The following is a 69466-nucleotide window of genomic DNA, read 5'->3' as shown; positions in this document are numbered from 1 at the left end:
CTTTCAAATGAAGGAACCGCCTGAGCCGTGGCTGTGTGGTGGGGTGGTGGGAAAGCATTTCCAAGAGACAGGGACACCCTAACCGCCCTCCCCCGCCCGGCAGCTGTACTATGTTGGCACCATCAGCATTGGAACGCCCCCTCAGAAGTTCAAGGTCATGTTTGACACGGGCTCGGCTGACTTGTGGGTGCCCTCCATCTTCTGCTCCAGTCCCGCCTGTGGTGAGTGCCCGCACCCTCACGGCCCCCACCCCGGCCCCCGGCCCTGCCCCGGCTCTGGCAGCTGAAGGACACTCGCTCTCTATCCGCAGTGACACACAAAAACTTCAACCCCCAGAGGTCATCCACCTTCCAGAGCACGGACCAGCCCATCGAGATGCTGTACGCATCCGCCAGCGTGTCCGGCCTGCTGGGCTACGACGATGTGCGGGTGAGTGGGAGCGGGGCCGCGGCCGGGCGGGGCCTGGCGACCTCTGCTCACTGCTCACGGCACCAGATGCAGGGTCAGCTGGACCACCGTTTCCCCCAAAGTCCCCCAGCGGCTGGCCGTCTGCCTTGGGGAGACAGCGCCGTGCAGACAAGCCCCCGAGTGGCCAGGCCAGCGAGCGGTCATGGCACGAGAGGCGGGCATTTGCAGCTCTTGCCCGTGGTGAGCTCGAGGCTGGTTTTGCTGGGAGCAGGCGAGGTGAGGGCAAACCCATTTTTATTTGTTTTTAAATATATATATTTTTATTAATTTCAGAGAGGAAGGGAGAGGGAGGGAGAATCATATCCATGATGAGAGAGAATCACTGACCAGCTACCTGCTGCAGGCCCCACTGGGAATCAGCCCACAAGCCTGGCATGTGCCCTTGACCGGAATCGAACCGTGACCTCCTGGTTCGTAGGTCCTCGCTCAGCCAACTGAGCCCCGCCAGCCGGGGGAAAACCCACTGTTACATTCCCAGATGGTGCCAGGCACGGTGCTGGGCACGTCCTGGTAACAATGGGTCCAATCCTGCAACACCCCCAGGGGGAGGCGCCACTGCTACCTGCATGCAGAGCAGGGACCCGAGGGAGAGGGGGAGGGCCTGCCCACGGCCCACACCGGGAGCAGCACAGCGGGGGTGCGAGTCAGGGCTCGGCAGCTATGGGGGATTTTCCGGGAGAGGGGAGAATGGACCTGGGGTGTCCGGGGGCTGCCGAGGGCTCCAGACACCAGGGCAGGGAAGCAGGGCCACGGGTGCAGGACGGCCTGAGTAAAAGGTTTTACGTTACACACACACACACATACACACACACATACATGCACACACACGTTTCTCAAGAAACCTTTTTTTTCATTGATCGCAGAGAGGAAGGGAGAGGAGAGGGAGAGAGAGAAACATCCATGATGAGGGAGAATCATTGATCAGCTGCCTCCTACACGCCCCTTACTGGGATCCAGCCCACAACCCGTGAGTGGAATCGAACCCGGGACCCTTTAGTCCGCAGGTCAACACTGTATCCACTGAGCAAAGCGGGGAGGACCCCAGGCAGTCAGTCTTGTCACAAGAACTCGGCGGCCCTGTGTACGCCTGGGGTGCAGAACCCACAGGGAATCGCAGCGAATTCACTCGGTTTCTGCCACCAGATCCCGGGAACACCAAAAACTACACGCTCCCGCTCTCTGCTCATTGGGGCCTGCAAGGGGGAGCCGCTTGGCCCGCTCCCCAGTCGCCCCGCCGTGCATGGGGAACGGGGTGTTTTACTGCCTGGGGTGCTGCTAGCAGGAGGGCGGGCGAAGGTTGAACTCCTCAGCAATGCACGGTGCATGCTGCTCTGGCACCTCCATTGCAGCCGCACCTCAGCTGATGCCTGGGGTGTTGCTGGAATCCCCCCCCCCACATCCTCTGGCCCAGCCCCAGTTCCGCTTCCCAACCTTCGCATGAGACCACCCTCTCCCCCACAGGTCGGGGACCTTGTGTGCAAATCCCAGGCATTTGGCCTAAGCAAGACTGAGTCCAGCCTGTCCTTGGAATTCGGGGCCTTCGATGGCATCCTGGGCCTGGCCTACCCCTCCCTCGCGCTCAAAGACACCACCCCGCTCTTCGACAGCATGTGGAACCAAAGCCTCATATCTGAGAACCTCTTCGCCTTCTACCTGAGCAGGTAAGCCTGGCTGGGCACGCCCCTCCCCGGATGCCTTCAGGCGCCTCAGCAACGGTACATGACCGCCCCCCGTTTCCTGAGGGCACTCTAGTCCAGGGTCAGCAAATAGTGGCCCCCGGCCACATGTGGCCGCCACCTGCTTTTATGAATGAAGTTTTACTGGAACACAGCCCTGCTCCTTCAGTCACATCCTGTCTGCGGCTGCTTCTGTGATACAATGGCAGCGTCGAGCACTTGTCATATGAGATCACGCAGCCAGCGGAGCCCAAAATATTGACAATCTAGCATTTTTACTTTATTATACTTTTTGTTAATCCTCACCCGAAGATTTTCCCCATTGATTTTTGGAGAGAGTGGAAGGCAGGAGGAGAGACACAGAGAGAAACATTGATGCAAGAGAGACACATCGATTGGTGGCCTCTTACATGCGCTCAGCCAGGGCCAGGGGTCGAGTCCGGGACCCTTCAGTCCGCAGGCCAATGATGTGTACACTGAGCCAAACCAGCTAGGGCACAATCTAGCATTTTTTAAAGTTTGCCGACCCCTGTACTTCCAGTCCCTCCTTGGAAGAACGGGGAAACTGAGGAACTGAGGCTCAGAGAGGAGCTTTGCACAATATTACCCAGCCACACACTGGTCGTGGCGGGACTCGAACTCGGCCGCAGGGCCGTCCCCTCTGGCGGGTGGTCCAGCCATCAGCAGGCCTCCAGTCCTGGGCCGGCACTGGAAAGGCTACCCTCCCTGATGGGCTGAGGGTGTGGAGCGGGTGGAGGGAGCACACAGGCCGGAGGGACCCGGCGGGCAGACCGTGTGCAGGATGCGGAGTGTGGGTGAGGCTGTGGGCTCTGTGGGGGCCTGAGCTCCAGCCTCTGCAGCATGTGCTGAGCCTCTGGGGTGTTTGTACCGAGTCAAGGAGGTGAGCCGTTTAACAAGTATCCACTGAGCACCTACTATGCGCTGGGTACAGCTCTGTGCACGTGACGCAGACAGGTGAGAGGGAGGAGAGGCCGACAAGGAGCGAGGAAGTAGATAAGAGGAAACATCCCACATGCGGGTGGAGACTGGCTGTGGGAAAGCGGTAAAACGCGGTGACAGAACCACAGAGGTGGGAGCGTGGTGTCCGACGGGCAGGGCTGGGACCTCTCTGCACGAGGCCTGGCGATGGGGGAGGAGGCCCAGGGGCAACAGAGGACCAGCAGGGCAGTGTGGCTGGAGCGGGGAGGGAGGGAGGGGGGGCAGGCCGAGGGCGGGCGGGGAGTGTGAGGGGCAGGCAGGGGCACCGCTGCCCAGGGCTTTGTTTTAGGTGTGAGTGGAGGCCTCTGGCAGCGGCCTAGGCAGGGAGCAGACCTGATCCCACCAATGTTTCTGAAAGCTCCCCCAGGCGCTGGCTGGAGAATGATGGACCGGAGAGGAGGCAGGGAGGCCAGGGACGAGGCTGCTCAGCCTCTTTGGAGAGAGAGAGCAGGAGCTGGACCAGGGAGGCGGGAAAGGGGGGAGCCGTGGAGGAGTCAGGACTCAGGGGGAAGGGAAAGGCCACGGGATGTGCTGATCGCTTCGATGCAGCCGGAGGGGGAGGTGGGCAGGGGTGTTTCCTTCCCCTCAGCCAGGTTTTCCCGAGCCCGGGACCGGCGGCTGCACTGCAGGAACCAGTGCAAAACGAAAATGTGGGGCCTCTTGTTCAAAAACTACGAGGGATTTCAGGACAGGGCAGCGGGCCGTGGGGCCGCAGTGAGCGTGGGCGCCGTTGGTGGCGTGTCGCAGGCCTGTGAGCCAGCCTGTCGGAGCCTGAGCATCTGCCTGGGCCCCTGAGCCTCTGGCGGCGCCTCCAGGTCTTGGGGTGTGGGGGGCGGGGACCTGACCGGCTTCAGAGAGGTGGGTCGCCAAAGCCCTGGCAGTATCTCAAGTTTAAACCTTGGCTTTGCTCCCCAGCAGCCAGGGGACCGACCTTGGAACATGCTCAGCCCTCCTGCTCAGTTCCCATTGGAATAGTGGGGGTCCCAGCAGTGCCTGCTCCGCGGGGCCCTGTGCTGTGTGGCTGGGTGGCCACTGGTCAGTGCACCTCTCGGTCACTGAGCTGGAGAAACGACACCCACTGTCCTCCCCTCACAAGAGCCCTCTCCTGCCCCCGCCCCCCGGGCCCCTCCAGCAACAAGAAGAAGGGCAGCGTGGTGATGTTTGGCGGCGTGGACCACTCCTACTACCGGGGCGAGCTCCAGTGGGTGCCGGTGAGCGCGCAGGAATACTGGCAGATCACTGTGGACAGGTAAGACGCCCCCATGCACGCCCCCAGGTAAGGACCACGCCAGTGACAGCCGCACCTGCAAACGCACGTGCATACACACAGACTCATACAGACACAGAGACACGCATAGGGACTCACACTAACATGGGTTCATAACCGCCCTGACCAGGGTCCTGACCAGAGAACGGGATCGGCTGCGTCACGGAGCACAAGGAGGGGGACAGGCCCGGGACCGAGCCATCAGGGCGGCGGCTGGGGCAGCGTGGGAGGTGTGCACCCCCCAGACGGGGGCAAGCGCAGTGAGAAGGGGTGAAGGAGATTTCCACCGTCTGAACAGGGACATCCCAGGTCGCCGGAACGGAGGGGTTCCCAGCACACGGGGCGCCAGCGTGAAAACTGGGGAGCCGGCCAAGCGGGAGGCCGCTCTGCCTAGGAGAACCCCCACACCCCCGGGCTGGAGACACGTTGGCGCCATCCTAAGGCCTGAAAGCAAATCACACAGCGGACCCCCCCTCCCACCTGGCCTGGGAGGCAAGGGGCAGGGGATGGGACCGAGAGCGCCGGAAAGCGGGGACCCGGGTGGCTGAGAACCGGGGGCGATCACTGAGGGGGGGCGTGTAAGATTGTCAGACAGAAGCTTAAACTGCGCTTCGGGGCCCATGTCCCGCGCCCTGGCCGGCTGAGGCATCGCCTGGCCAGGAGCCTGGGGGGAGAGGGGGCAAGGCAGGAGGGGAAACACACTCCCTCCCACCTCTCTGAGCACCTGCTTCCCGGGAACCTCCGTCTTTACCGTGTGGCCTTCATAACCGGTGGGACAGCAGGTCGTGTCTCCCGGTGACCTCATTCCTTCACGCGCCCTGTCATTCCCTCGGCAAACACCGTTGAGCACGCGCTGGGCATGGGCGCTAAAGGGGCAGAGGGCACAGCTTGCTCCCCCGACTAGGAGGGCAGACACGCGTGAGCCACCACATCACAGCAATCGGGGTTCCCACCCCGATGCACCCTGGAAACCAGGAAGGCTCTGCGGGTCTAGTCTGGGGGAGGAGAGGGGCCTGATCTAATCTGGGGGGAACACTTCCCTGAAAAAGTGATGACTGATCTGGACCCTGGAGGTCAGGAGAGATCAGCCAGACAAAGGGGCAGGGGTTGGTCTAGGAAGGGTGACAGCGCGTGCAAAGGCCCTGGGGCACAAACAGCACAATGCATTCAAGACCTGAGAGGAAGCCCAGGAAGGTCAGTGTGGCCGGAATACAGGGAGACAGAGGCCGGCGGAGCTGCAGGCTGTTCTGCAGGCGGCAGGGAGGGGCCGCGGTGGGAGAGGCCACGAGTGACCCTGGCGCCTGCTCTGTCCCTCAGCATCTCCATGGACGGGAAGGTCGTGGCCTGTCCCGACAGCTGCCAGGCCATTATGGATACCGGGACCTCAGTGGTGATTGGCCCAGCCAACCCCATCCTCAACATTCTGAGGAACATCAGTGCCCAGGCCAACAGCACCGGCGAGGTGAGGGGTCACGGCCAGGGTCACCCCGGGTTCCCCACGCACAGAAGGACCCGCAGGGCCACCCTCCCTCTCCCTCTCTCTCTGACAGTACATCGTCAGCTGCGATGCCATCCAGAGCCTGCCTGACATCGTCTTCACCATCAATGGCGTCGCGTACCCAGTGCCAGCCAGCGCCTACACCCAGAGGGTGAGGGCCCGTCCTGGGGGCTGCTCTCAGATCTGGGACTGGAGGGACCTTGGGGCCTTGGCTCGGAGCGGCCCCCTGGAGGCCAGGACGATCTATTGCAGATGCTTCCCACAGCACAGCCTCTTGATAGAAGGGGGTCTGGGACCCATCGCCTTCGGAGAACTCCGAGCGGCCTCCCCTGCTTGCTCGGGGCCGGGCTCCAGGAGAGGGCGCGCTAATGGCCTCGCCCTCAGAGAGCGTCCGTTCAACCCGGGTACTCGGACCGATGGACAGGAAACGTAGGCAGTTAACCCCGGAGACAGGCAGAGAGTAGGGACAGTGGGGCTTGGTGGGGACACTCCCCGTGTCCCCCCATAATTAGTAACTGTATTCCCTCCCATCTCGAAGTGGCCTGACGTGGGTGATAGATCATATGGTCACCCTAGTCCTAGGGTGCAAATGCTCCCAGCCTGGCCCCAATTCCCTGTCTGAGAAATGGGGACCTAGTGCCCCTTTGTGTGGTGGTGAGACGCTGACATGGACAAAGGTGCGCAGTGACCGGGCAGTGCCTGGCACATAGTCGAGGCTCAAAAACTGCCGGTTCCCCACGGTGTACCGAGGAGGCGTGGGGTAGCCCACGGAGAGAGCAACTGAATATCTCTCAGCCCGAACCCTGAAGACACCCCGGGAGCCATGCCAGGGGCACCCCGTAGGTCTGTGTGCTAAGGATGAAGACACAGGGAGCCCTGGGGAAGCCTCCCCACTCAGCCGGCTGTGCCAAGGAGGGGGAATGGGCTGGGAAGGCTGCCCAGGCGCTGGGCTCAGTCTTGGAGGACAAGCGGGGTCAAGGGGAGCAGGCGGGGATTCTCTCAGAGCAAACAGCCGAGGGGAGGGCGCAGGGGAAGGCGGGATAAAGCTGCCGCCAGGCCCGATGGGAGACGGCCTGCGAGGGCGGCTGAGGGCTGTGCTTCCTCCCCTCAGGAGAAGAAGGGCATCTGCTACCCCAACTTGGTCACCAACAGCCCGGATGACTCCGGCCGCTGGATCCTGGGGGACGTGTTCCTGCGGCTCTATTTCACCGTCTTCAATCGGGCCAACAACACGATCGGCTTGGCTCCTGCGATGGCATAGACGTGGGCGCTGCTCCTGGAGTCGGCCGGCCTGCCCCAAGGACGCACACACTCCCTGCGTCCCCGCCCAGGGGACCCCGCTACAGCTGTGTCTGGGGCTTTGCCACGCCCTCTTCTCAGTGGAAAAGGAAGGACCTCATTTGCGCCCAGCGGTGTGGCTCAGTGGATTGAGCCTCGTCCCACGCACTCGGAGGTCACCGGGTCCATTCCTGGTCAGGGCACATGTCCATGAGGTTGCGGGCTCGATCTCCAGGAGGGGGCATGCAGTAGACAGTCCATCGGTGTTTCTCTCTCATCGATGTATCTCTCTCCCTTTCTCTCCCTCTAAAAAATCATATAAACATTGATTTAAAAAAAATATTGACTTTTAATAAACGGTGTCATTTTCAATGGTGCTCATAGGAATGGTGCCTCTGCTTGGGTCTGGGAAGTGCGTCAGAGGCAGGCAGGGCTCTCGAATATCGTCTGGACCAACAGGGAGGGATCCCGACTCCAAGGGGCTTAATCGGAAAGGACCCGAACAGGGATGCCCGGGACCCAGGATGCGGAACCACAGCAGGTCCGCAGAGCGTGGTGGCTGCACCCAAGAAATCAAAACCCACCAGCCCACTGTGTCTCCTCCCTCTGCCTCTGCCCTTCCGTCACCTTTGATTCTTCTCCTGCCAGCCTTCTCTTGGCAGCCTGCTCCAGGCGAAGGGCTCTGCCACCGGCTCCCCCCTCCAGCCTTTGACATCCCGAAGGCTTGGAAATGAGCAAAGCACCAGGGAAGGGTCTGATGGGTCCACCTCAGGTCATGTGTCCAGCCCTGGACCAGTCATGTGGCAGGCATGGGGCACTATGATTGGCTCCACTTGGTCACAGACACGCCCCCCCCGCCCCCTGTGCGCTGGATGGTGATTGACAGTTTCCTCCAGAACCACTGGCTGGAGCTGGGTGGGGCGGTCCCCAGAAGAGCAGAGGATGCTGTAGGACTCAGGGGTCGCCAACCTTTCGGCTTCAGGGACCACCAGTGGCCCGGACCGTAGGATGGCGACGGCGGCTGTGGGTGACAGAAGAATTTGTGGCTGCCCCTCCAACTCCGCCACCCCGCACAGCCGTGTTTTAGAAGAAGGTTGAATGCTATGAGAGCATTCTAATAGGACATTAGGAGAAAAGGACAGAATCCGAAACAGCAGGGTTACAGGTTCACGAAGCGCCTGAAGACAGGGCCGCGCAGGGCAGGCAAGCAGAGCCCAGGGCTCTCTGGACCGGGTTCAAGTCCCAGCTCGGACGCGTACATACCAGGCGCATAGTAGGGCCTCAATAAGTACAGTCCTGTGACCGGTCCTGTGACCTTAGGTCAGTTCACTCTGGACATCTGTTTTCTATTCTGTAATTCAGAGGTAAGAATAGCTCCTCCCTCATTAGTCATCAGGGAAACGCAAATGAAGTCCACAATGAGCTCTCCCTCCACACCTGGGAGTGGCCTCCCGCAGACACAAACGCCAGCACGGGTCGGTGAGACGTGGAGCCCGTGCCGTTAGTGTGCGTGTCACGTGGTGCGGCCACTGTAGGAGACAATATGGCGATGCCTCGGAAAGTGAAACACAGAATTTTTATAAGACCCCAGGCAACCCCACTTCTGGATTTTTATCCCAAAGAATTAAAATCAGGATCTGGAAGACAGCCGCACCGCGGAGCCGTTACCGCGTTGTTCACAACAGCCAACACGTGGAAACAAGCAAGCGCCCATCCACCGACGTGTGGGTGAAGGACCCGCGCACAGACGTCGATGGAGCAGTGCTCGGCCATGAGGAGGAGAGCACCCTGCCATCGGCAGCAGGCTGGGACCCGCGGGCTTACGCTAAGGGCGGTGAGCCAGTCCAGAGGGTGAACCCTATGAGCCCAGGTCCCTGAGGCGCCTTCCATCGTCAGGCTCACAGAAGCAGAGCGGGCCATGGTGGCTGTCAGGGTGAGGGGAAGGGGGGGGGCTGCTATCCAACAGGTAGATTGCAGTAATGCGGGTTATGCAAGGTGAATGCGTCTAGGGGTCTGTTATGGAACACTGTGCCTATAGGTAACAATACTCCATTGTGCAGCTGAGTTTTGTTGAGTCCTGCCGAGTGTGGCTCCGTGGTCAGAGTGTTGGCCTGCACGCTGACGGGTCACAGGTTCAATTCCCAGTCAGGAGGATGTCCCTGAGTTGCAGTTTCAATGCTGACCCCGGTCCAGCATGTGTGGGAGGCAACCAATCGATGTTTCTCTCACATCAATGCTTCTCTGACTCGCCCCCTCCCTTCTTCCGCCACTTCCACTCTCTCTGAAAATCAATGGAAAAAACATCCTCTGATGAGAATAAGAAAATTTATATTAAGAGGGTGATCTCATATTAAATGTTCTTACTGTAATAAAAAACAATCTACACTAATATAAGAGAAATATGCAAATTGACTGTACCTCTACGAAGACCATCAGCCAATCAGGAGTGAGTATGCAAATGGGCCCAACAAAGATGGTTGGTTGATTTGCATATGCACGCACGGAGCGGTGGGCAGTGAGGGATGCCTGCTATGAGGGGAAGGGCGGGTGGCAGAGGGAGCTACAGGAGTGGTGCTCCAGCCAGGAGCGAGGACTTGCAGGCTCCTGGACGGCCAGGAGTGAAGCCAGAGGAAGGAAGGCTATTCTTCAACCAATCTGCATGCAATGGGCCTGCATTTAATCCTATCTAATAAAGAGGCTATATGCTAATTGAACATCACTCCGTCACAAAGATGGTTGTACCCATGGCTGAGGCCAAGTTCCCATTAGGAGCCTTAACAAGCAATCAGCAGGGACATGAGGCTACGCACTCCCCCACCCCCATGGTGCTTGACAAGGGAACTCAGGCCATGCCTCCCAACATGGCAGGGCTTGACGGAGGACCTGAGGCTGCGTCCCTCTGCTGCTGGGACTTGTGTGGGACCTGAGACTGCGCCCCAATCCCAGTTCTGGGCTGGGGGACCTGATGCTGCGCCCCTCCCACATGGCGGGGCTTGAGGGGGGACCTCAGGTCATGCCCCCCACCCAGCGGGGCTTGAAGGGGGGCCTGAGGCTGCACCCCCCTGCTGGTGGGGCTTGGCGGGGGACCTGAGGCTGTGCCCTTCTCCCAGTGCTGGGCCAGGGGACCTGAGGCTGCGCCCCCCCTCCCCAGCCCACCAGGCGGGCTTGACGGGGGAACTCAGGCCATGCCCCCAACCCAGTAGGGCTTGACAGGAGATCTCAGCCGTGTCCCCCACCTGACGGGGCTTGATGGAGGACTCAATGCATGCCCCCTGCCCTGGTATGACTGGGGGACCTCAGGCCACGACCCCCATCCTGGCGCCAGGGCAGGGGACCAGAGGCTACGCCCCCCCGCCCGGCAGGGCTTGACAAGGATGGGAATGGCCAGGTCTGGATCTAGCCCAATGTGGGGGAGGGTTGGCCGGGTCTGGGTCTCATGTGATTTTGAGCTGCATGTGGGTGTGCGGGGACTTGACTCTGGGTCCTGTGGTGAGCCCCAGACTCTGACAGGAGGAAGGTTTTCATATACATTTCACTAATTTTCTTTCATCTCTGACACTTCTATTATAGAGAAAGGGCAAATAGCAATATTAAATTATTTCCTCTAATTAATCCCCTTTTAATGTGCATGAATTTCATGCACTGGGTCACTAGTTAATAATAAAAGAATCTTCTCTTGTAGTTGGGGCAAGGGCAGGGTTGGAAATGAAGTTTGGCTATTAATGTGTATGGCTTTGCTTTTTGGAGTGTCAAAAATGTTCTCAAATTAAATCATGGGATGGCCGTACAGCTCCATGAGTATCCTAAATCATACCGAACTACATGCCTGAAATGGTGGCTTTTATGAGGTGGGAAACACACCTCAATCAGGCTGTACCAATACTACACCTAAGAGAATGACAGGAAAAGCCAGTCCCACCTTCTCGGTCTGTGGGGAAGATTCCAGGCGTTACCTACAGAAAGCCTTTGGGCAGTGTGTGTCCCTCCGCAGCATGAACTACTGCTAACGTCACACACACGGCAGAGAAAGACAACGTGTGTATGACAACAGTCAGACCCAGGAGCAGCACATGGGCGATCGCTCCTCTCATCTGATGCTTTTATTGTTATTTTTTCAGTGCCAGCTTTTAAGATCAGGAAAACGCCAAGCATCGTTCCCTAAAGGACAGAGGTGTCTGCCCAGGTGAGTGGCTCAGGGGCTGAGCACCCACCTAGGAACCCGGAGGTCATGGTTCGATTCCCCGTCAGGGCACATGCCTGGGTTGTGGGCTTGGCACCAGTGGGGGGCGCACAGGAGGCAGCCGATCAGTGATTCTCTCTCATCATTGATGTGTCTATACTTCTTCCTTCCTCTTTAAAATCAATAAAAATATATTTAAAAGACAAAGGTTTCCAACTGAGAGAGGACCATATCTTTGCTGGGTTTACCTGCTGAAGCAAATTGAGTCCAAGGGAAAAACAGACGGTGGAAGGCTGACACCTTGTGGTCAAGGTGGGCATTACGTGCACACGCTGTGTGGTCTTATCCTGGGAGACCTACCCATTGGTTCCATGTACTTGAATGTCTATTTGGCAACATGAAACCATGATCACATGGCCTCTCGCACCTTTACAGCTGCTAATGGCACTTTGAAAAATACATATATTTACATATCTAAATAGAGATGGGTATATTGAGCGATAAATTAGCTACAGTGTTCCCCGAAAATAAGACATCCTCCGAAAATAAGACCTACCTACAGGTTTCCTTCTGAGTGAAATATAAGGCATCCCCCGAAAATAAGGCCCCCAGGCTCTGTCTCAGAATGAAAATTAATTTACGTAAACTGGTCGCTAGGGCCGTCCCAACTGGCGTCTAGCAACCAGTGACGTTACGTGGAGTCCTGACGTCACTGCTGTGTGGAGGCGGAGCGGAGGTCGGAGTGAGCAGTGAGCACGGGGCGGGAGAGAGGAGGAGACTTTCGCAGATGCGTGTAGAAGAACAGGAGGATTAGAGTGGACAGGACGCGGCGAAGGTGGTGAGTGCTGGTCTGTCTCTGGTGACACTACCTGATGCTCGCAGCCGCCTTCATGATGACTGAAGGTTCTCAGTCAGTGGCAGACCCTGCTCCAGCCCAGATCCAGGCCCCAGCAAGCCCAGTGACAGTCCCCAGGCAGGCCCCAGGGGGTAAATGTCTGATAAAGGGGTAGGGGGGATGTCTGGTGAAGGTGTTCAGTGGCACAGGGGTGGGGGCAGGGGGATCACTTAAAATGACACAGGAGGATCAGAGGGGGCAATCAAAATGACACAGGAGGATCAAAAGGGGTTACTAAAATGGTAATCCCCCCCTGATTCTCCTGTGCCATTTTGATTCCCCCCTCTGATCCCCCCTGTGTCATTTTGAGTGATCCCCCTACCCCCACCTTGATACCCCAATTCCTTTTTTTTTTTACCCCTAGAAATGAGTGCAAAAAGAAAAAGCTACTCCGTAGAGTACAAGAAAGGAATCGTGGAAGACTCTTGGGGCCAAAATCTTACTGCTTTCTGCAAAGAGAAGATGTTGAGTATCCGATTGGTCTGAAAATGGTGAGCAGAGTGTGGTAACCTCATTGAACAAGTGGACAGGGAAATGCTAAAAAGCACAAGTGTGGATCAGGTCGGCAACCATTATTTTCCGAGCTGGAAGACCTGATCTGTGAATGGGTTGTTGACAGGAGAGCAAAGGCTTTGGTTGTGAATAGGGCTCAGATTCAAGAATTTGCCCTTGCAATGGCACCACAGTTTGACATAAAAGACTTCAAAGCATCACAACACTGGCTGGATAATTTCCTTCAGCGAAGTGAACTGTCTTTAAGAAGATCTACAACATTGTTTAGGTTGGAAGATACTCAAGTTATTAAGCCAGCACTTGCATTCAAGTCCTTTATTGATGATGCTGACTTCTCTAAATACAATCTTTCCAACATGATTGCTATGGATGAAACTGCAGTGTTTATGGGCCAATCATCTCAAACAACAATTGAACAGCGGGGTGCCTCCTTACCGTACATTCCCTCCATTGCTTACGAAAGTGCACGTGTTTCCTGTATTTTGGCAATTCGACTGGATGGCACTAAAATCCCACCTTTAATCATTTCTAAGGGCAAGAAGGAAAAGATTGAACGTGTTTTGGGCGTTTTTATTCTTGAAACTGAAAAAGCCTGGGCCACACAAGCAGTTATAAGGAAGTGGGTCGATTTAATGCTGCCGCTTGTTATGTGAGGGAGCCAAAGAGGTCTGCTAGTCTGGGATGCAGCCAGTACTCACCGCGCTAAAGACATGAAGACATTTCTTCACGAAAGAAAAATAGATCAGATAATGATTCCCGCAGGAATGACGGCCTATCTCCAGACTCTTGATATTGCAATAAACAAGCCATTCAAAGACAATTTGCTCATGGAAATTAATGATTACATTGAAAATAGAATGTAGAGAAATCAGCGTGGAAACTTTGTGAAACCTAAATTGCAAGAAGTTGTGACTTGGGTGAAGAATTCATGGGAGAAAATCACTGACAGTTGCATTGCAAATGCACTGCAAGCAGGCTACCTTGACAAGAAGTACTCATTTAAAGACAGTGCTATTGCTAAACATGAGAGATTTGGTCCACTGATTCTGAAAGAAATGGAGTCACAGGAAATTCAGGAATTGGATTGTTATGATGATGTTCCAAAAGATGATGACATGATTGTCACTGAATAAATGAGTAAATTCTTGATACTGTAGGATTCACAGTTTGTCTGGTTTGTGTTGACAACTACCGTACTACTGTACCATATACAGGTAATAAATTTCCTTTATTTTCATTTAACAATAAATACCATATTCTTCTTCATGGAAAAATAAGACATCCCCTGAAAATAAGACCTAGCGTGTCTTTGGGGGCAAAAATTAAGATAAGACACTGTCTTATTTTCGGGAAAACACGGTATATATATTTCCCCACACAATCTATTTATACTAGTAATAGTTGGAGACTACCCTAAGTTTCTAACATCAGGGAAATTATCACCAGGAAGGAATCTATTCCTGACTCTTAAAGTGATAAATGTGGCCCTCGATGGTTTGCCTCAGTGAATAGAGCGTTGGCCTGCAGACTGAAGGGTCCCAGGTTCGATTCCAGTCAAGGACACATGCCCGGGTTATGGACTTGACCCCCAGTAGGGGGCTTGCAGGAGGCAGCCAATCAATGATTCTCTCATCATTGATGTTTCTATCTCTCTCTCCCTTTCCCTTCCTCCCTGAAATAAAAATATCTACACTAATAAAAGAGAAACATGCAAATTAACCTTCACTCCGCTACCCCCACCAGCTAATCAGGAGGGAATATGCAAATTAGAAGGAGAAATATGTTGGCCGCCCAGCTGCTCCAGGCGTGGAGTGGCTGGGTAGGGCAGGATGCCTGCTATGAGAGGGAGGGCGGGGGGCGAAGGGATCTATAGGAGCGGCACTCTGGCCGCAGCAAAGGCAAAGATGGAAGACTCTGGCCGGAGTCTGCAGCAAAGATGAAGAAGGCAGACTCTGGCCGGAGTCTGCAGCAAAGATGAAGACCGCAGACTCCAGCCAGAGCGAAGGCCTGGGTCCCAGGTGCGGGAGGAAAACCAGTGCTGGAAGCCAAGGGAAGGAAGGCCTATTGCATGAATCTCTTTGTGCAATGGGCCTCTAGTGTGTGTGTGTGTGTGTGTGTGTGTGTGTGTATTTTTTTTTAAGTGATAAATGTGGGCTATGTCCATTAAGGAAAGTGTGAAGATAGGGAATATATAAAATGGAGTCATTGTAACCAAGCTACTAAAATTATTAACATTACTAGAGGCCCGGTGCACAAAATGTGTGCACGGTTGGGGGGGGAGGGTGTCCCTCAGCCTTGCCTGCACCCTCTCCAATCCAGGACCCCTTGGGGGATGTCTGACTGCCGGTTTAGGCCCAATCTGCAAGATCAGGCCTAAACCGGCAGTCAGACATCCCTCTCATAATCCAGGAACACTGGCTCCTAACTGCTCGCCTGCCTGCCTGCCCCTAACCACCTCTGCCTGCTGGCCTGATCGCCCTCTAACTGCCCTCCCCTGCCAGCCTGATCGCCCCTAACTGCTCTCCCCTGCTGGCCTGGTCACCCCTAATCACCTCTGCCTCAGCCCCTGCCACGTGGCTTTGTCTGGAAGGATGTCTGGAAGATGTTTGGTCTAACTAGCATATTACCCTTTTATTAGAATAGATACAAGTTGAGGCATGAGAAAGACTGCATTCTTGTCCTGAGCCTTCTAGTCCTGCATCCATGTTTGGATATACCAGGCCTCCAGATGATCCTCCGATCACCCCTTGAAGGACTCGGGCACCCAGACCCCTGCCATCGTCACCGGCTGTGATCAGACCTCCTGGCACCTTGCCTTCTGGACTGTCTGGCATCCGGCATCCTGGCTGCCTGACACCTGACTGGTCACGGTCCTGGATCAATCCCAGGGCTAAGAATACGGGACTGGTGCTTCTCAAGAATGCAGTTTCTACTGGAAGAACTTTTAACCCTTCTTCCTTCTTTGGAGCACTTTTGGGCTTTTGCCTTAGATGTGTTCCAAGTTTGCAAACCTGAAAGAAATCTTAATCATGTATTTCTAGCAAGGCCGCCAGACTCTTACTGAGCTTGTTCAGCACTACGTAAAGAAAGTGCAGCCCGTGTACACGTCCTAAACCAACACACTAAAGTACTGAGTGCAAACTGCCATCAAAAAATCAAATTAAAAATAGGAACAGCTAATGATAATTGCCTGCCAGGCAGTACTATTTCATAGAAAGATGCAAAATATCACCAAAAAAAGAATAAATGAATAAACTTGTCGGAAGTGCAGCCCAAACTGTGGGCCACGAGCACACACCTCCCTCGCTCGCTCCCCCTTCGGACCTGCGCCCTAATGGCCCTCAGGGGCCCTCTGGCCCTCTCTCCGAAATGCCAGCCCTCCAGCACTCCCCATCCCGTCCTCGCTTTCGCTGTCCCCGCACTGCACGGCGTGCACTGTGTGACCTCTCTCTCCTGTGATTCTCTGTCGCTTGCCCTGAGTGGCCACCAGGGAGACAGCGATTGATCTGCCTTGTTCTTTGAACGACCGGCCCTAGGGCCCGCACTGGGGCCTGAAACAGCGGACACTCAGTGAGTCCTTGGAGACGAACGCCACGCCAACTCAGTGTGAAGCAGACACAGACCCTGGGCTCACACCAAGCACAATTCTGCAGAAGCAGGAAGCGAGGGCGCTGCCGGCTGCACCCATTTGTGCCAAGTGCTCAGGCCTCCGGAACAAACGCCGGCGACAGGCGAGGGCGCATGGGCCGCACAGAAGTTCACTGCCTCGCAGCTCTGGAGGCCGGAAAGCTGGGAGCGGGAGTCTGCGGGGCGTCTCCCTGAGCCCAGCTGCCTGGCGTTCGGCTGTCTTCCTCCTGTGCCTTCCCCGGTCTCTCCTGTGTGCTGTGCCCTAATCTCCCCCTCGTCTAAGGACATCCGTCACAGCAGGTGAGGGCCCAGCCTCGTGACCTCATTTGGTCTCCTTATAGTAAGGACCCCATTTCCAAGTCCAATCGCATTCAGAGTTCTCTGGGCCAGGGCTTCCGCACACGAATTTGGGGAGCACAATGCAGCCCTTACCACCGAGGTGGGCAGGGAGCACGGCTCCAGCCAGGCTCCGAAGCCCCCGCCGCCTTCAAACACATCCCTGAGGGCCAGCGTGGATGCTCCGTGTTCAGCCCCTGGCTCACCATCCCCTCTGAGCCATGTTCCTGACCCTGTGCAAATGGGATTCCCCCTGGGAAGAGGGGACACGCTCCTGCGCTGACTTCAACTTCCCGTTTAAATCTCAGTAAGAAGCTCGAATGCCGCCGCCTCTGTGATGGCCTCCCAGATGTCCCCCGGAAGGGGCAGCCCTTTCCTCTAAGTGACCCATAGCACTAGGCCTCTTCCCGTACCCTGCTCTAGTCGGGCACTCCGGGACCCAGCCGAAGTGGGCGCTGCGAGACAGGGAGCAGGACACGAGAAGGTGGCACAGGCTTCCACTTGGGCTCACGGCCTCGCTCCCCCACCCCAGGCCAGGGCATGAGGACCCCGACACTGCTATTGCCGAGGGAAGGCCTGCGCCCCGCGGAGTTGAGAACAGCTCTGTCCATTGGGAGCAGGGGGCCCGGGACAGCGTTTTAGACACCCTCCCGCCCACCCCAGCTCCCTCCACTGTCAGCACACATAACAGTCCCAGGGCAGAAGCCGACCCAGGTGGCCACCAGGAGGACAGGGCGCCAGTCAGATCAGATTGGGCCAGAGAAAGCAGGCAGAGCGGCCAGGCGGAGGCGTGCTTCCCTGCCAGGCAGGAATGTGGCATTAGCGATACGGGGACAAAGGAGCCTGGCCGGGCCCTGGGGCGGGGCCCGTATCAGCGGGGCCTTGACCTTCTTTGGTCCACAAGAGGGGTTCACCCCAGGCCACTGCTCCAGGAGGCTCTCGCTGGGCCCCAGAGCAGGTTCAGCTCAGGGGAGCCAACCAGGAGGGGCAGGGGCTGCTGGGGCCGAGGGGGCCTTCTGAGAGCCCCTTTGTCCCTGCCCTGGGCCTGCAGGCCATTCCTCGGTTTTGCTGCACTTTCGGGAATTTTCCAAACCTGGTTAAAATGGTTACTAGCCCCTCCCCCGCCGCCCAGCTTTCAAACCTTTCCTCCTCCGCTTCCAGTCAGCCCTGCTCTGCCAGGTCCCAATTTCCACTTCCCCCTCCCCCAAAGCAGGCGTCAGAGGCCCCGAGGGTAGCCGGCCTGGCGGTGGGAGCCTGGGGCTGAGGCTCCGGGCCATGCCCCTCCCATCCGGGACTCCCCACGAGCACATTCCTGCCCCCAATACCTGCTGCTTCCTCTCTGCTCCCTGACTGTCCCAAGAGCTTGGACCACCCGACCCAGGGCCCTCCCCGTGCCAGGCCCCAGAGGTGGGACCATCAGGGTCCAAGATGGCTCTCACTCCCCACGCTCCAGGCCCAGAGGCAAGTGGGCTCCTGCCGCCCCGGAGAGACCTCGTTCATTCGCTCATCACTCCTTCCCTTCACGCACTTCACCCACGAGGATGGGGGTCTGCTTGGCACCTGGGCCTGGTAGCTTCCAGACGCTGCTTACACGCCTCCCGCGCGTCACCTGACCTGTAACTAGCAACTTCACCCGTGGGAGCAGGACTTCTAGCCCTGAGGGGCCCCAGGGAGGGGCTGTGGCAGCTCAGAGACGGCGGGGGGGGGGGGGGGGGGGGGCGGGGTTGTCTTCCTGGGAAGGGGGCCCTGAGTTTCGCCACATTCTGACAGGCAGTCAGCTTGCAAGTGTGGGTTCGGGGTCCAGACAGCCTGGCTTCGAACCCCAGCTCTACCCCTGCTGCAGCGTAACCCGGGGCCGCTGCCGACCCTCTTCCATCCCAGCGGTAAAGTGTGACCAACAGGAGCGCCCACGTCGCAGGGCTGTTGAATGCGACGTGACGCACACGGCACATGTGCCTACGTTTGCCTGGACACGTTAGCCACTGTCCTGGCCACGGGCCTCTGGGCCTCACTGTCGCTGGCCGCAGCCTGACCCAGCGACCTGTCTGGGCGGAAGGGCCTTTGTCCGCCCGCCCCCAGAGAGGGGCTGTGCTGGGACAAGCCTTCTCCTGCCCATGCGCCCTCTCCCCGCCAGCCCGGAGGTCTGGGAGCCAGGCCCACTTTCCTGAGTCGGGAGGAGCGGAGCTGGAAGGAAGGGACCCCACTGCTCAGGGAGCCGCAACAAACATGTAAACACACGCTTAGAGCATAAGTACACCGTCTCACACACTGTCCTAACACACACGTGGCCCGCCTGCTGCCCAAGGAATGGAAGGTGCCCCAAGCCTCTCACAGGTCTCCATTCAGCAGACTACCCGCCCCCGTTTCTCCCAAGAATCTCTCAGGCGTCACGACCCCCTGAGCAGAGGAGTCAAGGGCTCCAGCTCTGCCTCTCGCCTCCCCGCACTCCAGGCAAGCTGCGGGACCTCTCTGAGCCTCAGTTTACCTGCTATACATCTGTAAGACGGTATCGCAGAGCCCTGAATCTGCCTCGGGAGGGGAGACCGTGGGTCTGTGGCACGCACATGCCCCTCACCTGCGGGCCGTCATTGTCACCTGAGTGGGGACAGCCAGAGGGGAGCGGGCAGCAGGGCTCTCACCTCTGCACCCCGACGCCAAACGGCAGGTGAAATAGGCACCAGCAGGGCTCTCACCTCTGCACCCCCGACGCCAAACGGCACGTGAAATAGGCACCAGCAGGGCTCTCACCTCTGCACCCCCGACGCCAAACGGCACGTGAAATAGGCACCAGCAGGGCTCTCACCTCTGCACCCCCGACGCCAAACGGCACGTGAAATAGGCACCAGCAGGGCGGGGTTTGCAGAGCGTCCACTTCAGGGTTTTCCAAATCGTGTCCCTTCGATCCCCAGGGCCCGTGGGAATGCCTCGGGGGCTGGGGGCTGCGGCCGCCCCCGCCTGAGCAGCTCAGCCCTCCTGGAATGGCCTCGCGTGCGGGTACAGTTTGTGCGAAGGCATTTGGCTCCTAAAAGCTAAAGTTTGATGCAAACGTCTACGAACTGAAATAAAGGACTAGGTCGTTGTTTTAAATGAGCCAAAGACTGGAGCAATGCTTCCGAAGAAGACACACCAACGGCCAACGTGCGCGGGGAGAGCTGCTTAGCGTCCTGGTTCACGGGGAACGCAGAGGACAACTAGGAGAGAAGACCCCTCACACCTGCCGGACCGCCGGCGGCATGACTGACGTACTGCGTGCGAGGATGTGGAGCCGCCGGACTCACCCCTGGCTGCGGGGAGGACAGCCCGACCCCACCACTCGGGGGAACCGGCCAGCAGTTTCTTTTTTTCTTTTTTTTAATATATTTTTATTTATTTCAGAGAGAGAAAGGGAGAAGGAGAGAGAAGCATCAATGATGAGAGGGAATCACTGATTGGCCGAACCCGCAACCCAGGCATGTGCCCTTGACCAGAATGAACCTGGGACTCTTTGGTCCACAGACCAACGCTCTATCCACTGAGCCACACCAGCCAGGGGGAGAGAGAATCATGGACCAGCTGCCTCCTACACGCCCCCTACTGGGGATCGAGTCCAAAACCCGGGCATGTGCCCTGACCAGGAATCCAACCGTGACCTCCTGGCTCATAGGTCAACGCTCAACCACGGGTCACGCCGGCCAGACGCAGCAGTTTCTACTGATGCCAAACACACGCGTGCCCTAGGATCCCGCAATCCCACTCCTGGGCCCGCGCCCAACGGAAATGCCACGCACATTCACAGGAGGGGGAGGGGAGGGCTCAGTGCAGCCCGGTCCTAAGAGCCCCCACAGGAGCCGCTCACGTGCCCACCAGCCAGAGATGAGGTCACTGAGGCGTCCGTGTCCAAGTGGAATGACACGCAGTAAGAATCAGCAGTGAGAACGGCTGATTCGCGCCACACACAGCACCACGCGACTCCCACACATGTGATTCTGAGCAAAGAAGCCAGACGCAGCAGCGTGCCTGTTTCGCAGCATCGTTTACCTCAAGTACAAGTGCGGGCCCGAGCCATCTGCTGCCTGCAGTGAGGGCGATGGTTTAGGGGAGGATGGAAGGGAACCTGAGGGAGCTGGGGGGCTTGCAATGTTGTTTCCTTTTTCTTAAATCCTCACCCGAGGGTATTTCCCACTGATTTTTAGGGAGAGTGGAAGAGAGAGGGAAGGACAGAGAGAAACATCGATGGGAGAGAGACACATCGATTGGTTGCTTCCTGCAGGCACCCTAACCAGGGCCCGGGCCGGGGAGGAGCCTGCAACCGAGGTACGTGCCCTTGGTTGGAATCGAACCCCGGACCAAAGGGTCCGCAGGCCGACGCTCTATCCACTGAGCCACACCGGCCAGAGCTGTGTTGTTTCTTGATGTGGTAGTGGTTACACGGATACGCTCGACGTGTGACATTCATCAAGCTATCCCCCATGACACCCATCTTTCTGTGTGCACATTGTATTTCAAGAAAAATTTTAAAAATGATGATGTAGACGGCTAAAAGACCCCTTGGAAAACACATGAGCACTTAATTCTCCTTCTGAAAGTAATTTGCAACACCAATGCCTGGCCCCATTGCTGTACACACACACACACACACACACACACACTCACACAGCGTTCTGGGGGAGGGGTCTGGCCGTGGGCTGGGTCCCTTTTTAACTTTCATTTGCCTGTAAATAATCTGCAACGGACGTGCATTATTTGCAGACTTGGGCCAAAATGTTATTATAAGTTTAATACTTAGAACCTGTTCTGGTCTCTGGAGAAACTGCGTGGGGCTGGGGCTGGGGCTGGGAGCAGACATGGGCTCCATGTCCCGGGAAGACTTCATGGCTGGGGTGAGGCCTTGATGGAAAATTCCTGGGGCCCCGCGTCCCAAGCCTATCAGACCCCGATAACACCTATCGCACTGAGTCTCCGGCCGGCCCTGCCGCCATCGGCTCCTTAGATCACGTTCCACTGCCTGATATGCTGTGTTCACAGAACATTCCTGAACACCTGTGCTCTTGACGGGGCTGCCCCAGCAGCGACGCAGCTCCCGGTGCCCCTCAAAGCCGAGTGCGGGCAGCGCTAATGGCAAAGTCAACGCTGTTGTCTAATCTCTCCACCGGACCGTCTGGCACGCGCAGATTACCGGCTTCTCTGCTGGCAGCGCCACCCGCCTCCCGGAGCGCGGCCCCGGCTCCCCTTCTCCTCCCCACAGCTCCCCTGGGATGGAGGCTGCGGCCATCACTGAGGGGCAGACGTGTGTGGGGGGGCGGGGGGGAGGACAGGGCCAGGCCCAGGACAAGTCTCCCAAGACCAGAGCCCCCTGCGCCCCGTCCTGCGTCCTAGGCCTCGATGTCACTCCTTGCTACGTGACCCTGGGCTGGCCCCGTCCACCTCTGGGCTGTGCCTGCTGGGAAATGCAGGGATAATCACGTTTGAAAGCTCGTGTGTCCCCAAGCACTCGGCCAGCACGAGAGCCACAGCCATGCAACAGTGCGTGCCTTTTGTGTCCACGGAGGTTTCGGACCCGCGGCCCACGCCGCCGCCGCCGCCCTCCCCGCTCCTGACACTCGCTGCCTCAAGCCGCCTTGCCCAGCCCTGAAATGGCCCCAGACGGAGGCCACAGGGGGACCTTGTGGGGCTTTCTAGGGGTTCCTAACCCAGTTCACTTCCTATTGTTGGTGACGAACGAACACAGGATTTGGCAAGTTAACGCCACTCACCTTTATGCCCCCGGTTCCGTGGGCCTGGGGTCCAGGCTCCATCGGCTGCCGCTGTCTCGGGGCCTCCAGCTGCATCGAGGTGTCAGCCGGGGCTGGGGTCTCCTCTGAGGCTTACCTGGTCATTGGAGAGAATCCGTTCCTTGCGGATCATGCGGGGGGTGGGGGGGGCCTCACTCCCCGATGGCTGTTGGCTGGAGGTTCCGCTCTGCTCCTTGCCACGTGCGACTCTCCGGGGGGCGGGTGCTTCATCAGGGCCGGCAGGTGACAGTCTGCACAAAGACAGCGGCCAGCTCATGTGATGTCATCACGAAATCCGAGCGCGTATCCTATTGGCCAGCAGCGCGTCACAGGCCCGCACATGCCCAAGGGGAAGGGGGGGACACTTGGGGGTCGCCGTGGGCCCTGCCGCAAGCCCGGACTCCCCCAGGGTGTTAAAATCGCTAATGTGGGGAGACAACTTCTCGCGATCCAAGAGCGCCCCATTCGTGGGACCCCAAGGCCCATCCGAGTGGAAAGGAATGAGGCCCCTCCTGCCCTTTCCTGGGCCAGCCGTGAACCCCTGGAAGGCCTGGCCTCTTTCCATCTTGCTCACGGATGTGCCCCAGCGACCGGAACACGCCGACCCAGCACGAAGCAGGCACATAATCAAGACGCATTGAATACCAGCCGTGTGGCTCAGTGGTTGGAGCATCAGCCCTCGGACTGAAGGGTCCCCTCCCTCCCTCCCTCCCTCCCAGTGGTAGCCTTGACCCAGGCTTTCCACCTGGTGCTCCGGGACTGGGCAGATCTTTAGCTGAATCAGCGCGGAGGTGAGAGTGTGGCTCGAAGGGGAAAGGCTCAAGGGGGAGGAAAGAGAGGAGAGGAAGCAGCAGGCGACGCAAAAGCAGAAACGCCGGTCAGGGACCCCCGTCTGGGCAGGAAGATGTCTTAGGTAACTCTGAATACAGATGCCCTTTGTCCCGACCCCCGTGGGTCCCCCTCCACACTCACCCGGAGGCTGGGGGGGGATCTGGAGCTTGGCCAGAACCTACGTCCCCTGGCGCTGAAAAAACCCGGGGTGGCCCAAGAAATCCGATTTCAGAACAAGACCGAGGACAGCGCTCTCTGCCTCCTGGTGGCCTCCCGCCCCCGCGCTCCCCTCCCCAGAGCTCCCGGATCAACGCTGTCGCTCGCTTTGTCCGTTGAAGGAGCCCCAGCGAGAACCCAGTGGGCTGGCAACATCCTCGTTTAAGAAGAGACTTTAAGAAGAAGGACCTTCGGGGTCGGTCACACACGAGTACGCATTTCCCAGGTGGCTTTGCCGCCTGCAGCGGATTCAGCCCAGTCATAAGCACAGAGGACACGAGAGAGTCAGGCCCACGGGGACCTCAACAATGTAGGCTTCGCCCGGCCAGCATGGCTCCGTGGTTGAGCATCGACCTAGGAACCAGGAGGTCACGGTTCAATTCCCGATCAGGGCACATGCCCGGGTTGCAGGCTCAATCCCCAGTGGGGGGCGTGCAGGAGGAGGAGGACTCTCTATCCTCATCGATGTTTCTCTCTCTCTCCCTCTCCCTTCCTCTCTGAAATCAATAAAAATACATTTAAAATAAAATTTTAAAAAAGGCAGAGGCTTTGAGCAACCTGAGAGGGCGGGAGAGGAGCTGTGGGAAGAGGAGGAGCGTGGGACGTGAGGGGCACAGAACCCAAAGACACGCCGGCCTGTCTCTAGGCGGCCACGTTCTCCCACCTGCTCCGCCCTCTCCTCCTCCTCTGCCCTGCACGCACCACTTTGCAGGACTCAGCCCAACCGCGTGAGAACAAGGCACTCAGCAACTCGGTGCAGTGGCATTTCTGTAGGGAAAGGTCTCGAGTCCCCAGTCACGGGCCTGGGACCACGCTTCGGGATCTCAGCCACAGAAACTGGCCCATCTCTATGCGGGGAGCTGCTCTCCCAGAACCCCGGCCATCAGCCCCACGGGGACGAATGAGGGACACGGAGCTCCTCAGACATCCGTGAAATGTCAAGGGCCCTTGAGCCCAATTTTGACAACATCCTCAGCTTGTCAAGTTTCCTCGCACTTCATCACTTAAGGACGAAGCCCCCATCCCGCCATCACCTGCTCCCACACGTCCAGCCCAGCCTCGGGATGTGGCCCCGACGGAAAGCTACAAAGCCACTCCCCTGGGTTCTCAGGACCTGGCTCGGGGGAGGGACAATCTTATCAGGAGACTTGGTGTTTGGGGTTGGGATAAGGGGTCACCTTTGAAGGCTGATAGGATTGGTTCCTGCGTGCTGGGGTGGCATATAAGGCGCCGCGCGGCCTGCTGCTGTACGCCTGCCGCCGTCCGCCTGCCGACCGCTCAGAGACCGGACCGGGAGGAAGCATGAAGTGGCTGCTGCTGCTCGCGCTGGTGGCGCTCTCCGAGTGCATCTACAAGTGAGTCGGGCGCTGCGCACAGAGGCCCCGGGGGCTCGTTCCCTCGGCTGCCCGTCCTGGCCGGCCTCTCCGCCCAGGTGTTCCCTTTTCACACTCCTCTCCTGACCATTCTCTCTCTCTCCGCCCCCTGGGGGAGCCAGTGCTGCAGCTGTGGGTCACTGTTCAGAGGAAAGAACATTCTGTGCATTTAAACGCAGGCGTCCAGCCTGGCTGGTGTGGCTCAGTGGATAGAGCGCCGGCCTGCAGACCGAAGGGTCCCGGGTTCGGTTCCGGTCAAGGGCACGTACCTCAGTTGCAGGCTCCTCCCTGGCCCAGGCCCTGCTCGGGGCTCGTGCAGGAAGCAACCCTTTGACGTGTTTCTCTCACATCGATGTTTCTCTTTGTCTTTCCCTCTCTCTTCCACTCTCTCTAAAAATCAATGGGAAAATATCCTCGGGTGAGGGTTAACAATATGTATATATTAAACATGAGTCCAGGACAGACAGCCCAGCGTAACTCTCTCGAGAGCACTGCCTTGTTTGTAAATAAGAAGTTCTAGTCCCAAAGGAATGAGGCACTAACGGTGGGATTTCTTTCGAGACCGCGAAACACTGCCAAGCCCAAAGCACTCCGCGTAAGACCCACCCGGGCAGCGCGCCCTGGCATCACCGACTGCCCATGGCTTTCCCAGGCCCGGCCCGGGTGTGGTCCCAGTTCCACCCCTGGGCCAGGGGACTCGGGACAACCACCTTTTTTGTATTTTCGTGCCCAAATAAGAACGCCTTCCCAAAAAAAAGAACGCCTTCTCTCTCGACTTCTTTGTTCCTTTTTTTAAAAAAATGTATTTTTATTGATTTCAGAGAAGAAGGGAGAGGGGGAGAGAGAGAGAGAGAGAGACATCAATGATGAGAGAGAATCATGGATCAGCTGCTGCCTACATTCCCCACACTGGGGATCGAGCCCGCAATCAGGGCATGTGCCCTGACCGGGAATCAAACCGTGACCTCCCGGTTCCTAGGTTGATGCTCAACCACTGAGCCACGCCGGCCGGGCTTGACCTCCTTCCTTCGTCCTCCCTCGGGCCAGCTTTCTCTTAATGCTGCTTCCACAGCACCCCCGTCCCCCCATCAGACTCCTTGCTTAACGACGCTTCCTCCCCCAAACCATCCCTTTGCAAACGCTCGGTACAGGGTTCCGCTCGTCAGAAGGAAGTCCCTGCGGACTAACCTGAGGGAGCATGGCTTCCTGAAAGACTACCTGAAGAACCACCAGCTGAACCCCGCCAGCAAGTACTTCCCCGAGGCGGCCGACATGCTGGCCACCCAGCCCCTTGAGAACTACATGGACGTGAGTGCCTGGCGGGCGGCGGGCAGCTCCCCAGACTCGGACTCGGCTGGGAGGAGCGAGAGAGGGGCTGGGGGGTCTTGGAAGATGGACGAGGACTCTGATTCCCCGGGCCGTCACCCAGGGGTCTGCTCCCAGGATCTCGGAGGCACGGGGAGGGCACAGGAGAACTCGCGGTTGGAGAGGTCATGCTCATTCCTCCCCGCGTTCACGCGTGCCGTGTCGGTTTGCACAGAGCACCTCGCACGGCCAGGCTCTGTGCTGGGCCAGGGAGTAGCAGGGAGCCACCGGGCGCAGCCCCGCCCCACGGGGGCCCCGGGCTGGTAGGGAGAGACAGACAGTGATCTGTGCGCCCCCCGAGCCACGCGCAGCCAGGGGAGGGCTGCCATGAAGGTACACACTGTGCCAGGTGCCAGGTGGCAGGTGGCAGGCCAGGACTTCTCCCGGGAGCAGTGAGGGAAGCACGAGGGGGCCCAGAGGACAGGAGAGAGCAGGAGGGTGGTGTCAGGGCCGGTGGCAGCGGGGAGCAGTGTGCAGAGAGCAGAGAGCGGGAGGGGGCGTGGGGAGGGCGGGGCAGTGAGGCCCAGGGGCAGTGGGAGGAGCCAGACAGTCTCTGATAACCGCCGGCATCCTGACTGACAGAACCCCCTAACGGGTGTCTGACATGGTCAGCCTGGGGTCACAGGAAGGTCACTCCGACTCTTCTATTTGGGACATGACGGCCCGCCTCGCCCGTCGATACATGCTGTGTCGCCTGTGGCCATGGCTGGGCCAAGGGCGCCAGCAGCACTGCCTGTCTGAGGAGCTTGGCCTCGTGCGGCGGGGCTCGCGAGCTCCCTGCGACCTTGGGCAGGAGCCCCCGCTCCCTCCCCCAGAGCTCACATCTCCCAGCAGAGGGCTGTGACGGTGCTCAGCGCAGTGAGGGTTTGGAGGATTGAGCACAGTGTGGCCCCTGGCAAAGGCAGCCCATTTATTCGCTGACATATTTATGAGGCACCTACGATGTGCTGGAGGCTAGGCAAGGAGCTGAGAAAACAACGGTGAGTAAGCAGAGGTCCTGGAGCTGAGATGCTGGAGGAGACAAGTAAGAGACTAGTAACACGTATGTAAGACGATTCCAGGGCCTGACACGTGGCACTAAGAGACGTGAACTGGGGGGTGAGTGAGGGGACGAAGAGGAATGAGGGAGGGCAAACTTGGACAACGTGGTCAGGGAGGGCCTCCTGGTGGAGGTGACACGGATTAGAGCTCTGAACGACTGAGGAGTTGGCTAAGGAAAGACCTAGAATAAACGTTTCCCAAGCACAAGAAATCGCAAGCACCATGACCCTGAGGTGAGAATGAGCTTCTCGTCAGCAAGGAGCAAGACCAGCATGGCTGACACCACGAGTAACAATGCTGGCGACACCCTCTTTGGATTTAGGGAGAAGGCAGAGCGAAGGGCTCCCACCTGTCAGGGGCTGTGTCTCTCCCGTGGACACGTTAATGGATGGGCACAGGGTCCTCTAAGGGTCCCGCTGTCCCCTAGGGGGGGAAGACGAGGACAGACAAGATGAGGCTATTATTAGGTGGCAATGGCCCTTGGAGGAGAACAGTCAGAGGGGAACTGGGGAGCAATCAGAGAGGGCTTCAAGGAGGCGGAGAGACCTGCTGGGCCAGGCAGAACAGAAACATAGAGCAGGGAGAGAAAGGCGAGGAGAACAGTGAAGGGGAAGGTGGGGGGTGGGCTGAGGGGCCGGCCCGGAGACAGCCCTGGGGAGGCCGGGGTGGGAGCCCGGGTCTGTGAGCTGTGCCCGCCCCCCCCAGATGGAGTACTTCGGCACCATCGGCATTGGAACGCCCCCTCAGGAGTTCACCGTCATCTTCGACACCGGCTCCTCCAACCTGTGGGTGCCCTCCGTCTACTGCTCCAGCCCTGCCTGCAGTGAGTGCCCCCTCCTGGGCCCGGCCCTGACGGACGGGGCCCAGAACACGCAGGGGCTGCAAACGGGTCCAATCCCAAGCCTGCTGGGATTTGCTGAGCACCTACTATGTGCCAAGCACTGGGCTTAGGTGCTCTGGGCGTTACAGGGTGACTCACACAGGGTCTCTGCACCCAAGGCGTTCAGGCCAATGGCAGAGAAGGGGGCAGCCGTGGGCCTGTGCCACTCCTGTTCGGCGGGGGCATCCTGGGGGGCACTGTGGGGGACCTCCCATCCGGGAGATGGTCCCAACTGGTCTGACCAGCCAGGACTGGAACCTGGACATGCCTGGGCTCCAGACTCTAGGGCAAAGTTACCCTTCTCCTCCCAAGTCCCCCTCCCAGCACCCGGCACCCAGCCAGGAACACAGGCCCCGGCCCTGCCCCTCGGTCAGCTCTTGGGGGTCGGCAATGTCACTTCTTGCCCTCACAGCCAACCACAACCGCTTTGACCCTCGGAAGTCCTCCACCTACCAGGGCACCAGCCAGACCCTGTCCGTGGCCTATGGCACCGGCAGCATGACTGGCATCCTCGGGTACGACACGGTCCAGGTGAGCGCCTGCGGGGCCCCTCCCCCCGCACCGCCGTGGGGCTAGCTCCCAGGGACCTTGGGGGCCCCCAGAACCAGCTCACTTCAGCAGTATGGGTCTCGTGATCACAGAATCGAATGGGGGGACGGATGGGGAGAGGACGTGGCAGATATTTCTAGATGGGGCAGGAGTGGGTAAGGGGGGTGGTGCTTGGAGCCATAAGCCAACCTCCGCCCCACTCAGGCTGAGGACTATGGGGGAGGCAGAGGGAGGGGGTGAAAAATGGCTCAGTTCCCTTTTAGCACCTCCTCTCCCCACTGCAGCTCCCCCCCCCAAGTCCAAAAGCTCCCCCAGCTCCCCCCTTCTGGGCACAGCAGGGGTCAAGGGCTCTGACCCCCCCTGGGGTCTGCTTTGATCTGCACATCAGACACACAAGCACACGGCGACCCCGTTCCCCAGCAAATTCTCACCGGACCCGCGGCGGGGGCACCCGGAGGTCGGCCGCCATGGTCACCACAGAGGAATAACAAGCACCCGGGGACAGTCCGCTCCTGTCCCTCCAGCCGACGCCCTGAGCTGAGTCCCACACGGAAGGAGCTGGAAGGCGCCGAGCCCAGCGCTGGCACCGCGCACAAGCCAGTGGCCGCGCTGATGGGGAACACCCTGGTCTCCCCACTCAGGTTGCAGGCATCGCCGACACCAACCAGATCTTCGGCCTGAGCGAGACGGAGCCCGGCTCCTTCCTGTACTACGCGCCCTTCGACGGCATCCTGGGCCTGGCCTACCCCAGCATCGCCTCCTCGGGGGCCACACCCGTCTTTGACAACATGTGGAACCAGGGGCTGATTTCCCAAGACCTCTTCTCCGTCTACCTGAGCCCGTGAGTAAGGCAGGGAGGTCGGGGCCGGCCCAGCAGGGCTGTCCGGGCTGGGGGTGGGGGCGGGGGGCGCAGAGGGTCTTAGCAGGCGCGGGGTGGGGAGGCCAGGGTCTGGGCCTGAGAGGGGAATCTGTAGAGAGAACGGCGCCAGGTCCCTGTGGCCAGCCGTCCGGCACCTCTGATTTGACGAGCGCGAGTCTCTGTCGCTTTGGCTTACACAACTGCAGCGTCATCAGCCGTTCGCGCTCGGCACCAGTCCTCTCGCCATCGTCCAGGGACCACCGTGCCAAGCGAATGTGCTTAACATTGGGGCCAAGACTTCACAGCAAAGCACAGGTTGGGGGTGGGAGGGAAGATGCGGTTGGGACTTAAATCTCGCACAGGGAAGCTGTTAAAGGAGGAACGCCAGCTTTTTCTGTAGCTAGAATCTAGGTTTCCGTGGCGACGGTGAGTTACTGCTAAGAGTGAATAAAGAGCGAACCAGGCGTTGGTCTGGGCTGAGCAGAGGTTTACCCAAGGAAGCCTGAGGGTGCCGGCAGCTTCCCCGAGGCGCCCCCACCTCCTCTCGGGAAGCAGTTAGTCGCGGCCCATGTGTGCTCGGTTCACTGTCCCTCCGCAACACAGTGAGTCGCATGGGCTGTCCGACGCTGACCGCGGAGGTGGGGGGTCCGCTGAGTGGGGGCCGGTTCGTCCACGCCCTCCGGTGATTAACCTCATCGTGGGCATTTGCTGCCCCATCTAACCCAGGAGGCAGACAGTGAGCCCCCGGGAACAAGGACCAGCGCGCTTCGCACAGGAAGGCCCCTTTCCTTTCGCTCCTGGCCCTGAGCCGGAGCCCACGGGGGCCACCTTCTCTCTCCAGCTGGGCCACAGCGCCTCATCTCAGCACTGCTGACGTTTTAAAAATATATTTTTATTGATTTCAGGGAGGAAGGGAGAGGGAGAGAGAGAGAAACATGAATGATGAGAGTCATGTGTCGGCCACCTCCTGCACGCCCCCCACTGGTGCCAACCCTGCAACCCGGGCCTGTGCCCTGACCAGGAATCGAGCCATGACCTCCTGGTTCCTGGGTCGAGGCTCAACCACGGAGCCACGCCGGCCGGGCACCATGGACACTTTGGGCCCAATCACCCCTGGCCGCCGGGGGCTGTGCCGTGCCTTGCAGGGTGTTTAGCAGCCTCCCTGGCCTCTACCTCCTAGACACCAGTGACACCCCCTCCCCACCTGATCATGACAATCAAAAACACCTCCAGGAACTGGCCCGTGTCCCCGGGGGTGGGGGAGGGACAGTGCCCGTGGCTGAGGATGAGAGCTACACTGTCGAGCCCTCAAGAGCAAACACCATTCTGGGTTCATTTCGCACGGGAACCAGAAAGAGCTGGGTGCCCTCTCGGTTCTGGCGCTCCCTGGCTGTGTGACCTTGGGCAAGGCGCTTCACCTCTCTGTGCCTCTCTGCGAAGTGGAAATAATAATAACTCTAGTGGCCATGGCACGGTCCTCCGTGTAAGAGGACTCAGAGAAACTCTGCCTGCCGCATACTCCACACGGCTCCTGCGCCCAAGTAAATCCACGTAACACAGAGGCCAGAACCCCACAGCGCAGGAGGAGGGGAGAGGTAGCTCTTGGGAGACAGGGTGTATGTCGCGGAGGGAGGGGATGGCGGGAAGAATGAATCCTGTCTTCCCCCCCATGTGGCACAGCAACGACCAGAGCGGCAGCGTGGTGATGTTCGGGGGCATCGACTCTTCCTACTACACCGGGACCCTCAACTGGGTGCCTCTGTCCTCTGAGACGTACTGGCAGATCACCGTGGACAGGTGAGCGCGCTGCGGCCGGGCCCCCTCCCGGCAGGGCCCCCTCCCGGCAGGGCCCCCTCCCGGCAGGGCCCCGTCCCACTGCTCTATAGGCTCACAGTCGCTAAGCTTCCCAGAATGCCACGGGAATGGCCCACACTGCGAGATGTCCCCCAGGAGGGGAAGGTGGGAGGTGGCCAAGCCAGAGGGACCCCGAGAAAGGCACCTCCCTGCAGGAGGGGAGCTGCCGGAAACCCCCAAACCCTGCCAGGATGGGGCAGCCCCTCGCCTCCTGGTCACAGAGGCAGGACAATCTACCAGCACCCGGGGAGCCTGGGGGACCTGGCTGTGCACCCCCCAGCGTTTAGGGACCTGGGAACCAGCACACGCCTCCCACTCTCGGGAGAACGTCCTCTAGCCTGGTGACGGGGCAAATGACGGAGGAGGTTCAGGCCCCTCCGCCCCCCTTGTCCCTCAGGGCCTGTCCCGGCCCCGGCAGCCTCACTCCCCAGCTGTCCTGGCCCCGCTGGCCTGCGGGGGTGACCAGTCACCCGGGTTTGCCCAGGCGTGAGCAGGTGCCGGGGATGCGAGAACTTTCAGTACCCAAACCAGGACAGTCCTGGGGAAACGAATCAAGATGCGCCGGCTGGTCACCTCCGTCTGTCCCAGCCGTGCTGAACCGCCGGCAGTCCCTCCACTCCCGCCCGCTCCTCTGGTCTCCGCCTCCCCCCACCCGGTGACACCCCCCTCAGCTCGTCACCGCCTGGGCAACCTTTGGGTGTCTGCTTCCCGAGCCGTGTGGCTGCCTGGTTAGGCTCTGCATCCCCCGTGCCCGGCACGGAGCAGGCTCAGGCGCTGGGTGCGAGCGCAGGAGCACATACGTGAGCGCCTGCATGACCGAGAGAAGCCGGCACGCACGTCCTGGCCGATGGAAGGGGACGAGGGACCCTCTGGGGTCACCTGGCTCCTCGGGAGATGTGCTCCCTGGGGGCTAAGGAGACCCCTTGCTGCCTCGCCCTCAGCATCACCATGAACGGAGAGGCCATCGCCTGCAGCGGGGGCTGCCAGGCCATCGTCGACACAGGCACCTCTCTGCTGTCTGGCCCGACCAATGCCATAGCCAACATCCAGAGCTCCATTGGCGCCAGCCAGAACTCCTACGGCGAGGTAAGTCCCCCTGACAGCCCTGGCACGGACGGGTGAGGGGGGGGGGGTCTGCCATGCACAAGAGATGCGGCCCTTCTGACCCTTGCTCTCTCTGCCCCAGATGGCGGTCAGCTGCGCAGCCATCAGCAGCCTGCCCAGCATCGTCTTCACCATCAACGGCGTCCAGTACCCCCTGCCGCCCAGCGCCTACATCCTGCAGGTAAGGGCCCAGCACGGGGTGCGCCGCCCCTCGCTCTGTGCAGGGCAAGTGCCTGCCACAGGCCGCAGCCAACAGCGCTCTGGACCGCCTCTGGAGGGGGGGGGGGGAGGGAGAGCGCCCTAACAACAAATGCGTGAAGGAAAACTTGGATACAGCCTTCCCAAGAGGAGAAGCAACGCCAAGGACGGCAGCGGGAAAGGTTCTAGCTGGGCCTGGGTCTCCATCACAGCCCTTGATCCGAGTGCGGTTTAGGGGAGCCTGGGAGCCTGACCCCCGACAGCCCTCAAGGGCTGAGCCAATGAAGATTCCGACTTGCTAGGGCCCGGGCTAGGACGCCCCTACCGCCTCTACCAACTAACAACCCCGCCAACGACGCAGGAAGACCCCTTACCTTGTCCTGCGGTGCCAGGAGCGGGACTGGCTTGCCCAGAGGGTGGATGTCCGGCGATGCCGCTTCACCCCAGGGCGGGGCCTGGGCAGGGCTTTCTCCAAGCTCCCAGGTACTCTCACCGCCCAGGCGGCGGCCCAGCGCCAGGGGAACCAAGGGCTGGCGGCCGGCCTGGCTTGTCGCCGGGCGATCCGGTGATGAGAAAAGGCTGTGTCACGAGGCTTCCCAAGCCCTCCCGGCAGCTTTCGCTCCCCGCTCAGCTCCGAGGCTGATGGCAGGGTCTGTGCTCCCGGAAACCGGAAACCGACGTGCAGGGAGCGGCTTAGACGGCCGACCCCGGGCCACAGGCGCCGGCCGCACTCAGCCGGAGCTCCCCCGCGCTCGGCCCAGCGCCTTCCCGCTGAGTCCGTCCCCACTCATCTCGGTCTCCTTTTCTCCAGAGCCAGCAGGGCTGCATCAGCGGCTTCCAGGGCATGAACATCCCCACGGCCAACGGGGAGCTCTGGATCCTGGGCGACGTGTTCATCCGCCAGTACTTCGCCGTCTTCGACCGGGGCAACAACCGCGTCGGCCTGGCTCCCGTGGCCTGAGCCCCGTCTTCGGCTGCTTCCCCGGAGCCCCCGGCCGGGTCTGCGCCCGCTCGAAGGGAAGAGCATTCTCCTCAGGGGTTTCCCCGATAATAAAACCTAACCTCCTGGAAACGTTTTGTGGAGTTGCTTCTCTTCGTTGGTATTGCTCCTCGCGTCACTGGGGTCAGGGGTCGGAGGTGGCCATGTTCACAGGACCGCTGTGGCACAGTGAGCTGGCGGCACACACGCCAGGTGGAGCCCGGATGGCAAACGGGTTCTGGCAGGCGCCACTGGGAGCATCGCGTGAAGACGTGGGAGTATTTGAAGACGTGGGAGTATCGCGTGAAGACGGGAGCATCGCGTGAAGACGTGGGAGCATTTTGTGAAGACGTGGGAGTATCGCGTGAAGACGGGAGCATCGCGTGAAGACGTGGGAGCATCGCATGAAGACGTGGGAGTATTTTGTGAAGACGTGAGAGCATCGCGTGAAGACGTGGGAGTCACTTCCGCCTCCATTTAAAGAGATAACGAAGCAATCTCAGGCCGTGCAGGTAGAGTGTCCGCCCTGGACTGAGGGGCCCCGCGTTTGATTCCGGTCACGGGCACGTACCTTGGCTGCAGGCTCCCCGGCCCTGGTCAGGGTGCGTGCAAGAAGCAACCAATCGATGTGTCTCTCCCTCTCCCTTCCATCTAACATCAATGGGAACCTATCCTCGGGTGAGGATTTAAAATAAATAAATAAATAAAAATTAAGACTTGGGGACCAGACATGCCAAGCCACTGCCTCCCCGTGGAACAGGGCACCTAAGTTCTTGCTTAAGGGAACTGACTTCTCGTTTCTCCCAAAGCCAGTAAGACAAAGAGAAAAGAGAGGGACCGAGGACAGGTGGCCACGGATGGTGACATTCCTATGCAGGCCAGGCAGGGCGGTCTTGCCTGCAAGACACGGCTGGAGGGGTGACAGGTTGACCCCCCCACATCTGCCAGGCTGCTCCTGCTCAGCTGGCTGATTCGGACTAACCCCTGGGGAGCCCTCCGCACTCTCCCTTCGGGAAAGACGATGGTCTCCCTGCTCCCTGAACGGAGGTTTCAAGGGAAGGCACTGAGCATGCTCAGGAGCCAACGAGCCCTAGAAATGCAAACAGGAGATGCAGGGCTCCTTGGAGCGAGTGTGGTAGCAGCACGTCCGGTGAAAACCGAGTTTCAAAGTCAGTGTGGGGGACATGCTCCTTCTGGGCCCGTCTCCGAGGTTCACGAGGCCCACATCCCATCAAAGGCTCTGACAAGTCCTGCGGCAAAGCGATGTTTCGCTCCAGCTCAGCTCCGCTTGACCCCAGTTCCTCTCTTGCCAGTAAACCGACTCCAGTCCTGTGCTCCTCCGCACACGTCGGAAAACCCCCACGGCCCCTGCAGCTGCCGCCAGCTGATTGTAGGCTGTTCGTGGGAGGCACTGGCCTGCGGGCTGGCACTGGGCCGCGCTGCTGAGACGAGCGACTTTGGGGCGACCCGAGCAACAGAGCTTGAGGTACTTGCTGGTCGCGTCATCCCACAATGTGTCCTCGGTCACTCACACAAACATAAGACGGTGGGCTCGAGGGAGGTCAGCGGAGCGGTCTTTTTTTGAAACATAAATTTGGCCACATCCCTTCCTTGCTTAAAACCTTGCGTGAATGCCTTGCCAGGGCCCTGGGCTAGGACCATAAAGCACGGGCGTCCCTGCCTACCTTCCCCGCCTCCCCACAATCCCCCTTACCTGAGCTCCCACCTCCACCAACACCCACACTTCTTCCCCTCCCCAGGCCTCTGCACACACTGTTCCCTCGGCCTGGGCTGCTGTTCCTCTTTTCCTGGCCTGCTAACACCTAGCGTCCCACGTCTCAGCTTAAACGTCGCTTCCCGGACCGCCCTCCCGTGGAGGCCAGCCCCCCGCCTTCACAGCTCTGGGCACGACCATTCGTAGGGGTGCCCGCTTCACACCCACCAGGGCCAGCACTGTGATCGTGTAACTGCCCGAGCCCCACGGCCTGGCACACAGTAGATGTGGACGGAGGGAGGACTCTGAGACGACTTTTCAGGAGGAAACAATCCGGACGGGACGAAAGGGTGGATCTGACGCCACTGCGGCCAGGCCTACAACAGGGGGGTCAGCGCCCACCCCCACTGGCATTCCGTCCCGGTCATATTTGGTCATGAAACTAGCAGGTGCACCTCTCAGATTTCGGGGAGGAATTTCACAGCGCCCTGGCACCCTGGCATCTCCGACATTTCCCGAGCACCCGCTAGGGGCCAGGCCGTGGGCTAGGCTCCAGGGGCACAGGCAGGTCTTCCCGGACCCTTCCCGTCCTGCTCCGGGCCACACGCCGCCTCCTTCCCCGTCCTCACTCCGTCAGCGGCAGCTCGGCCTCTCCTCCCAGCCCCGCTTCCGTTCCCTCCCCCTGGGATTCCTGGGTCCAGACGGAATCTGAAGAGGCTCCCCGTTAAGCAGGCCCGTTGGACATCTCTGGTCTGACACCTCCCACATCGCTCCCCAGGACACAGGCCTCTTCTCCGTTCTTCACCCCCCGTTCCCCGAGGGCCGAGCGAGGGCTACGCTCAGCTCGCTCCATCCTTTCCATCCACTCTTGTCCCCGAGGGTTCTCCTCCCCGCACGGGTCCCTCTCCACTGACCCCTGGAACCCAGACCCCCCCGGATGCAGGCTCTCGCACCTCGCGGCTGGGAGTGCCGCCTGGTCCTCTCTTCACCTCTCTGGGCCACTGAGGTCCCAGCTGTGAGCTGGGGGGCGAGGCAGGGTCCGATCAGCACGCTTTACACTTGGGCCAACGGGGGGGGGAATGTTTATAGCTGTCCTCCTGTCTCCCTCTCCCGCACAATATTTTTATAACGTTTTAAAAATATATTTGGCCGAAACCGGTTTGGCTCAGTGGATAGAGCGTCGGCCTGCGGACTCAAGGGTCCCAGGTTCGATTCCGGTCAAGGGCATGTACCTTGGTTGCGGGCACGTCCCCAGTAGGGGATGTGCACGAGGCAGCTGATCGATGTTTCTCTCTCATCGATGTTTCTAACTCTCTATCCCTCTCTCTTCCTCTCTGTAAAAAATCAATAAAATATATTTTTAAAAATATATATATATATATATTTGTATTGATTTCAGAGAGGAAGGGAAAGGGAGATATAGAAACATCAATGATGAGAGAGAATCATTGACCAGCTGCCTCCTGCACGCCCCCCACTAGGGATCGAGCCCACAACCTGGGTATGTGCCCTTAATTAGAATTGAACCCGGGACCCTTCAGTCTGCGGGCCAATGCTCTATCCACTGAGCCAAACCGACTGGGGCTCCCACACCTTTTTTTATCATCGGAAATGAACATCATTTCCTGGAGTTCTATGGGGGGGGGGGGGCAGAGACTAGTATTAAAACACGAATGCACCCTCGATTGAACTGGCTTAGCGACGAGCAAACGGACGCTGTGAGCCACTGCCATGCTGCAGCTGCCTGTCGGGGAGTCCCCACGTGAGGCAGCGAATGAGGCAGCCAGGGCCCCGCACTTCCATCCTGCAGGGGTCCCGGGCGGCGGAGCGGGAGGCAGCACAGGGTCACAAGCCACCGAGACCCGCGGAGGCATTACCACGACTCTGCCGGGAGGCCCCACCCTGCAGACGAGGGCGCCGGGCCCCAGTCCCTCAGCTGATGGCGGCTGAGCAGGGCGCACCCCTGGTCAGGGCACTCAGACCTCACCCTGAAGCACCACCGTGTCTAACGGACAGAACGTTTGTTCTGCAGCCGCGGGCCTTCAGCGGGAGCTCGGCGGTGACATCACAGCTGGCCTCCGCCTGCGTCCGACTCGCCCCCTAATGACAGCACAGCCCGCTCCCCACCTGTCATGGAAACCAGGCTGCAGCGCCCCACCCCCAGGCCGGGGCCGCAGTGCTGGGCCATCAGCCTCATCAGGAACCGCCCGGCTGCAGGGAGCTGCTGGCCCCGCTCACCGCTCTCCTGGGGCAGCCCGGGTCGGATGTCCGGGCAACATGGGGACACCCAGCCGCCCCCCTGGCCGGCCTCAGGACAACTCTGCCCAGCCACGCAGCCTCGGGCTCCAGAGGGGATGTCCCCTCTCCCGCCCCCACGGGTGCCTGCCGCCACTTCCTCCCAGCTCCCCCGCCACCTGCAAAGCCCTCCCAGCCGCCTCCCCTTCTCCTGCAGAGGTCTCCCCCCAGCCCCAGTTCAGGCCGGCTTTTCTCCCCAGCTGGGGGCTGGAGGGGTACCATTTCCCACCCGTGGGCGTGGGGGGAGGTCTCCCCACTTTTCCCGAGGTGAGAAGTGAATGCGCAGGCAGCCGGGGAGACTGAGGCAGCCTTTAATCAGGAACCTCGGGGAGGCCAGCCACACGGTGCCAATCCCAGCGGCATCGGGGCCCGCCGACCCTCCTCCTGCGGAGCGGGGAGTCCAGCCTCCCCCAAAGACACGTGGGGCCCCAGGGAGGGCGCTGCCGGGACGGGCTGGTTCTCAGGCTCCCCACACGCTCCGGGGAGTGGCCCTCGCTGGCCCCAGCGGCTCCCTCAGTGTGGCTCCCGGGTGGCCCTCCGCGGGGGCCCCTCACCCAGCAGGCCCCTCTTCCCTGGCAGTCCCGGCTGGGGGCTGCAGGCCGCCAGGGCTGGCGGTCACCACAGAGAGTCCGGAGGTGGCGGGAGGGAGGCCACGGAGGGTGGCGGGGGCCTCTGGGGGGCTCGGGTCTGCCGTGGAGAGGGCTGGAGCCTCTGGCAGGACGGCGGGGGGCAGAGCAGGCCGCCTGGACGTTGTGTGGGCCCCAGAGGCTGTGGTCGAAGGCTCTGGAGTAGCAGGAGCCCCGGGAGAGGCAGGAGGTAGAGAGGAGGCTCCTGGGGGGGCGGGAGGCCCCAGTGAGGGCCCCGCGGGGGGCGGGGGCGGGGGCGAGGCCTGGGCCCCCGAGCGGCTCCGGGATAGAGTCTGCAGGTTGGACACGTTGGTCCTCAAGACGAGCTGGAGGAAGTGGGGTGCGGGCCGCCGAGGCCGGGCTGCCGGGGGCCCCGGGCAGGAGCTGCAGGTGGCGGGGTCCGGGGCGGCTCTGCGGGGGCTCAGGGCCACGTCTGCAGGAGGGGGCAGCCCCCGCCCGTCCTCCAGGGAATCTAGAGAGAGGGCAGACGGGCACAGTGGCTCTCCGAGGACCAGCCGGGAGAGGACACCGGACGTGAGCGGAGGGGGGCAGTTCACCCAGGCCCTGCGCGCACTGGCCGTGACGTCGTGTGAGGACGTGACTGCCCGGCCTCAGTTTCCTCATCTGTGAAATGGGCGTGACAGCGACGGGCGCACAGGGCCGCCGTGAAGACCCACCGACGCGGTGCCGGGGCGCCCCGGCCTAAACCCCACTGGGAAGTCCGCGCTGTGGGTGGTGAGCCTGTGTCCGCGTAGGGTCCCCCCGTAACGAATGTGCCATCTGCTGCCAGGGGGGGGGCGGGAGGGGGCGCTGACGCTGGGCAGGCTGCAAGGGAGGTGGAGGTGCATGAGAACCCCTGTCCCTCCTGTCGGCTGTGCCCGGAACCTAACTCCGCTCTGAAAATGACTCGACTGTAAAGCGGCTCGCCTTCCGTCTCAGCCTGGAGCCCTGACATCCGGAGGCTTTTCACAGGTGGGTGCGGGCGGGGGCAAGGGAAGGGAGGAGCGGGTAGGAGAGAGGCAGGGAGAGCATGGAGAGGGGGGGCAGACAAAGAGGGAGGTCCCGGAGGTGACGGCTGTTGTCACGCACACGAACGCACTGGACGACGACACCACAGCCGCCCAAGGACAGGCACACCCTCTGACACCCACTCCCACTGACCTGGACGCTGGGGTTGTGTGATGCGGATGGCACGGGAATCACAGTGTGTGTGTGTGTGTGCATGCATGTGTAAATGAGTGTGTCTGTGTGTGCATGTGTGTGCATGCGTGTGTCTCTGTGTCTGTGTGCATGCGTGTGTCTCTGTGTGCATGTGTGTGTGCATGCGTGTGTCTGTGTCTGTGTGTGTGTCTGTGTGTGTGTCTCTGTGTGTGTCTGTGTGACTGTGTGTGCATGCATGTGTGTGTTAATCCTCACTTTAATCCTCACTGAGGACCTTTTTCCCATTGGTTTTTAATAGCATGGGAGGGAGGGAGGAGAGGAAGAGCGAGAGGAATCGATGTGAGAGACACACCAATTGGTTGCCTCCCTCACGGGCCCCGACCAGGGCCAGGGATCAAAGCGAGGTACGTGCCCTGGACCAGGAATTGAACCTGCGACCCTTCAAGTCTGAGGGCCAACGCTCTGACCACTGAGCACCCCAGCCAGGGCAGCTGTGATTTTGTTGTTGTTGTTGTTATAAAAAAAATTCATGTTCCATTTAAATAAAAAGCAGTCTGTCCTTAAAGGGCGTCAGGAAGAGTCGCCTGGTGAGCGACACTGAGGCTGAATTTCAGGAGAAGGATCCAGGCTGCACCTCACTTCTTTGGTCTCATTTCCCATCCGGAGGCGGGAGAGCGAGTGGGAAAGAGCAGGGAAAGCGATCAGAGAGACCCGCCTGGCCCGGCCGGCGAGGCTCCGTGGCTGAGCATCGACCTATGAACCAGGAGGTCACAGTTTGATTCCTGGGTTGCAGGCTCCATCCCCAGTAGGGGGTGTGCAGGAGGCAGCCGATCCATGATTCTCTCTCATCATTGCTGTTTCTCTCTCTCTCCCTCTCCCTTCCACTCTAAAATAAATAAAAAATATATTAAAAAAATAAAAAAGAGACCTAGCCTTGACTCCACACCAGTACAGCTTAAAAACAGACACTGAACTTCTCTGAGCCTCTCTTTGCCCATCTGCCAAATGGAGATGATAACAACAGCCACTCGCGAACATTCCCGGGAGCATTTAAATGAGAAATACAGCTAAAACGTCCCGTCTCCTGCTAACGATTAGCCTCTGGACAGCTGGGGGGATAAATCTCTCAGCTGGCACAGGAGTGGGTGGCGGGTAAACTGAGGATCTAGAAAGCTCTCAGGGGTCCCCAAGGCCTGGCTGTCGGGGCTCAGGGCGTGTGCAGCCCCCCGTCCTGACAGCGGCTCTGCATCCACAGACCGAGAGCCGCCCTGCAGAGCATCCCCTCAGGGGCCCGACGGCAGGGAAAGACTTTCCACACCCAGGCCTCCCATCAGTGGGCAAACTCACCGGAAGTTTAAAAAACGTAAAAGAGCCACGTTTAAGGTCCTTCACAGACAGGTGAACTGGGGAGAGTTAAATTCCATCCACACAGGTTCGCGAGTGGGCGGGCGCCGGGGCCCGCCACGCCCCGGGACGGCCCCTCCTCCTCCATCTGGTAACGGTGCTGTGGCCACGTGGTACCAGGTACCAAGCCGTCCCGACGCCCTGAGACCCTGTCACTGCACCTACTTACTAACCACGTGGCCAAATGCAACTCTCAAAACCTAAAAACCTGCCCTCACCGGTGTGGCTCAATGGGTAGGGCGTCGGCCTGCGAACTGAAGGCTCCCGGGTTCGATTCCGGTCAAGGGCATGTACCTTGGTTGCGGGCACATCCCCAGTGGGAGGTGTGCAGGAGGCAGCTGATCGATGTTTCTCTCTCATCGATGTTTCTAGCTCTCTATCCCCCTCCCTTCCTCTCCGTAAAAAATCAATAAAATATATTTTTTAAAAAAAAAAACAACAACATCGTCTGACCCAAGGTGTCTCCCAGCGCGTCGTGCATCACGGACAGAATGAAAGAGAAAGCGGCGCCAGAAGCATCCACCAAAAAGGCAGACGGCAACAGCTGGGAGCTTTTTAAATGCCCAGCCCCGGGCCACGGGAACCCTGCACAGCTGTGCGGCCCGGCGGCGGCCTGTCTCCCGTGTACACCGAGAAAGTGACCCGCGTGGGCGAACACTGACGACGGAGGAAGCCCCACGGTGGGAGGAACTTCCAGGAGGCGAGAGAGCGCGGGAGCTGAGGGCACCGGCTCCGCGCTCCACTCCTGGCTCTGCAGCCGAAGGGCCGTGTGACCTCGAGCGCTCACTCCCCCGCTCTGTGCCCCAGCCGCCTCCCCTGGAAAACGGGGGTGATGGCAGCGCCCATCTCAGCGGCTGGGAAAAGGGAATGAAGGCAGGCCCGGAGGTCCCCGGACACATGGGGCTCTCAATACATATTCACAGCGAGCCTTCTGCCAAGGGGGTTCAGCCCCCGAGTTCTGATTTTTCAAAAAGGCAGAAAGCTGCCGAAACCGGTGTGGCTCAGTGGATAGAGCGTCGGCCTGCGGACTGAAGGGTCCCGGGTTCGATTCCGGTCAAGGGCATGTACCTTGGTTGCGGGCACATCCCCAGTGGGAGGTGTACAGGAGGCAGCTGATCGATGTTTCTCTCTCATCGATGTTTCTGGCTCTCTATCCCTCTCCTTTCCTCTCTGTAAAATATCAATAAAATATATTTTTTTAAAAAAAAAAAAAGGCAGAAAGCAGAGGAAGCGATTAAGGGAGGAGACCCTGGAGAAGCGAGGGCATGTGAGCAAACACACCTGTCACTCAGCGTGTCCCCGGCCGGGGCTCACCGGGCGCTGGCCGTGTGGCCGCGAGCAAGCCCCATCCCCTCGGAGCCTGGTGTCCCTCACCCTGCCCTACGAGTTCCGTGTTCGTAGGAAGAAGACGGTGGGGACCCCCGGGACCCGCGGCCTGCGTACCTGGGCAGGAGCAGCAGTCCCCGGGGGGCGTGGCGGCGTCCGCGCAGACAGGCCGGCAGGGCGCCTTCTCACAGCTCACCTCGCCCAGCTGGGGAAGCAGAGGGCACAGGTGAGGACGCCCAGAGCACCCCGCCCGCCCAAGGCCTGCTGCACCAGCCGTGGGACCCTCGGCAAGATCCGGAGGCCGAGGCTGCAGAGCGACAGGTGAAGCCAAACACCTTCAGGAAACGGCGAAGAGGGAGGTCGCCTCCACAGACACTCAGGCAGGCGATCCCAGTGGGAGACGGGCGGGAGGGGGACGGACCTACACGGGGCGAGGGCCTCGAGTTTCGCAAAGGGACCAAGGCCAGCAGCGGCCCCTGCTGGGCGGCTCACCCGGCACGTGCACTGGGTGCAGGGCTCATCGTCCAGGGTGAACACCTGGCCGTTCCCCACCTTTCTTCCCTCGAAGTTGCAGTCTGCAGGGGCAGAGGAGAGGCCGTGAGCGCGAGGCCCGCCGGGAGCCGCGGCCGTGGGGGCGGGTCCCACTCACCTCGGCACACCGGGCAGCACTGGCCGTCGGGGTGGAAAGGGTAGGTGCAGGCGATGGGGCAGTCCACGGGCGAGCAGGCCACGGAGCCCAGCTGCAGGACACAAAACAAGGCCCTTCGACCTGGGTGCTGACGGGGCACCAGGGGGGACAGGTCACGTAGCCACTGAGTGGCCACCAGAACCACCAAGGTCGGAGGAGAGAGCCATGGTGAGGGCGGGAGATGGGTGACTCGGTCAGAGTCTGTCTTCGCGCTGGCACGCAAGCCCCACAGGCCAAGGGCCTGGCCCTGTGCACAGAGCTCATCCGTCACCCGGTGAACAAACCCATGAACTGCCCGAGAAAGTGAGCACCCGAACCCCAGGAGAAAGGGCCCGGAAGCCGAAGCTACCCGATGCACACAGCTGTGAATGAGCGCGTGGCCACCTGAGGCCAGAGATGGCCCTTCAACCTTTCTGCAGGCCCCGCCCCTTTCCGCAGGCCCCGCCCCTTTCCGCAGGCCCACCCCTTTCCGCAGGCCCACCCCTTTCCGCAGGCCCCGCCCCTTTCCGGAGGCCCCGCCCCTTCCCCACACAGCGACAGGACCCCTCCCCTCCCCAGGGCATTCCGCACGTTGGGCCTGACAGCAGTGGCCATGTCCCATTCTCCAAGCGCTAACGGCCCTGGCCATCACACACGCCTTTCAGGCGGAGGGGCAGGTGGTTTGGGCAGACGTGCGCTCCGAGCCCAGGGTGTTCGGCTCTTGGCACTGAGCTCACCAGCTGTGGGGCCTGAGTAGATGCCTGTCTCTGTGCCTCGGTTTCCCGCCCACCCCCCCCACCCCCCGCCCGGGATTCTCCCTCGGACTGAGCTCCCGCTGCACAGGGCTGAGCGCAGGGTGGCACGCAGAGCACAAGATCCGGAGGCCGAGGCTGCAGAGCCTGGCCCTCGCCCTCGCCCTCGCCCTCTGTGTGGGCAGAGAAGGGCCGCAGCCCCGGGCCCCCCAGGAGAATCCCTGGCCCCCGGGGGCCAGGGCAGAGGGCTTCGTCAGGGCAGGTGGACCGTCCCCTGGCCCTGGGTACGGTGCTCGGCAGGCTGCAGGGGGCCCACGCCACCAGGACCCCGCAGTGACCTTGCTCCTGAGGTCTCTGCCTCTGCCTCCAGGGTTCAGGAGCGGGGGCAGCCCCGGGGAGTTCCGCCGACGGGCAGCTGGGCGGCCGTACCAGGCAGATGCAGCTCAGACACGGGTCCAGCACGGACGGGAAGGTCTGGTTGTTGTGGAAGATCCTGCCTGTGTAGGTGCAGCCTGCGGAGAGGCACGCGGTGAGCGCCACGGGCGGGCCGGGGGCGGAGGGCTGGCCGGTGACCCCGCTCCTGCCAGGGCAAAGGTCCAGGCTTATCTGGGGGGTGAAGGTCAGGCCAGCTGCTCCTGGCGCAGCTGCCCCAGGGGCTGGGGCGGGGACAGCACACAGGTTGGGCAGAGGGGTCAGAATGCGTCCCGTCCCCTGGGGTCCCCCAGCCCAGCCCCCGGGTCAGGCGCTTCCTCCACTACCCCTCGCCCGGTGTGTAGGACAGAGGCCTAGGAGACAGCTGGTGCCTGCACCACAGCCGTGCCCTCTGCTGCTCCGCACTCAGCCGAACCCAAACCCCACCTTCCAGAACATTCCTCCGCGCCTCCCCCTTTCTGCCCCCCGATGCCCACGGAGGCCCCATGCACATGAAACCTTGATCATACTTACCTCACACTAGTAGGTAAAAAAGCAGGGGATGAGACAGTAGGGAAGTATTTTGAAGGGAAAATATATGTAACATATATCTAGTATATGCTGGGTAGAGGTATAGATTATGGATATGTTAGATATAGACATAGACATAGATATAGATACATAGACATAGATATAGATACATAGACATAGATATAGATACATAGACATAGACATAGACATAGATATAGATACATAGACATAGATATAGATACATAGACATAGACATAGATATTATATCACAAGGAGACTGGGAAAACCAAAACCATGAGATTTAAAAGTGGTAACAGGCCCTGACCGGTGTGGCTCAGTGGATAGAGCGTCGGCCTGCGGACTGGGGTTCCCGGGTTCGATTCCGGCCAAGGGCACGTACCTTGGTTGCGGGCACATCCCCAGAGCGGGGCGTGCAGGAGGCAGCTGATCGATGTTTCTAACTCTCTATCCCTCTCCCTTCCTCTCTGTAAAAAATCAATAAAATATATTTTTTTTAAAAAAGTGGTAACGGGTCCTTCCTAATTTTTTTATTTTTGCTTTCTGTGTGTTCTAAATGCTCTGCGATGAGATGTTACTTCTGAATCAAGGGAGAAGCTTCCATGAATAAACTATCGCTTTCACGCTCTCCCGTTCTCTCACTGTCCCCAGGTCTGGCTCCTGTCACCCGCCTAGGCTGCAAGTTGGACACGTCTTGCGACCTGCCTCCAGCACCCGGACAGGGCCTGCCGTGAGCAAGTTCTCCACACCCCCGAGCCTCAGCTTCCTCATCTGTGAAATGGGGCTGCCCACGGGGCAGCGGTGAGGATGGCCTGGATGGCCGTGTGGTGCTTCACACGGAGGAGCCTGGCGCCCGGGAGCCCCCCGCGGGGAGTTACCGGCCGAACAGTCGGGGCAGCACTGTCCCGGGATCCGGATGGGGTGAGGGCAGGAGTCCACGCAGTCTGTCCGCTTGCAGCTCACGGAACCATCTGCCTGAAGGAACGAGGAACTTCACCGAGACCCCGCCTGCGACCCCGCTGGGTTCCGCCCCACGCCCACTCGCCCCCCTGGTCCCCCCAAAAGAGGGCAAGGCTGCAAACTGGCCAAGGCTTGTCCTCAAAGGCGCCCTGATGCAGCAGGAGGGGGCAGGTCTCCCCCAAAGACGACCCGCGGCTTGGGAAGGGGTGTGAGCCTTCCGAAGGCCCCATCTCCAAGGACGGGGAAGGTCAGAGCGGGGTTTTAGTCCCTCGGCTTCATGTCCCCCCCAGCAGCAGCCACGGCTGCGCCATCACCCCCCAGATTCTGCCCTCGGCATCACCCTGGGACCCTGGCTCACCCCACCGAGGGACTGCAGTAAAGTCCCGTCTACGTACCCCTATTTCAGAAGACAAGTGCCCTGCAGGCTTTCTCTGTCCCCCTACGCATCTGAGTTCTCATGAATCTTTCGAGTGACTCCCTCATAACCCAACTCGAACCCCAATGACACGCCTCCGCGTCTGGAAGGGTCTAAGGCCTTCTAACAAACGGCACGTCGGGGGGACGCCAGGCTGTGCTTCACAGGCGATGCACACCCGTCACCCCGTCGCCCGCAGGAAAGCGGTTCTGAGCCGCAGGTCAGGGTGGGGCGAGGGGTCTGCCCCCACCAGGCCCGGGTGACGCCCTGGGCCCGCAGTGCAGGGGCCGCTGTGCGCAGCGCTAAGGGCCTGGCTCCCGCAGCAGAGGGGGCGCGGGTGCACTGGACACGGAGCCGACACGGCTGCGCTTCTCGGAGCGAATGTCTGCGCGTCCATCCACCCGCCCTCGGACTCCAGCCCCTTCTCCTCGCCCGTTTCTGAGCAGACGCGGCCACACGCTTCCCACCAGCGACAACACTCACTCTCGCAGGAAAGGCCTGCACCCCTGGTGGCGGGGCCCTCCGCCACCTGTGCCCGGGGACCCCTGCCCGGATGCCGCCCCCACAGCGCAGCAGCACACCCTAAGGCAGGCGTCCTCAAACTACGGCCCGCGGGCCACATGCGGCCCGCCGAGGACATGTATCCGGCCCACCGGGTGCCGCTGCCTGTCCTGCTTAGCAGCCGACTCGTCCCGGGCCCACAGTGCGCATAGGAATTTGTTCATGTTTTTTTTTTTAAACTACAGTCCGGCCCTCCAATGGTCTGAGGCACAGTGAACTGGCCCCCTGTTTAAAGTTTGAGGACCCCTGCAAGGGGACCCCCAGCGCCTGTGCCGAGAAGTCTACCAAGGACGGCACACGCCGGTCAGCCCTTCCTGTCAAAATGAGCTGGACGGGGCGGGGACAGGCTGAGGGGCCTGAGGTGGCCCCGCTCCTGGAGGGCAGGGAGCCTGGGACACGAGGACCGGGTGGGGGGCCAGCTCGGGGTGCGGAGGGGGGACCGGAAAGCAGCTGAAGGCGCGCAGGTTGTCATTCACCTGGCAGATGCATAACTCACAGGGGTCACCCGGAGACCAGATCTGTCCCACCGGAAACTCGGCCCCGTTGTCATCGAGCGAGCAGCCTGGCCGGGGACAGCGAGAGAGAAGGCAAGTGGGTCCCCAGCACCCGCACGACCTACAGCCCCCCCAGCAAGGACAGACACCTCCACTCATCCATGCTGTGCAGGCAGCTCCGAGGGGGTACACTCATCCCTGCCCGGCACCCTCGTGGGTGTACACAGGCCCACTCACACAAACATGCTCACACGTGCATCCGTGAACATACATCCACACGGAGAAATCACCTGCACAGACACACACACACACACTCCCACATGCAGATGCCACTCACATAAACACGCTCACACGTGAATCTGTGAACATACATGCACACGGAGAAACCACCTGCACACACACACACACACACACACACACACACACACTCCCACATGCAGATGCCACTCACACAAACACACGCTCACACGTGCACCCGTGAACACACATCCACACGGAGAAACCACCTGCACACACATACACACTCACTCCCACATGCAGATGCCACTCACACACAGACACACAGACACGCACACAGACTTGCACACTCAGGCGCCCTCTGAGCCCCAGGCGTGCAGCTCAGCCGCCCCCTCCAGGCCTGTGCTGGGCGCAGCCCCGGGACGCACGGCCGGGCGCTCACCTGTCTTGGGCGCGGGCTCCCGGCAGGTGAAGCAGCACTGCCCCGGGGCCAGCCACCACTCCTCGCGGGGACAGTCCAGCTCTGGGCACGGAGTGAAGGCACATTCCACTTCCCCGTCCTGGGAGAAAGCCAGAGGGCATGGCAGTGAGGGCAGCTCCCCGCCTGGGCCAGGGGAGGGCGGAGGAGGGGGTGCCATCCCCTCCTAAAAGCGACAGAAATCTCCAGGGAGCAGGAGGGAGGCAGGGCGAGTCCTGGGGGTGGGGCCTGGGCGGAGGCTGGCGGGTCCTGGGAATGTGCCAGCAGCTCGTCTGGAGGGTCCCCTGCCCGCGGGGCCGCAGCCACCAGCATCCCTTCCCCTCGCTCTGCCAGGCAGCGTCTGCGCAGGCTCCCTGCCACCTGCGCTCCCGACCTGCTCTCGCTCTGCAGCCAGACAACTTTCCCACGCGCCAACCTATTGCGCTCGCGCCACCACTCAAACCGCCAGCAGAGCCGCCAAGCCCCAGGCCCTGGGCCGGCTGGCAGGGCCTCTCACGACTCAGTCTGAGGCCGAGGCTGTCAGATCCCCCCACACCCCCAAAAAAACAGGCTCCTTCCCCTGGGCACTGCCCTTGGCCAATGGGCACCGGGTCTTCCAGGTGCCCATGGCTCCTTTGCCCCCGACTCGCTGGGGAGCCAGGGAGCATACACAAACCACCACTGCTCCAGGCTCTGACACGCCCATCGCCCATCCCATCGCCCATCCCATCACCCATCGCCCATCCCATCGCCCATCCCATCGCCCATCGCCCATCCCATCGCCCATCCCATCGCCCATCCCATCGCCCATCGCCCATCCCATCGCCCATCCCATCACCCATCGCCCGTCCCATCGCCCGTCCCATCGCCCATCCCATCGCCCACCCATCGCCCATCCCATCGCCCATCCCATCGCCCATCACCCATCGCCCATCCCATCGCCCATCCCATCGCCCATCGCCCATCGCCCATCCCATCGCCCATCGCCCATCCCATCGCCCATCCCATCGCCCATCCCATCGCCCATCCCATCGCCCATCACCCATCCCATCGCCCATCGCCCATCCCAATGCCCATCGCCCATCCCATCACCCATCCCATCGCCCATCCCATCGCCCATCCCATCGCCCATCCCATCACCCATCGCCCATCCCATCGCCCATCCCATCGCCCATCCCATCGCCCATCCCATCGCCCATCCCATCGCCCATCCCATCGCCCATCGCCCATCCCATCGCCCATCCCATCACCCATCGCCCGTCCCATCGCCCGTCCCATCGCCCATCCCATCGCCCACCCATCGCCCATCCCATCGCCCATCCCATCGCCCATCACCCATCGCCCATCCCATCGCCCATCCCAATGCCCATCGCCCATCCCATCACCCATCCCATCGCCCATCCCATCGCCCATCCCATCGCCCATCCCATCACCCATCGCCCATCCCATCGCCCATCCCATCGCCCGTCCCATCGCCCATCCCATCGCCCACCCATCGCCCATCCCATCGCCCATCGCCCATCCCATCGCCCATCCCATCGCCCATCCCATCGCCCATCCCATCGCCCATCACCCATCCCATCGCCCATCGCCCATCCCAATGCCCATCGCCCATCCCATCACCCATCCCATCGCCCATCCCATCGCCCATCCCATCGCCCATCCCATCGCCCATCCCATCGCCCATCGCCCATCCCAATGCCCATCGCCCATCCCATCGCCCATCCCATCGCCCATCGCCCATCCCATCGCCCATCGCCCATCCCATCGCCCATCGCCCATCCCATCGCCCATCCCATCGCCCATCGCCCATCCCATCGCCCATCGCCCATCCCATCGCCCATCGCCCATCCCAATGCCCATCGCCCATCCCATCGCCCATCCCATCGCCCATCGCCCATCCCATCGCCCATCGCCCATCCCAATGCCCATCGCCCATCCCATCGCCCATCCCATCGCCCATCCCATCGCCCATCCCATCGCCCATCGCCCATCCCATCGCCCATTGCCCATCCCATCACCCATCCGATTGCCCATCCCATCACCCATTGCCCATCCCATCGCCCATTGCCCATCCCATCGCCCATCGCCCATCCCATCACCCATCCCATTGCCTATCCCATCGCCCATCCCATTGCCCATCCCATCACCCATCCGATTGCCCATCCCATCACCCATCCGATTGCCCATCCCATCGCCCATCGCCCATCCCATCACCCATTGCCCATTGCCCATCCCATAACCCATCCCATTGCCCATCCCATCGCCCATTGCCCATCCCATCGCCCATCCGATTGCCCATCCCATCGCCCATTGCCCATCCCATCACCCATCCCATTGCCTATCCCATCGCCCATCCCATTGCCCATCCCATCGCCCATCCCATCGCCCATTGCCCATCCCATCGCCCATCCGATTGCCCATCCCATCGCCCATTGCCCATCCCATCGCCCATCCCATCGCCCATTGCCCATCCCATCGCCCATCCCATTGCCCATCCCATCGCCCATCCGATTGCCCATCCCATCGCCCATCCGATTGCCCATCCCATCGCCCATCCCATCGCCTATCCCATCGCCCATCCTATCGCCCATCCCATCGCCCATCCCATTGCCCATCCCATCGCCCATCCGATTGCCCATCCCATCGCCCATTGCCCATCCCATCGCCCATTGCCCATCCCATCGCCCATCCCATTGCCTATCCCATCGCCCATTGCCCATCCCATCACCCATCCGATTGCCCATCCCATCACCCATTGCCCATCCCATCGCCCGTCCCATCGCCCGTCCCATCGCCCATCCCATCGCCCGTCCCATAGCCCATCCCATCTCCCATCCCATCTCCCATCCCATTGCCCATCCCATCACCCATTGCCCATCGCCCATCGCTGCAGGGAATGCACACTCCGGCCCCAGGGCATCAGCCTGAGCCTTGCCCAGCTGCACTTGGCTCCCTCCCTGCCCGTCCTGCTCCCCTCACCGGTTCTCCTCCCGTTTTCTCTGCCCGTTCTCCTCGGAGCACTCCCTCAGAACATCACCTACAGGAGAATCCCGCCCCAGGCCCAACCCAACAGGATCCGCCTGCAGCCTCCTCAGGTCTCGCCTTAGCATCCCCCCTCCAAGAAGGCTTTCCGGAGCCTGCAGTCTGGCTAGGAGCCCTGGTCACCTGCCCACCCCCCACCGAGGCTGTGGGGCCCCTGACAGAGGGGACCAGGGCTGTCTGCGCCTGGCTGTGTCCCCAGCGCTCAGCATGGCTCCAGGCACACAGTAGGTGCTCTACAAATAAGGAGCCTGCGGGAAGGCCTTGGTGAGGGCCGGTCCCTGAGCCCCCCTTTCTCTGCGTGCCAGCGTCTCTTCTCCCGGCCGAGGCACCCTGGGTCAGCGCTGTGCCCTGAGCCCTCCCGTCACCCACCACGTCGGCCCCCACCTGGCAGACGCAGGTGGTACACTCGTCGTCATCCCCACTGAACACGGCCCCGTCTGCATGCCACCGGCCGTGGAAATGGCACCTCCCTGCGGAGAGGAAAGGGAGAAGCAGCTCAAGGCCTGTGGGTGGGAGCAGATGGAGAAAAAGGGGGAGCAATGGTGGGGGGCCTGGGAAGACTGACACTCCCACAGCACAGCCCACGCCCAAGAGCCCCACTCACTTCTCCCCTCCACACCCCCAACAAAACATATGCTATTACAGCCCAGCCCGTGTGGCTCAGTGGGTGAGCACTGACCTATGAGCCAGGAGGTCAGGGTTCAATTCCCGGTCAGGGCACATGCCTGGGTTGTGGGCTCCATCCCCAGTGCAGGAGGCAGCCGATCCACGATTCTCTCTCATCATTGCTGTTTCTCTCTCTCTTCCTCTCCCTTCCTCTCTGAAATCAATACATACATATATACACACACACATACATACACACACATATAACATGCTATTACTTAACAAACGACAGAGAATGAGCCACGAGTGAAAACGTCCTTCACCAAAAGGGCAAGGGATGCCCAGAGCTCAAGAGGAAGAGAAGAGAAGAAATGGGAAGAGACCGGCCAGACACGGAGACGGCTCTGGACACCTCGCGCTCCGGGGGAGCTGGGAGGACTCGGGGAGCCTCTCACCCGAAGCCCCCCCACAGGCAGCAGCAGCCTCCAACCCGCCCAGGCCCAGCAGGCGCTAGCCAGGCTGCCCTGGGTTCAAATCCCACCCACACGACCCGCAGGGAGTGACTTTGGGCACGACACGTAAACTCGCCGAGCCTCTTGCTAACAGTTCCTACCTCCTAAGAGTACATCGCCTATTCAAAAGGACGTTTCAATTAAAAACAAGATCTAACATTTAAAAGTTAAGAACAAACATGTTAAGAGAATGCCCCCTCTGAAATGGGCAGACTCGAGCTCAGCTCTGCGCCTGTACTCACGGCTGTGCCTCCGGGCCGCGCCTGGAGCGCTCTGAGCCTCAGTTTTCTCATCTGTGAAATGGGGCTACGAACGGTGCTCCCTCAGGGCAGTGCCCTACAGAGCAGTGAGATCAAGGTCTGGCAAGTGCCGGCCAGGAATGCCGGCGACGGCGACGAGGTCATCCCAGGAAACAGAACCACAGTTTTCAGAGAGGACCAGCTCCGCAGTGAGCAAGCCGAGGCCCCTCTCCGTGGTGGGCTCCGCCCCCTTTCTGCCTGTGCTGGAGTTACTCCGGGGCCAGAGGGCAGGCCAGGCCTCCAGCCCAGGCTGGCATCCAAACCACTTGAGTACATAGTAGGTGCTCAGCTAAAATGGGCAGTTTGAAATGCTTCTCCTGATCTGAGTGTCTAAGCGGAAATCAATCCCTTCCTCTCTCCTCCACTCACCTCGCCCCCCAAAATACACTCAAAAGGCACACCGCCCCAGAACACACTAACAAGCTACATTCTCCCACCCACCCCCACCCGGTCACTCACCTGGAGCACAGGTGCAGCAGTCGGACTCCGGGGAGGTCTGACAGGGGCCGGGAGGACACTCGGGGGAGATGCAGGACACATTTCCAGCCTGAGGAGGCAAGAGGCGGCGGGTGGGGGAGGGGAGGGGAGGGGAGGGCCAGGCTCTGGGTCCCGCAGCCATTCCCCACCGGTTCCCACCCACCAGGCTTCCCCGCCAAAGCAGACACCCCTCACGGCCCTCCCAGACCTTCAAATGCCGCCACGGTCACAGCACGGAGAGCCTGAGGGACCCGTGTCGGGCGTTTATCTGGGGTGTTCAGAGCACCTCCCCTTCCGAGGCGAGGGCCGGACCGGAGGGCAGAGGGTGCTGCCTGCCCGGTGGAAACGCCTCGCCGGCCTTCCACAGTGTGTCTCCCCCCCCACCCTGCCTGTTCCCCCTCCCCCCCCACCCCGCCCAGCACACGGAGGCTGCGGAAGGACGCGAGAGGCGGAGGCAGAGGCTCCTCCACCAGGACACCTTCCGGTGCAGCCGGGTTCGGGGCAGGCGCCTACGTGAGCTCCTCAAAGCGTCAGACTTAAAACCGGATCTTAAAACACCTGGCGTTCAAACCAAAAAGCCTCTGGCGCTGGAGCCAGCCAGACCTGAGTCCGGGGTCGCTCCTCCACTACCGTCCGACAAGGCCATCGCCCTCCGAGCTCGGTCACCCCGGCTCTCAGGGAGGCTCAGGACCGGGTGAGATGTCACCCACAGAAGCGCTGGGCCACTGCACACGTGGCGCCAGAAAGGGCTCGGCCATGGGTGCGGCCGTGTCTGCGTGCCCCCCCCCCACATGCACCGCGGCTTCTGCATGCCCCCCCCCCCCCACATGCACCGCAGCTTCCTCATCGCTGGCCAGGCCAGGGGCTGCTTTTAACCATGGATGGTCAGAGGGGAAAAAATGCCCTGCCGGCGTGGCTCAGGGGTTGAGCATCCACCTATGAACCAGGAGGTCCCGGTCTGATTCCCAGTCAGGGCACAGGCCCAGGTGGCGGACCCAATCGCCAGTGTGCAGGGGGCTGCCGATTAATGATTCTCTCTCATCATTGACATTTCTCTCTCTCTCCCTCTGAAATCAATAAAAAATATATTTTAAAATAAGTAAATAAAAACGAAGATGGTCAGAGTGGCAGTGAGGGTTGGTTGGCGCAAATCCCAACTCTGCTCCCTCCCAGCCTCAGTCTTCTCATCTGTAGAATGGGGACAGTCAAGCTGACCTTGAGCAGCTACCCGGAGCCTCGGGTGAGGAAACGGGTGAAAGCACTCAAGCCCTTGCCTGGTGCGCACTGGGTGCTCATAATCAACTCCCTGCGACCGCGCCTGGCAGTGTCTGGCACACAGTAGGTGCTTAGTAAGTGTTCCTGGAGGAGGCTTTGCCGAAAGCAGCGTGCTCTCCACACGCTGAGTCTGGGGACCAGGGCGCCTTCGTTGTGCTGGCAAATACTTTGCCTGGAGAGAAAAGCAGCTCCCTGGTGGGGGGTTTCCAGGGCCTTTGCCCCACCCCTCGCTGGACAGACGGGCCCTTCAGCAGAACCTTGCTGGCTCCGCGGACCTGCAGGTCTCACATGGCCCCCAGGCTTTTCAATTCGACGGGTTCCAACCAAAATCCACAGCCTGAGAACTCTCCCTCCAACTCTCCCTCCGTTCCACGAGCACCTCTAACACCCTCTTCCCCGCCTCCAAACCCCCAAAGGGCGCTGAGGCCCAGAATCTGACGCTCAGCTCACCAGGCAGACGCAGACGGTGCAGTTCTCCGTGGGCAGGGAAAACACGGCCCCCTCGGCTCTGAGGACGCCACTGTGAAAACAGCCTGTGGGGGACAAGCAGGCGGAGGCGGCGTCAGACCTCCTCGAAGCAGAGCGTGTGGTGTCACCATTCCAGGCAGCATGCACCTGGCGCCTCCTCTCACGGCGGGAGGTCCGGGGAGGGGCGGATCCAGGTCCTCCGCACTGTGTGGGCTAAGACCCCTGGAGAGCTACAGGGAGACACCCCATAGGACGCCCCTGGGAGGGGCAGGGAGGGTTCCATGCATGTCTGACAAAACCAAAACTGTGCTGAGAGCATGACCTTTTATTGCCATCCCGTCGGAAAGGCAGCCCTGGGCTCAAAACCTGGCCTGCCCGCCCAGTTCCTTGAGTGGCCTTGGCCATGTCCCTCACACTCTCTGGGCCTCCACTGTCTTTCCTGTAAAATGGGAATGCCAGCATGTGCCCTGCAGGGGACTTAGAAGGGTCCACAGCGCAGATGTAAAGTACCCAGCACTTCACTCTACGGCTCGGTACAAAGTCGGGACACGGTAAGAGGTCACAACTGTCATCCAGAAAGCCGGCAGGGGCCTGTTACCCCTAACGGGTAGGGAGACTTTCTCACTGCCACGCCAAGTGCAGCGGCCGCGGCACCCTGTCACCACACAATGTGCACTCAGGCCCCCAGCTCCACCCAACAGAACCTGCTTTCTGACAAGACCCAGCGATGCGTGTGCACAGTGAGTTTTGAGGAGCTCTGTTGAAGGGCCTGTTAAGGTTGGGGTCTTCATCCTAACAGCAGAAAAACCGTAGACAGATTGTAGGAGAAAACCAGAAGGGGGCACAACTTACAAAGGGTTACTGCTCTGGCTACAGGATGGGGCGAGGGAAAGGGACTGCAGCGTGCATGTGGAGAGACTCATGGAATGGATGAATGAATGGACGGATGGACGGATGGATGGATGGATGATGGATGATGGATGAATGGATGGATGGATGAATGGATGGATGGATGAATGGATGGATGATGGACGGATGGATGGATGATGGATGGATGGATGGATGAATAGATGAATGGATACATGGATGGATGATGGATGGATGGATGGATGATGGATGGGTGGATAATAGATGGACAAATGGATGGATGGATGAATGGATGGATGGATGATTGATGGATGGACGAATGGATGGATGGATGGATGGATGAATAGATGAATGGATGGATGATGGATAGATGGATGAATGGATGGATGAATGGATGGATGGATAGATGGATGGATGATGGATGGATGGATGAATGGATGGATGGATGATGGATGGATGGATAATAGATGGACGAATGGATGGATGGATGAATGGATGGATGGATGATTGATGGATGGACGAATGGAGGGATGAATGGATGGATGATGGATGGATGGATAGATGGACGAATGGATGGATGGATGAATGGATGGATGAATAGATGAATGGATGGATGATGGATAGATGGATGGATGAATGGATGGATGGATGATGGATGGATGGATGGATGAATGGATAGATGAATAGATAAATGGATGGATGCATGAATGGATGAGTGGATGAATGGATGGATGGATGGATGGATGATGGATGGATGAATGGATGGATGGATGGATGATGGATGGATGGATGGATGGACGAATGGATGGATGATGGATGGATGATGGATGAATGGATGGATGGACAAATGGATGGATGATGGATGAATGGATGAATGGACGAATGGATGGATGATGGATGGATGGATGATGGATGGATAGATAGACGGACGAATGGATGATGGATGATGGATGAATGGATGGATGGACGAATGGATGGATGATGGATGGATGGATGATGGATGGATAGATAGACGGACGAATGGATGGATGGATGAATGGATGGATGGATGGACGGATGATGGATGGATGGATGGACGAATGGATGGATGGATGATGGATGGATGGATGGATGATTGATGGATGGACAAATGGATGGATGAATGGATGGATGGATGGATAGATGGATGATGGATGGATGCATGGACGAATGGATGGATGGATGGACGGATGGATGATGGACGGATGGATGGACGAATGGATGGATGGACGAATGGATGGATGAATGGATGGATGGATGGATGATGGACGGGTGGATGGACGAATGGATAGATGGACGAATGGATGGATGGATGGATGGATGGATGGACGAATGGATGGATGGACGAATGGATGGATGGACGAATGGATGGATGGATGGATGGATGATGAATGGATGACGGACGGATGGATGAATGAAGCTCAGAGGGATCCCAGAAGATGAAAAGTTCCCCTCGAGGGATATCACAGCATAGACCAGGGTTCTGACTGTGGTCCCTGGACCAGCAGCATCACCTGGCAACTTGGTAGGAATGCCGATTCCTGGCCCTACCCGACACGTGCTCAATGGGAAGCCCAGGGGTCCCCCTTCAGGTGATCCTAAGGTCTGAGAGCAGCCTATCAGCAGCAGAAGGGCTGGGGGAGGGAAGAGGTGGGACCACACAGGGAACCCACAGCCTCCCTGGACCAGCTCCCACCTGTACATGATGGACAGCAGCCCCCATCTCCGGAGGGGATCGGGTGGGAACAAGCAGCCTCACACGTCGCCTCCTCACAGGTCACCTCCCCATCCTGGAAGCAGGAGTTCCGATCACCACGAGACCCCAGCACCCGACCAGGGCAGCCGGAGGACTCGCACCCACCTGGCACCAGCACTGGGAACACCCGGGCGCTGTCCAGTGGCTCCCCGACTCGTACATGGCTCCCAGGTGCCAGCAGGCAGAGGGCCCTGGTGTGGGCTGCGGGGCCGTGGGGCCCCTGGGCGAGGAAGGGGTAACCCCCACCTTCTCATGCGGTTGTGAGGAAGGTCTGAGGGTCCCCAACAGGGGTGCACTAGGCACTGGGGTGGCCATCGGGGTGGCCAGCAGCCTCGCCAGGACAGAAGGGGAGGCTGCTGGTAGTGCTGAGGTGTGAGAGGGCAGGCAGGTGGTCCGGACGCCTGCTGGGGCCCCGGGAGCCCCAGAAGGAGGGGGGCGTCCCGGGGAGAGGGCGGGCCGGCCGGCCTCGGGAAGCAGCAGCAGCACGTTGGGCGGGTGCTGCGGGGGCTGCAGGATGGCGGATGGGGCCAGCACGGCCGTCGGGAACGCTGGAACGGAAGCAAAGGGCTGTCCTGAGGGAGGTGGGACCGAGGGGCCGGACCCAGCGCCACCACAGTCACCGAATGCCTCTGGGCCACTTTCTCCAACGTGATGGTCCAACGCCAGCCGTTGGGCTAAAGTACTGGGGCTGCGACGGTCACACAGGGAGACAGATGGGAAAGCAGCTGAGCGCAGGCAGCGGCAGGTGGGGCTATGCGCCTGCCGGCCCAGGCGTGCTCCCGGGATGGGAGCCGAGGCCCCGGAGAACTCGCCAAGGACTAGAGAGAGCACCTTCGGTTTTTATACAACATCGAACCTAAATTTCCAGGTCGCCGGCAAAGTATGGCAGATCGAGGTGACCCCACTGTCCAGTGTCCCTGGGGCCCAAGTTACGGGCCTCCTATATCACACACTCCTCTTTTTTTTTTTTCTTTTACCATTTGGGGGGAAACCGAAGGGCAAGGCAAACAGTGAAGTGAAAAGGGACAAAGAACGGATAAAGCAATGGAGGGAGGAAGGAAGAAAGTGAATTGCTGTAAGATGAATCAAAAACAATAGTGAGTGGAGAAAGAAGAGGGTTGGGGCCTGGTGCTGGAGGGCGGAGCCCGGTGCTGGAAGGCGGGGCCTGGTGTTGGGAGGTGGGGCCTGGTGCTGGAGGGCGGGGCCTGGTGTTGGGAGGTGGGGCCTGGTGCTGGAGGGCGGGGCCTGGTGTTGGGAGGCAGGACCTGGTGCTGAAGGGCGGGGCCCGGTGCTGGAGGGCGGGGCCTGGTGCTGGAAGGCGGGGCCTGGTGTTGGGAGGCGGAGCCAGGTGCTGGAGGGCGGGGCCTGGTGTTGGGAGGCAGGACCTGGTGCTGGAGGGCGGGGCCTGGCGTGGTTGAGGGTCGGGTGGGGAAAGGGGTCCGAGAGCCGGGAGGCGGGACTGGTCACTCACCTTCACAGGACACGCGGTCAGCCCGCAGCCTGAAGCCAGGCCGGCACGTGCACAGGAAGCTGCCCACGGTGTTGTGGCAGGCGTGCTGGCAGACCCGCCTCTCCTGCGGCCTCCGACATTCGTTTACATCTGCAGGAGAGCCTCGCTGCCCACGGCTGCCTGGTCAGGGCTACCGAGCCTTTCTTCCATCAGCCCTTAGACCCCAAGGCCGGCAGTCGCCCTGCCCGGGGTGTGGGGTGACTCAGAGCCTGGCAGTGGGGCTGAAGTCTATGCTCGTGCCCTCGGCAGGGTCATGCATCCAGTCGGCATTTAATGGGTGCGCCAGGGACTCATCCCCCAACAGCAGGCACCAATGATCAAGTGCTGGCTGGAGGGGCGGAGCCCACTGGGAACCTCAATCCACACCTTGCACCCTCCCACCCATGGGGGTGTCGGTGGGGTGGCCCCTTCTGAGAAAAGTCTCAAAAATCACTGCCCTGCTCGGCTTCAGGACACACCCCGAGGTCGGCTGGAACAAGGTCCTTTTCCAGGCCCCTGGGACCCCACCTCCACCCGGGGAGCCCCGCTCCAGCCACACGCCAGCTCCTTGCTGGAGATTCCTGCCGATGGGCTGAGAAGACAGGGGCCTCCGTGTACCCCAGAGGCACTGAGGCGGAACATGCTCTAGTCAGCAAGGGGAGCAAAGGCAGCCAAGAAAATGGGTGAAGGGGGACCCTGGGGTGATCTGGGAAGAGGGTGGGAGAGAAACGGAACAGGATGAATGTGGCACATGACGAGGAAAAGCCCGAGGCAGGGTCTTCCATGAGGAACCCCGCCGGGGCGCCCCGCAGGCTGGCCTGAGCGAAGGCTCAGGTGCTCACAGGCTCGGGGACCGGAGGTCCGACTGCCTGCCTCCGCTCCCTGTCCCTGTCCCTGCTCTGTCCATCTTCCTGACGGGCAGCCTCAGTGCCAAGACAACAGGGTCCTGCCGACCTTACCTACACAGGAGTGCCGGTTGCCGTGGAGATGGAAGCCGGGTCTGCAGGAGCACCGGTAGCTGCCAATGCTGTTCCTACATCTCTGCTGGCACGGGGTCCCCAGGCATTCGTCCGTGTCTGGAGGGAACGGACGAGGCTGGGGCTCTTTCCCCAGGGCGTCGTGGAAACACGCGGTCCCTCCTCTCTCATCGCCATCTCCTGCCCCACTCAGGGCCCGGGGGACCATCTTAACCTCTTTCTCTCTGCCCACATTCGGTGTATCAACTCCGCAGTGCCCCCTGATCAGCCTTCCCTCCGCCCCCACTCATATCCTCGCCCCGGCCACCTTCTCTAGAGCAGTGGTTCCCAGCGCGGGGCACACGCCCCACAGGGCGGCAATTAGACTTCCATGGGGTCGATTCGAGAATGAGTTATTCACAGTGAATTTTTTGCATTTCTATGGTCCTGGGGGCCTCCTCTACAGCATATAAATAGATATTGTGACACATTTATCCATTTCAGGTCTCTATTATATGTTTTGAAACTTTATTTGCTATTCTTTCCTATCACTTCCTATTATTACTATTTTTTAAACAATTTCTTAGTGATTTCTTCCTCAGGACTTCCACTGTCCTTGCGTTCTTTGATTGTTCTCGTTCATGGATGCCGTGTTCTTTAGAAGCTTGTTGAGACCAAGCTCATGGCCTTTGAGGCTTCCTCCACGTGAATAGGAGTTTGCTTTTTGAATAGTAAGAACTATATGTCCCGGGGGTGGGGGGCGCATCAGGATTTTAGAGGTGCGTAGGTGGGGCGGGGCCAGAAAAAGGTGGGGACCACTGGGCTCGGGTCTGGAGAACAGCAGCCTCGCACACCTCCCTGCCTCTCCCACACTCCTCCCGGGCCTCCCTCTGTACAGCCTCCCAAAGGGCACCTCTGACCAGGCCCCTCTCCCTCCTCGGCTCCCACAAGCACCATAGCTCACGAACCCTGGGCTGCCCTTCCCACGCCCTCCCCTGCCCCTCCCCTTTGCTCTGGCTTAAATTCTTGCCATCGTCCAAGCGCACCCCACTCTTGTGGGCCCACGTTCTCTTGTCTGCTTGGACTGCCTTTCTGTCTCGTCTGATGGAAAACTCCTACTCATACCTCAAAACCCAGCAGCTACAGCACCTCCTGTCAAAGCTTCCCCGAGCCGGTATTTGAAAAGGCGAAACCCCACATATCCATCCGTAAGGGAAGGGTTGGAGCTGCGGGACGTTTGCACTGCAGGGCACCGGGCCGCAGTTCACAGGGCAAAGCAGGGCTGATGGCCCTGATGGGGAGAGATCTCCAAGGCAGGTTGTTGGAGGGGGAAAGCAGGCAGCGGAACGACTGGGTTCAAATTCCAGCTCCAACATGATCTCGGGCCAGTTACCTAATGTCTGCAGGGCTCGGAGTTCCTATCAGGAAAACGGAAATAAACTGCGGAGGATAATTTGGAGGACGAGATGAGAAAAGGCGGCCATAGTGCTTAGCAAGGTGCCAGACACGATGGTTCAGGACTGTGAGCTGTTCATTTCTTATGACATCTCTGTAATAGTGTGTGTGTGTGTGTGTGTGTGTGTGTGTGTACATGTGTGCACATGTGCTGGGGAGAGGCAGGCAGATGGATAACCAGGTGCTATGGATGAACTGTGTCCCCCAAATTCACCTGGGAAAGCCATAACCTCCAAGTGATGGTGTTAGGAGGGGGGCCTTTGGGATTAGGTTTCGGAAAGGTCTGGAGGGTGGGGCCCTCAGGATGGGATTGGTGCCCTCAGAAGAAGAGACATCAGGCTCGGGGACCTGGAGGTCCAGACTGCCGACCTTGCCCTGTCCATCAACCCCGGAGCCAGGCTCCGGCCCTCTGCCATCTGCGAGCCAGGATGAGGGTCCTCACCAGGCAGAGTGGCCCGGCACCTGGACCTTGGACTTCCACCTCCAGAGCCGTGAGGCTAACCTTGTGTTGTCACAGCACCTGAGCTAAGACCCCAGGTAGCTCTCCAGGGAGAGCCGAGCCCGGAGCAGGGGAGGGCCGGAGCCGGCGGCCTTTAAGGCGTTTCTACAATTGATGACAACATCAGACAACAGAGGCTAACACTGCAGGGCCCGGGGGACCTGTCGTGGCTGCCTCATGGGCGAGTGCTCCCTTACCTAACTTCTCGGAGGGAAAGTCACCCCCGATCATGAGGGACTGTGTTCACAGACCGCTCTCATCCTGCTCCCTTAGGAGGGGAGCCGCCTCCTCTTCCGTGGGTCCCCCCGCCCCTACCCCTGTCCCAGCCTCGTGGCTTTGCTCCCCACCAGCCTGGGCCGCTGTGGAGGATGCTTCTTCCAGGCCCTGTCTCCAGAGCCGGGCCACCCAGAGCCGGGCCACCCAGAGCCAGGCCACCCAGAGCCGGGCCACCCAGAGCCGGGCCACCCGGTCAACGCCGGCCCCGCAGCAGCCTCACTGCCCCGCCCGGAGCCGCTCACCTTGGCAGCTGTGGCGGTCGGCGGACAGCTGCATGCCCGGCCCGCACTCGCACACAAACCCGCCTTCCGTGTTCACGCAGTGGCCCTCGCAAGAGGCGCTTAAACACTCGTCGATGTCTGGGGAGAGAGGAAGCAGCCCTGCGTGGCCCACGGTGCCCGTGGGTGGTCAGGTGCGGGGAGAAAGCGCCCCGCCCGGACGCCGTGCCCCCCCCCCCCCCACCAGGGAGAAAGGCCAGGCGCAGGCGGGTCGCCGCGGACGAGCAGGGAAGCCCAGAGGGAAGAGGCCGAGGGCCAGGCCTCCTCTCTGACCCGCGCAGACTGATGACCCAGAGGAGGGCCAGGACAGAGCCGGTCCCCGCCAGGGGCAGCCCCGCAGGGCAGAGGGCGTGGGCAGGAGGCTGGCAGGGCCCCCGCAGGGGACACTGAGGACACACGTGGGACCGAGACACGGCGCTGACTCCCCAGATGGTTCCAGTCTGATAAGGCAGGAGCCGCGGCACACGCCCTGGAGGCCACACGTGGCCAGTGAGATGTGCCCCGCGGGGAACGCCCAGGCCCCGCCGGAGTGTGACCCGGTCACAGCGGGGGAGAGATGGCAGAGGACCAGGGGGGGTCCAGGCGGAGGGGCCAGCAGGGGGGAGTCTGAGGAAGCTCTGGGGAGCACGGGGGAGACCTGGGCCCAACCTGGCAGGAGAACACGGGTTCCTGCCGGGGCGGGGGGAGCGAGTCTCAAAGCTTCTGCCCAGGGCAGGTGACTGGGTACAAGCAGTGCTCCGGGGAGGTGCAGGCCTGAGGGCTGAGGGGGGCTGGGAGGCAGACCTCCCCACCCCTGCTTCACAGCACCCCTTCCCCCGCCGAGAATCACACGGCTCTGCAGGGCCTACGGGACCGGCTCTGCCCGCTCTGGTCCGCACTGGAGTCTCTGCCCCCAGGCCCGCGGCGCCGGACACCTCCATTCTCCGTACCCCGGCCCTTCGGCAACACGCCCACGGCTGCCAAGAAGCCCCCCCTGACTGACCCCGGCCCCAGGGATGCCTGGTGGCTGAGGCCAATGCACTCCCCCCACCCCCTCCCCCCGCACCTGCTGTGACATCGCCCTCTGGCTTCTCCTCGGCCCAGTTTGCTCTGCAACCAGAAGTGGGTGCAGAAAGTGCTTCCCACAAAAGGCATCAGGGGAGGAGGCATGACTTCAGCCATCCTGGGGGGCGGTGCGAGGAGCCCCAGCAGCCAGATGCGTGGGGCGCCCCGCCCGGCGGATCTGGGAGTGATCAGCGCCCACAGAAGCCCTCTGTCGCGGCATCATTGATGGCGGGACGCACCGCAGACAGGCTAATGAGGGGTGACAGAGCTGGGGGTACACTACACAGCCGCGTGTGCAGCTGTTAAAAATCATGTTGTAGCCCTGACCAGTTTGGCTCAGTGGATAGAGCGTCAGCCTGCGGACTCAGGGGTCCCAGGTTCGATTCCGGTCAAGGGCACGTACCTTGGTTGCGGGCACATCCCCAGTGGGAGGTGTGCAGGAGGCAGCTGATGGATGTCTCTCTCTCATCGATGTTTAACTCTCTATCCCTCTCCCTTCCTCTCTGTAAAAATCAATGAAATATGTTTTAAAAAATTACGTTGTAAGGACTATTTCATGCTTCCAGTATCAGGTCTAGCGAGAAAACTCAGACAAAAACTACAGGTAAGGGGTGGTTGCAACCTCATAACGCATAGCTCTGCATGCCTCACACACACACACACACACACACACACACACACACACACGTACACGCCTGCAAACACGTATGCCCCCAGGAGAAGGGCAGGACAGAGCGTCCTCTTTCTCACCAACACAGCTGGGGAGCAGCTTGGGGCCACGGGGGGCTCTCGCCTCACTGCCCTTCCTTTCCGTCCCAGCGTCCCCCTAAGGTCTCTCTAAGGTCTGCACTCGGGGGCCGGGGGGGAAGGGAATTCTTTCAAAATCAAACCCCCAAGAGGCGTTGGCTTCTCGGGAAAGATGCCAGCAGCTGTCGCCGTGGCTGCAGGAACTTCTCAAAATCCCACGCAAACCCTGCTTTTAGAGCGTCACCCTGGAGTTTCACTTTTCTGACCTCTCAAAGGTCACTTCCCACAGCAGCTGTCCTCGGTCCACGCTCCCGAGGCCCAGCGTGCCCCGGCGGGTTGTGGCCCGTAGGCATGTGTGTGTGTGTGTGTGTGTGTGTGTGTGTGTGTGTGTGTAACGCGCCGTCACTGCCCCCCCGCGCCGTGCCTGGCCCAGGAAAGGCCAAGAGCAGGGGACACACGCCTGTGGCTCCATCCTCCCTCCCCGCCGCTCTCACACTGCCGGCTCCTCCTGCCCAGCCCTGCGCTGGCATCTCTCCGGAGACCATCCTGGCAGGCCAGGGCGGGGCATGGCTCCTGCCCGCCCCTCCCCAGGGCGCCCAGGCCTCTTACCGGTGCACCTGATGCCAACAGCCGTCTCCGTCATGGAGAAGCCCACAGGGCACACTCGGGCCACCTCCTGACAGCCGCCGTGGTTGCAGGCCAGGTCACAGCCGTACTCCCCGCAGGGTCCGGGGGCTTCTGCAGCGGGCAGCACACACACAGGCGAGCGCGCACCATGCCCAGGCCCTGGCCGCCCACCCCGCCGGGGCGCCTCCTGGATCTGCTGGGAAGGTGCCTCTGGAGGCCAACAGGCCTGAGTTGAGACCCAGCTCTGCCACGCACTAGCCACGGCACCCGGGGGAGCCACTGACTCTGTGTCTCCGTCTCCTCAGCCATACAATGGGAAGGAGTGGCTGCCTACCAGGGCTGTCTGCGGACGCCACGCTAGGACACCGTGCCCAGAGCCTGGCACACAATCTCAGTGTCCACAGAGCTCTCCCACGAGCCATCGCGCGCCCCCAGGTACCTGGGCAGGTGGCCCCTTGCTCTCCATCCTGGCAGGAGCAGACGTTGGGCGCAATGCAAACGCCACGCCCGCAGCCAAAGGAGCAGAGGGCTGGGAGGAGAGGGAGGAGAAAGGAGGTGAGGGGCGAGGCGGGCCGTCTGCCCCCCGCCCAGGCAGTGAGCGCCTGCTGGGAGGGTGTCTGGGGCCCGGGGACAGGCACTTACGAAGGATGCAGCGCCCACTGCCCATGGAGGGCGCCCAGCCTGGGCAGCAGCCACTCCCGAACCCCGAGAGGCAGACGTGGGGGCCCAACTGGCGTCTGCAAGAGAGGAGAGAGCACAGTCCACGTTCTGATGCGTCGACGGAGGGGTGAGCGCCTCCCGAGCCAGTCCGTCGGCCAGTCGGTCAACAAGCAGCTCTCAGGACCCGCAGGAGAGGCAACCGGAAGTTTCCAGAGAAAAAGGACCCGGACAGCCCGTGGGGAGGCAGCACAGGCACCAGTCTCTGTGCCACAGACAGCTGCCCGCGAGCACAGAGCAGCGTGGCCAGGAAAGAGGGCCCGAGAGGGGCCGCAGCGCCGAGGACGAAGGCGGCAGTGGATGGAGCTGCAGCGCCTGGACCTCCGTTCCTCTGACCCACCCGGACCATCCCTCCTGGGACCCAGGTCCCTCTGCTCACGTCACCTTCTCAGTCAGGGGCCCTTCCCTGCACCCTTACCTTGCTGTATTCGTCTTCCTGACACTCACTCCCCGGGACATAACATTGCTCGTTAACTTGGTGACTTTATTCACTGTCTGTCTCCCCTACCACTCCCTGAGGACAGGGCTTCACCTTTTTGCTCACCTCCACACCAGGAGCAGTACCTGACACATAGTAGGTGCTCACTAAATGGCTGTTGAGGGAAAGGTTGAGAAGAGAAGCCAGCAAAACGCAGAAGGGGGAGGGCAGCTGGACACGTCATTCCCCAGGTGACATCTGGGGGGGAGGGGGGATGCCAAAGGGGTGAAGAAGGACCCTCTGTGCCCGCTGCTGGATGGGGCACCACAGTACAGCCTCCAACAGGCCAGAGGGGGCGCTGGGCAGACAAGCAGGCGGGTGAGAACAAACGCGCTGTGACAGGGGCCACGACAGGCCTGGCATGGGCCTCCGAGTGGGGTCAGGGGAGCTCCTGGAGGCTGGGCTGGGGAAGAGGCGCAGGAGGATGCTGGGGTGGGAGGGAGTGTGGGGCACAGGCCTGGAGGGGGACGCAGACACGCCTGCAGCTGGTTCTGTGATGGGCAGGCAGAGGAAAGCCCTCCGCCCGGCTTCAGAACGGGACCCAGAAACCCTCCCACCTGCGCTCCACCTGTCTGGAGGCTGATGGGCACCGTCTGCGGGCCAGACCTCCGGGAGCACCACCCACGAGGGCCCTGGCACAGCCGCAGAGCCGAGGGCATGGTGCGCAAGACGGGCCGCCCCACTCCGGGAGAAGCCCCCTGCCAGCTGGGACAAGCTGTCTGAGCGGGGACTCCGCGGCAGCACAGACATGTCTGCAGGGAACGGGGCCCGGCACCGTGTTCTCTGAAGCCTGCTGCTCTCTCAGGTCCTCACAGAAAAGGGGGGCCCTGGGGGAGGGGGGCCGACAGGGAGGCCGCAGCCACGCCCTTGCCCGAGAGATGATGTCAGCAGCCGGGGAAGGAGGCGCTGCGCCCCTGCCCCTCAGACGCGCTCTGAAAGGAAAGGGGAGCCACCCCCGTGGCAGATGTTAGGACGCCCCGGGCCTCGGGGCTGGCGCGGCGGGGAGACAGGTGGCAGGAATGCTCCCGAACGCGCGGAGCCCGGAATCTGAGCTGACACGGACGGCGGCGGCGGCGGCACACACGTGTGAGCCGCGAGCTGCGAGCTGCGCCCCCCGCAGGCCGCCCCTGCGCCCCCAGCCCCGCTGCGGCACCACGCACACACGCGCTCCGCTGACCTGCGGGAGCCTGGCGTCCGCCGGGAGCGGACCGAGGGGGCGGCGGCGTCTGTCGCGGAAGAGCAAAGGGACAAACACCCCACCCCCGCCCGCACCCACGGGCGGAAATCGAAACGTGACCCCGAGAGACCCCGCGGGTCCAAGGTCCGCGACGCACAGAGCCTGCGCCAGGAACAGCCCCCTCCCCCGGGCGGCCGGCGCCGGGAGGCAGGCCTCGCCCGGGCAGAGCACCGGCACGTTCTCCGGCGAAGCCCGCCGATCTGGGGACCAGGCGGGCAGCATGTCCGGCCTCCCTCGCCCAGGTCTGCGCAGCAGGGCGACCTCAGGTGGGCTCCCCAGCGCCTGGACCTCCGTCCCCTCCAGTCCCAGCCAGGACAGCCCCGGACCCAGGCACAGAGATGCGCGCGCGAGGCACAGTTGCAGTCTTTGTCCGGCCCCCACGGACTGCGCCCGCGCGCGGACAGAACCCCAGAGGGGAGCCCCGATTCGCGGGTGCTGGCGGCTCCGGGCGCCCCTCTATGCCGGGAGCGCCCCCCGTGGCGGGGCAAGGGCGGGGCGCGGGGCGCTCACCTCTCCGTCCCGAGGTGCCCGGACGGCTTCCTCCCGGTGTAGCCGCGGGCCGGGGCCCCCGGCAGCAGGAGCACGACGCCGGCAGCCGCGAGGAGCAGTCCGGCCCACATGACGGGCGGCGCGCGTCCCCCCGGCTGGCTGGCTCCGGCGCCGCGCGAGGGAGGGGGCTCCCGGCCTCGCCCCTCCTCCTGGCGCCGTGGGGAGCGAACCAGCGCGCCCCGAGCTGGCACGCGGAGCCGAGCAGGGGGGCCGGGGACGCCCAGAGGAGGGGCCGGGGGCCGCGAGGGGATCCCGCGCGCGCGGCTGGGGGGTCTCTGGCACCTCCGAGCGGAGCACACAAAAGGCAGCGCCTCCCGCCCGCCCGTGGCCTCCTGGGGAGGCACAGAGTCCCGGATGGGGTCAAAGATCGGGGACCCCTGGGGGCGGGGTTTGCCCTCGGCCCACTTCCCCTGCCTGGGTTTGGGATTCGGCTTCCTGAGAAGGGCCGTGGGCGGCAGACTGAGGCCCGCGGAGGGAAGAGACTTGGAGCAAGGCTGGCGCTGGAGCTGGTGGAGCCGGAGATGCCGGTGTCCAGGTGCTGGGTCCTTTCACTGCTGGGCAGTTCCAAGCCGGCCCCAGCCTGCCTGCAGGTCCACACCGATCCTGTGTGTCCACCGATCCAGTGGACACTAGTCGGTCTTGGAGCCGCGAGCTGCTCTTCGCCCCCTCTGCAGCTGCCCGGACCAGTCGGGGCGGTGGGCAGGGGAGTGGTGAGCCGTTGGTGGGGCCAGGATCATCCCGGCGGAGGAAGCAGACATCCGCCTTCTCGCTGCAGGAATCGCCCCTAGCCACCCGCCACCCAGTGAGTCAGGCTTTGCTTCAGCATTTCCCCGGATGAGGTACCCACTACCTGTGAAAAGAGGGACCAGTCCGGTTGGAATCACTGCTATGTCAGGAAGAGCTCTTACTTCCCACCTGAACCACCTGTTCCTGTGGTCCTGCCTCCACAGCGGCCGCCCACTGGCTACCAGGCCTGTCCCTGAGGTCCTTAACATTAGTGGCCACAGATGAACGTGGCATGCCAACAGTAGCCTGGATGCTTGCATTTTTCCTTTCGGATGCCTTTATTTTTTTAATATTTTTATTGATTTCCGAGAGGGAGAGGGAGAGATGGAAACATCAGTGATGATAATCATTGACCGGCTGCCTCCTGCACACCCCACCCTGGGGATCAAGCCTGCAAGCCGGGATGTGGCCTTGACTGGAATCGAACCCGGGACCTTTCAGTGCGCAGCCCAATGCTCTGTCCACTGAGCCACACCAGCGAGTGCTCAGACACTTTTACTAACACTTGGCCTGGGGGCAACCCCATGATGCTGTGCGTTCATAACATAGGAAAACCTCGGGTGTTTTTGTTGTCCTGTTTTTTTTTTTGTTGTTTTTTTTTTGTTTTTAATATATTTTATTGATTTTTTACAGAGAAGAAGGAAGAGGGATAGATAGTCAGAAACATCGATGAGAGAGAAACATCGATCAGCTGCCTCCTGCACACCTCCCACTGGGGATGTGCCCGCAACCAAGTTACATGCCCTTGACCGGAATTGAACCTGGGACCCTTCAGTCCGCAAGCCAACGCTCTATCCACTGAGCCAAACCGGTTTTGGCTGTTGTCCTGTTTTTATGTTGTTTATTAAATACTAGAGGCCCGGTGCACGAAAATTCGTGCACTGGGGGTGGGGGTGGGGGAGGGGGATTCCTCAGCCTGGCCCAGGAGCGGGCCTAAGCCACAGTCTGGCCTCCCTCTGTGGGAGGTGACCTGGTCGATCAGGATCAGGGGATGGCACCATTCCCATCACCCCCCTGCAGCCTCTGCCCGGCCTTCCACTGTGGGATCAGCCCAGCACCGCCCCCATCACCCCACCACAGCCGCGCTGGTGGCCTCCCTCTGCGGGAGGTGAACGGGCGGGCCCCTCATCGCCGTTTTGTCCCTCTGCCTGCTGGCAAGCGCCTTGGCTGGCCTGGCGCCACCTGCTCGCTGGCCCCGCCCCCTGCCGACTGGTTGTTCTGCTGTTTGGTCGATTTGCAT

At 60.7% G+C, this 69466-nt stretch overlaps 3 protein-coding genes across 3 annotated transcripts in view; 2 read left to right on the top strand and 1 right to left on the bottom strand.

The window, feature by feature from the left end:
- LOC308233867 (pregnancy-associated glycoprotein-like) overlaps window positions 1–7169 on the top strand; it is a gene marked incomplete at both ends in the record, with an annotated part of 9302 nt that extends 2133 nt beyond the window's left edge. Inside the window, 7 exons of the mRNA XM_080640839.1 lie at window positions 104–221; window positions 311–429; window positions 1930–2129; window positions 4276–4392; window positions 5728–5872; window positions 5961–6059; window positions 7020–7169. Coding sequence (XP_080496965.1) covers window positions 104–221; window positions 311–429; window positions 1930–2129; window positions 4276–4392; window positions 5728–5872; window positions 5961–6059; window positions 7020–7169 — 948 coding nt within the window. The remainder of the gene's footprint in view (window positions 1–103; window positions 222–310; window positions 430–1929; window positions 2130–4275; window positions 4393–5727; window positions 5873–5960; window positions 6060–7019) is intronic.
- Window positions 7170–24836: 17667 nt separating this feature from the next.
- On the top strand, window positions 24837–33766 carry LOC308234021 (pepsin A; the record flags this gene model as incomplete). Its single annotated transcript, XM_080641202.1, has 9 exons — window positions 24837–24889; window positions 26059–26215; window positions 28019–28136; window positions 28606–28724; window positions 29384–29583; window positions 31282–31398; window positions 32397–32541; window positions 32642–32740; window positions 33569–33766. 9 exons carry the CDS (start codon window positions 24837–24839, stop codon window positions 33716–33718), a joined length of 1158 nt encoding a protein of 385 aa, XP_080497328.1. The 3' UTR covers window positions 33719–33766.
- Window positions 33767–38295: 4529 nt separating this feature from the next.
- On the bottom strand, window positions 38296–67526 carry VWCE (von Willebrand factor C and EGF domains; the record flags this gene model as incomplete). Its single annotated transcript, XM_080640756.1, has 20 exons — window positions 67402–67526; window positions 65102–65196; window positions 64899–64988; window positions 64442–64570; window positions 62006–62122; window positions 59537–59653; window positions 58560–58688; window positions 57194–57636; window positions 57029–57122; window positions 54430–54512; window positions 52687–52774; window positions 51195–51280; window positions 47751–47868; window positions 47054–47139; window positions 45520–45616; window positions 44111–44193; window positions 42912–43002; window positions 42755–42837; window positions 42380–42467; window positions 38296–38843 (listed from the first exon to the last, which is right to left on the bottom strand). The coding sequence occupies exons 1-20, from the start codon at window positions 67509–67511 to the stop codon at window positions 38296–38298; spliced, it is 2775 nt and encodes a 924-aa protein (XP_080496882.1). The 5' UTR covers window positions 67512–67526.
- Window positions 67527–69466: the final 1940 nt, after the last annotated feature.

Source organism: Plecotus auritus (genome assembly GCF_963455305.1).
Source record: "Plecotus auritus genome assembly, chromosome: 9".
NCBI classification, from domain to species: domain Eukaryota; kingdom Metazoa; phylum Chordata; class Mammalia; order Chiroptera; family Vespertilionidae; genus Plecotus; species Plecotus auritus.
This window is presented reverse-complemented; position numbering and strand designations above follow the sequence as displayed.